Source organism: Chelon labrosus (genome assembly GCF_963514085.1).
Source record: "Chelon labrosus genome assembly, chromosome: 20".
Classification (NCBI taxonomy): Eukaryota; Metazoa; Chordata; class Actinopteri; order Mugiliformes; family Mugilidae; genus Chelon; species Chelon labrosus.
The window spans coordinates 22,650,060-22,721,539 of record NC_140353.1 but is presented as its reverse complement, the minus strand read 5'-3'; the positions used below and the strand labels follow the sequence as shown (position 1 = coordinate 22,721,539).

At 41.4% G+C, this 71,480-nt stretch overlaps 5 protein-coding genes across 5 annotated transcripts in view; 3 read left to right on the top strand and 2 right to left on the bottom strand.

Moving 5' to 3' along the window:
- The window catches only part of LOC311505615 (G-protein coupled receptor family C group 6 member A-like), a 7,677-nt gene extending 6,858 nt beyond the window's left edge, over positions 1-819 (top strand). The window contains exon 5 of the mRNA XM_084569270.1: positions 1-819. This exon is cut by the window's left edge and continues 1,732 nt beyond it. The gene's annotated coding sequence lies outside the window, so the exon portion shown is untranslated.
- A 4,120-nt stretch (positions 820-4,939) lies between these two features.
- odc1 (ornithine decarboxylase 1) lies at positions 4,940-9,914 on the bottom strand. The gene is made up of 11 exons (XM_084568956.1): positions 9,780-9,914; positions 8,809-8,957; positions 8,516-8,653; positions 8,114-8,287; positions 7,795-7,967; positions 7,471-7,687; positions 7,299-7,382; positions 6,985-7,147; positions 6,761-6,876; positions 6,450-6,664; positions 4,940-6,327 (listed from the first exon to the last, which is right to left on the bottom strand). The coding sequence occupies exons 3-11, from the start codon at positions 8,615-8,617 to the stop codon at positions 6,189-6,191; spliced, it is 1,383 nt and encodes a 460-aa protein (XP_084425082.1). The 5' UTR covers positions 8,618-8,653; positions 8,809-8,957; positions 9,780-9,914; the 3' UTR covers positions 4,940-6,188.
- An 8,040-nt stretch (positions 9,915-17,954) lies between these two features.
- On the bottom strand, positions 17,955-33,138 carry nol10 (nucleolar protein 10). Its single transcript, XM_084569182.1, has 21 exons — positions 32,931-33,138; positions 32,565-32,610; positions 32,375-32,473; positions 32,189-32,266; positions 32,068-32,105; positions 31,296-31,432; positions 31,128-31,193; positions 30,977-31,037; positions 30,313-30,398; positions 29,712-29,790; positions 29,109-29,258; positions 28,898-28,964; positions 28,235-28,287; positions 24,423-24,549; positions 22,089-22,168; positions 21,859-21,957; positions 21,372-21,464; positions 20,937-21,113; positions 19,380-19,693; positions 19,020-19,122; positions 17,955-18,564 (listed from the first exon to the last, which is right to left on the bottom strand). The coding sequence occupies exons 1-21, from the start codon at positions 32,994-32,996 to the stop codon at positions 18,424-18,426; spliced, it is 2,160 nt and encodes a 719-aa protein (XP_084425308.1). The 5' UTR covers positions 32,997-33,138; the 3' UTR covers positions 17,955-18,423.
- Positions 33,139-33,928: 790 nt separating this feature from the next.
- atp6v1c2 (ATPase H+ transporting V1 subunit C2) lies at positions 33,929-41,482 on the top strand. The gene is made up of 13 exons (XM_084569619.1): positions 33,929-34,143; positions 34,588-34,655; positions 35,156-35,241; positions 35,418-35,480; positions 35,675-35,769; positions 36,178-36,269; positions 36,347-36,442; positions 36,522-36,590; positions 37,863-37,955; positions 38,047-38,134; positions 38,224-38,321; positions 38,396-38,519; positions 40,498-41,482. The coding sequence occupies exons 1-13, from the start codon at positions 34,015-34,017 to the stop codon at positions 40,585-40,587; spliced, it is 1,191 nt and encodes a 396-aa protein (XP_084425745.1). The 5' UTR covers positions 33,929-34,014; the 3' UTR covers positions 40,588-41,482.
- A 1,255-nt stretch (positions 41,483-42,737) lies between these two features.
- On the top strand, positions 42,738-44,071 carry kcnf1b (potassium voltage-gated channel, subfamily F, member 1b; the record flags this gene model as incomplete). Its single annotated transcript, XM_084569618.1, has 1 exon — positions 42,738-44,071. Exon 1 carries the CDS (start codon positions 42,752-42,754, stop codon positions 44,069-44,071), a length of 1,320 nt encoding a protein of 439 aa, XP_084425744.1. The 5' UTR covers positions 42,738-42,751.
- Positions 44,072-71,480: the final 27,409 nt, after the last annotated feature.

Below are 71,480 nucleotides of genomic sequence, written 5' to 3'. Positions count from 1 at the left end.
CAGCTGGGATAGGCTCCAGCAGACCCCCGTGACCCTTAACAGGACTAAACGGGTATAGAAGATGAATGAATGAATGAATGAACTAAAGTAAAGATGTTTGGGTAGGTAACGTGAACGTCTTTTCATTTAGCTCAATCTGTAAATAGTGTATATTGCCTTCTTCAGATATACATAAAAGAGTCACACACATTAATCACAACGAAACTGAATGACTTTATATATGTGAATGCACAGAATGCACAAATATGTGTTCATGATTAACTTTAGGAGTGATTAGGAATTGTAAGAATTGTATTATTATTATTATTATTATTATTAGTAGTAGTAGTAGTTTTTAAAGCTAATAGAATAATTGCCTGGTGAGGGTGGGGTTCTTTTTCTCTGTTGAATAGGCAGCTTTGAAGATGTATGGGTCTTTACTGGAAGAAAAAATAAACAAAAATAATCAGACTCAGGGGGAACACTGGAATCTGGATTAATTCATTAAAACGTCAGATATGGGGAGATCCTAAGAGAGGAACATGCAGACTAGGTTGTCTAAAAAGAAACTAAAAGGAAATGGATGAATCACAGGAGGTGTAATTTTTATTTCAGTATATTTCATATATTTATTTATTAATTTAGATTTTGCCAAGGGTATCTGTAAACTTTACTTTCATTGTTATAGTATTAGACTTCTTAAGAGTAGGAGCGATTGTAGAATGATAAGCAGAAAGAGGGAGGTGGACGTAGTGGTGGGATGTTTATTCAAAAAGCTGTAATACTTAAGTGCTACACGAGATTATTGTAATTGTTATTGGAATGAAACTCATTAAAGACATTGGGAAAGAAAAGTGATATGCAGCTTCGTCTTGTTTATTACTATTCTTCTGCTGCTGCTCCATCTTGTAGCATAATTGTGATTAGCATCTGAGCTAATGCTTTCGTCCGTAAAGATGTTCTTGGAGAACTGCTGCTTTGTAAGTGGCTGTGTACTGTGCACAATCCATTAACTGATGAATACTGACGCTCTGTACCGTTCATCTTGAAATCCCATCCATCGAATATTCACTGTGTGAACATACGGAGGACACACACAAACTGCTGTCTTTAATTTATTGCTATTGTATTTTTTAGAATTGTGACTTTCAGCCGGGTGCTAGCTAACCGTCAGTGTGGTGTTAAAGCAGCATATTTGTATATTATATTTAGAAACATTATTTATAATCTCTTAGTTGCATGCATGTGAAATTAGATCCAGGTGAACTGATGATCTGCAGAGCTTTGTGTTTCTTAAAAAAGATGCTAGCAATTAACTATGTGTGGACAAAATCTGCAGGACTTAAAACACTCAGTATGTTGCATTAAGTGTGAGTCCAAACCATAAAATATATAAAGATGGACAGTAGAACAGCTCCTCAAAAGTGAAGCCAAAGCAAGTACCATGCTCCCTCTAGGGGCTAGCTGTAGTATAGCCCCGCCTCCTCCATGTTAGTGGATGGGACTTGGGCAAAACTAAAACACTATATGCATAAATATTTTTTTCAAGGATAGTTTCTCTGATTTTAGGTAGTTAATATATAGTTGATGCATGTTCAGGTGTCAATTTTACTGATAAGTTAATTTTAGTTAGTTATTTGACTCTATAGAAACAGGATGTGACCTCATGATGACTACCAGTTAGCAACAACTACTCAAAGTGGTAACTAGGGCCGAGTGAGTAGGAAAAAATAAATAATAAATAAAGTACAGTGTATAATCCGACATTTCTTTGTAACTGGTGGAGGTAGAGCAGAGCGCAGACTCTGGGTCCAAACTTGCAAGGTGGAGCAGCCCGTTAGCCTGGCTCCGCCTGCCTACGTGCTTCCGCTCATTTGCATTCCCTACAGTACTCCGTCTGGAAAAGCTTGATCCGCTAACGTTTACTCCGGCCAAGATTTTGGCGAACCAATCAGCGAACAGAGGGCGGGTCTGAGAGCGATTACGTTTCAGTTGCGCGCCGAGTTTGAAATGTTTACACGAACGGAGACGGATATACTCGAAGCCATTCGCTCCGTTGTGGATATGCTTCCTGGCATTACAGCACTTTTATTCCAATTTCGCGTCCTTAATTGCAATGGGGGATGGTAGAGTAGCGATTTGTTTACTTGTTGCGTTCTTGAAAGCGGAAGTACGAGGCAGCAGAGCCTGAAGGCTCCGGCGCATAACATACGTCATTACCAAACGTTAGTGATTGGTTAAAGGAACTCCGATGATTTTAAACCTCAAACTGTGCCCTCCCACCAGGAAATAAACGTTTGCCAATGGAGCTAGGCCAGACTCTCTGCGAAGTCAGAGAGTCTGGTATCCAGGCTAGCAGCCCGTAGCCCCAGGAAAATACCGCCAATGGGGGGAGTGGGGACGCATGGTCCATATTTATATACAGTCTATGGTCCAAACTTAATCCGTTGACTACGTGAACTTAAAGAAGTAGTAGAAATAAATACGAGGTAAAATTCTTGTTCCTAACACTGAACATCAACTTTGCATATCACCAAAGATAAAGGGCTGCTATCATGCTTTTGTTAACATGAGTCTTTCCACACCTGAGGGTCCTGCACCTGCACCCAGAGGTGCCATCGTGACTGCAACACATATAATGGTCTTATCATTGACCGCTGACAAGTTGTGTGTGGGAGAGAACGTTTTTTGAAGAAACAGGAGAGGCAGTCGAGCATAAACCATACTTTAGCATAACAGAGGGAGGAGAAGGTGGGCAACATCAAGTTGTAGTAGATCAAGTAGATTTATGGATTGCTGCTAGTTTTTGCTTCCTTCTTTTTTTCTTTTTTGAATGCCCTTAATATAATGATCCAAGCTGAATTTATTGTCCAGAGTCTGAGTTATTTGGAACAACAAAGTATACTAAAATACAATAATACACTGGTAAAGGGTTATTAACAACACTACTACTATTAATGCAATACCAGATAAAAACATGTTATAAGAACTCCTAATTGTAAGGCAGAAATAGAACCATGGGTGTACTGCAACCAATGGGTAACTAACTCTCTTTCAGCGAAAAGTGTTATGTAGATGGATATATTTGAAAAGTTGAAACTGTCATTGATGTCACAGATTATTTACATTCCAAACACAGACAGGAACCCTAAACCTGCCGCTATTAATACGAACTGTTGGTTAGAGGTGGGCGGATCGATCCAAATATCGATAATATCGATACCAACGTTGGTATCGAGATTGATCGATACCAATGTAATGAGATCGATACTTAAGTTTCAGTTTCTCTCGTTTCATTAAAGAAGCGACCCGACTCTGTTTGTCTAGATGCCGCTGCTGTCACAGAGCAGATCAGGCTCGTTTTGCTCCTCCTCTCCCTCGCGTGTGTTTGTTGTACCGTCACGTGACTCCGCAGCGCCAGGTGACCGAACACCGCCCACCGCTACCAGCCAGGCTCGCCCAGCAGCAACGCATTACACACGAGAGAAAGAGTAGGGCTGTTTGGTTCTATTTTCGGGCCGAAAATGAAACGATAGCAAGTTGTGTTATTTGTAAAAAGGTGGTAAGATACAGTGGTAACAGAACAAACTTGTAAAAGCATATGGAAATTTTTAAAATCCCCCGCCCACTTGGCCCCTACAGATGTTGATAAGAAGAAAAAAAGTGCACTAAAGGGGAGAAATGTTGTCTTATTTTTTGTTGTATTGTACTTCCTAAACACGTCCTTACATTATTTATAATAGGCTATTTGTTGTGTAGTGATAATTTTCTACACTTTGTTTATTTAAGAAAAGAAAATCCAGAAAGAAGTTCAATGAAGGGAGAGATTAAGTTTTTATTGTAGTTTCTGAACATGCCTGAAAAATTATTTGTTTTTATTTGTCCTCAAGTGATCATTTTGTGTTGTTTCTGAACAAAAACTTTTATTGTGATAAAGTATTTTCTATTTACTTATAAACCAAATTCTGTACTGAACTTTAATTGATTAATAATCCAAAAGGCAAATCACGAAAACACTTAAAATGTCATGAGAATTAATTCAGATTTAGAGTGATTCAGATTGATGGCGCATCCGCCTTAATTTTTAAAAAGTATCGATATCGGTATCGGTATCGGCGATACTGGCCCAGTATTTACTTGGTATCGGATCGATACCAAATCTAGCGGTATCGCACACCTCTACTGTTGGTACAAAGCATGATACAAAGCTGATTAAATTGTGTTGATAAAAAATGTTTCATTATTCAACCACTAGGTGGGGCTCTTGAAACATTTCTGAATTGGTTTCTCAATACCGATCAGGCATAACATTATGACCACCTTCCTAATATTGTGTAGGTCTCCCTTGTTCCTCCAAAACAGTTGTGGCTCATCAGAGAATGGACATGGGCCTTCTGAGGGTGTCCTGTGGAGTCTGGCAACAGAATGTTATTAGTGGGGGCCTTTGAGTCCTATGGGCTGAAGGGAGGGGCCTCTGTGGATCATCCCACAGAGTTTGAGATCTAGTGAATGTGGATGCCAGGTAAACACCTTGTGCTGTTTTTCATGTTTTTTTGAGTTGTTCCTAAAGTGTTTTTGTGTGTGCCTGTGTCAGGTTGCATCCTGCTGGGGATGGCTGCTGCCATCAAGGAGTGTCATTCTGTTGTATATTCTGTCTTGTATTTCGTCTTGTCTGTCTTACTGTCTTTGTATAAATGTATCAGATGTACTGTATGGCACAGAACAATTTTCCGCATAGGACAAATAAATCCATCATCATCATCATCATCATCATCGCTATGGGGTGGGGGTGCCTGGTCTGGTCTGGTCTAGATGGGTGCTACATGTCTAAGTAACAACAGCAGAACATTGCATCATCACAAGATGGTCAATGTTATTTACTTCTGTCAATGGTTCATAACGTCGTTGCTGATTGATATATATATGCACACACACAACATAGCCTGTTTTCAATGATATATTCTTTGACTTGTATAAAACACAACACTGATAATCAGACTCTGCACCTTAACTTTTCTTTATTAAAAAAATACAAAACTTTAAAAGTTTCCATAGGAAAGCATTATGAATTTGCAATCCCATCTCTTCCATATCCATTTCAAATGTATCGTTAAACACTGCTTCTTATTAATATTACGAACAAATACTTTGCATTCTACAAGTTACAAAACATAAAAAATAAAATAAAATGAAATAAAATAGAGGAGAAGAGGAGAGGGGCAGTCTGTTTTTGAGTCCCTGTGTTTTAAGTGTTAATCTTTAAGATTTGTCTTCAGTGGCTCCTGTAGAGTCTAGAAAACAGGCAGCTAAAAGGCCTACTGAGTATTTGCATCTACACTGCAGCACAAACTCAGACTTCATGGTGCTTTCCCATGCAGAATATGGTTACACAGGAAATGAGGTCATACCCATAATGAGAGACACTTCGAGAGAACAAACTCTCTGAATAATAATTATTACATGAACATCAGTTAATAAATATGTTTGACATGTTAGCATCTTGAGGATTAACACCTGAGAGGTTCTGTAGAGAAGCAGAGATCATGGAAAAGATAAATTAACATAGCAGCCATTTTGAGGAATTAAATCACCCTTCCATCCACCTCTTTGCAAGTTACTAGTTGGTGATGTGACATCAGCAGTTAACAGGGCCTTGAAGGATTGACAATAAACCGACTCTTCTTGCTGCTTATTTTCTGTAAGGGATCTGCAGCTATTGGTTGTTTTTCTTAAATTAAGAGTCACCTCTGTGACCACTGCCACTGTTTCAAGTCCTGTCAGTCTTGTAGTGACTGCAAACCTTCAGTGACACAGTAATTTGGGGATTTTTTTTAATGCAGTTGCAGTTTCCTCTACACTATTCCAGTTTAGCAAAAAGTTTCCCAGTGATAAGTCTCTCTCCAAAATTAAGGAAGAAAGACTGCAGCTACTATTTTAAACAGAGTCACCCTGTAACACTCTGCCTGAAACCCAGAGAGACGCTCAGAGTGTGATTCAGCCTCGCTTCATAAGGGGTAGATGCCGGCTTCCATACAGAACACAGAAAGTTGTGCAACATCATGTCCCTCTCATTCTCCGGTCAAGTAACTGGCCTTGAAAATGTAACGTACATTTAGAGAAGAAAATTTAAAAAATAAAAATAAAAAAAATGAAGAGAGCCTTCTCCAGTATGCTAGAACTGAAGAGCATTGATGCATTGTACTACATGTTTAAATCACATGGGCCTGGCAGGGCTTGGTGGGCATGTCCAAGCTGCTCTCTCGGCCACAGCAGGCTGGCACTTCGAACAGGCAAGACGCCTCTGCAAGGGCTGGCATGCCCTGGGAATAGATCTGCTGCACTTGTTGCCTGGAGAGAAAAAAAATGAAACAATGCAAGTGTAAGTTAAACTCCAAGAGCACTAGGTGTACTTAAAACTTTCCTAAACAATCTGCCATAAAACCCTTTTATCTTCCGTGGCACAGACTCACCATGCGGGGCGGGACATGACATAGTGAATATCGGGTCTTTGGAAGCCGTTGAATGTGGAGGAGGCAGCCACAGTGTAGGCACCCATGTTCTCAAAAACCAACCAGTCGCCCTCCTGCAGGTCAGGCAGGTTACACTGCTCCACAATGCGGTCGAGTCCATCACATGTTGGGCCCCAGATACTGCAGGGATACATGACCTCATCTGGCTTTGGCTTCTAATAGGAGGGGAAAAGGAGAAACAAGGGGTGACCCTTCATCCTTACTTTCTCATAAACCATACAGAATGAGGAGAAATCCAAGCTTTTACCTACCTTGTGCAGTATTGGCAAACAGTGAGCATGGTCATAGAGAATGCAGTTGAAGGATCCATACACTCCATCGTTGACGTAGTACATCAGGGTCCGGTCACTGACTACTTCGTCTTCCTCTGTGGGGGAGGGGGAAATCTTTTCACTACTGAGCAATGCTGGAGCTCAAATTCAGATTACAAATAAAACATTCGGGGAAAAATAAATTTCTTAATTAAGCCCGTTACCATCAGAGGCCGACTCATCATCCATGATGACCTTCTTGGCAATGATGTTCACAACCAGTGTGTAAGCAGAGGCCACATAGAAACGTCCTGGCTCAGCAATTATCTTTACACCAGCGTCAGCAGGAAAATACTTATCAAGGGCTGGGTTGATTACTGCTGTGATCTACAATGGAGTAAAAACAAAGTGTCAACATCAGACTTGATTACTTGTTAATACCATAATGCTCTGTCGAAATGAACAACTATACTGTGTTTTAATTTATGTGTTTACCCTATCGCAGCATTTTAAGAAAAAAATAAAAAAAGATAGATACCTCTTCAAATTTAAGTTCAGTGTCCTCTGAACCAGGGAAACCACCTCCAATGTCCAACAGATCCATGTTGAAGCCCAGCTCATCCTATAGGTCATAACATACACTATAGTTTACTTTGCAAGACGAAATCCCACATCATAAAAGGTGCATAAGCTTTCCAATCACAACTCACCCCAATATCAAAGACACAGCGAGCATCTGCAATAGCCTGGGTGTACGTCTCGGGGTCAGTGCAGCCACTGCCAACATGGAAGCTGACACCGATCACATCCAGCCCCAGTTGCTTAGCCTGCTCCAGAAGACCTCGGCAAGCTTTGAGTTGAGCCCCAAACTTTACACTCAGGCGACACACTGCCTTTGAGTCATCCGTGGCAATACGCAGCACCAGCCTGGGCACAGAACAGGAAGAGTTAATGACAAGAACTAAAGGAAAAAGGAGACATGGCAGATTTAAAAATCTAAAATGTATGTGGATAGCAAAAAAAAAAAGACTTACTTGGCCTTGTCATGGCAACGGGCCACTTTCTTGAGTTCCACTTCGCTATCAAAGGTCATCATCTGAACCCCATTGGCAGACGCATACTTTATCTGATTAACTTGCTTGCAGGGGTTGGCATATATGATTCTGCTTGGATCCACTCCCAGAGACTGGACCAGCTGAATCTCCGTCTAGAGAGTGACAATGCCAACAGTCAGCAAAAACAGTGCCAATTTGAAAATACAATCTGCCAACGCAATTTCAGCTAATCTTAAGAAGGGCTTTGTACTGCGTTATCCAAGTACAGCCAGTGATATGAAAAGCTTCCAAAGCGCACCTTGCTTGCACAGTCAAAGCCAGCTCCCAGGGATGCCAGTGTCATAACTACAGCCCGGCTGTCGTTGCATTTGACAGCATAGAAAGGAGTGATACGAGGCAGGGCCCTTGCCCAGCGCAGGTGTTTCTTTAGGACATCTCCCAAGTCACAGACATAGAAGGCATCCCTGTCATCCTGTAAAAAAATATCCCAATAAAAAAAATAAATAAAGAGTCAATACATGACAGATTGCAACAATAACCTCCATTATGTTTGTAATATTGGTACAACAGTGACCATTATTTACACTCTTGGTCAGGGAGAAAAAAACCTGACCTGGACTGTCGGATATCAGTGTCATGTTGACATTGGCTACCCAGTAACGGTCATGTGTCTCCCTTAATGCCAGCACAGGATGCTTACCGTCATGGATGACTCATTGATCTTCTGCTCAACAATGTCCCGAGCGGAGAAACCCTCCTCGAGGAAAGAGAAGTCAAAGTCTGAGGACGTGGTAGTGTTCATGGTCACCAAAGTTCCTTTTGATTGGTCACAAGTAAACTGAAAGAGGGATGGAGGCATACATGAGATTACATCCAGCTTTGAGAACACAGCCAGTGTTGTTTCTTTGATTACCACTTTATTACTTTATTATCACAAGCAAAACAGAAACGGCACTGAATCAAGTTGTCAACGACAGATAGTGAGACACTTACTTGGATATGAAAGAGATGGAATTTGGAGTTGCCGTTTCTCAGGTGCAGAGAAGCCAAGGTGGTTCACCAGTGAAATGAAACCCCTTTAGATATGACTCAAGGCCAGGGCCTGAAGAGTAGCCAGTGTGCGATTTCCTAGAGTGAGGTTTCTGCAAACAGAAAAAAAATAGAGTTAAAAAAACTGCATGTTTCCTAGGGGACTGTTAGATGTTAGATCAGGAAATAAGCCAGTTATTGTTGAGTATACATTTATTCTACGTAATTATAATGAACTCATGCATGTTTCTGAAATTAACGTCATACCCAATTTTAAATGAGACTTTTCTGATGTATTCCTCCCTTCAACAGAGCTCCGTTTTATAACCGTCATGACATCTTGACACCAACTGCACATGAACAACTCATTGAAAGGCCCAAGTATCTAAGCCCCGCCCTGTCAAGATTTAATCCAATTACAAGAGGATCCGCCTTGGCGTCGAAGGGTGTCATGAAAATGAACCAATCAGTAGCCAACAAATCCGACCGACGTCATTTTACCGGTTCCGCTAGGAGGTTCGTGCCATGAGGCGACTTAACATTTAAAGTTACTATTAACGCGGTTTATCAAAACTAAATTTTAAATTCTAAAACGTCCTTTAGCATAACGTCAACACACCCAGGTATAGAAAACATTAAAAACTACCATTAGATTTCGACTTGAAGCCGGTTGGTTACCAAGGTTAAGACAATAAGATCATAATGGCTCGCAATTTAACCGGCAGCCTGTCATAGCGGCCACGTAGTAGTATTTGGTAACGGTCGTAATCGATTTAATTTCGAAATTAACCGACGCTTCGGCTACGAAGACACAGCAAGACTAAAATTTTCTTTGTTCTTTGAAAGCCGCCATAACGAAACTAGCTTCCTAGCTAATGTTAGTCGACAAGCATTAAAGCTAAAATGTTAGTTATAAGTCGTTGTATAGTCCTTACCTTAAAAAGCATTTACAAAGAGTTTGTCCATTAAACCCATAAGTTGGGATATAAAAAAAAAAAGTAAAGCAGTTCTCTTTCACAATGAAGTCCGCCGGCGTGGAGATGCACCCTCTCTATCAGGCCTGAAACTCGAGTGGAAGCCGGCAAGAGAGCCTGGCAGTATTTATAGAGCGCTCGTTACCCCGGCAACGCAGCCAGCTGAAACCGGCCTCCCATCCACGTAGGAACCGGTTTAGTCTCGTCACCTCATCCACATGGTGGGAAAGAGAGACGGGCTCCGCGATACAACTGCTGCGCACGAAATGATTAAAGGTATGCAGTCAGTTCGAAGTGGCCTTTTATCTACGCAAAACCAAAACGTAAGTCTTTGCATTGCGGTGAAGACATCATCAGACACGGCACATCAGTAAGCCAGCACCCATGGAAGCGTCCAACACTACTTTGGACTTTTAATGTGGGAACTTGGCCTATAATGTCTACTTTGTAGTTCACTAAAAATAAAAAATAAAAATAAATAAAAAATGTGTATGTGACTCATATGCAAGAACATATAGTAGGCCTAATTTATTCAAATATATATATATATATATATACATATATATATTTACAAGTGTACAGGTTATGGGATCTTTAGGTGTAGGACTGTTATTTCATGCTTAAGTTTAACTGAATTTATTTTTTCAGAATTTATTTATTCAGCATGCTCAGCAGTGATGGAAGTAGCCTGCCCTTAATTTGTGTTAATCCCAAAGATGCTCCCTCACACAGGCAGACTGCAACCTGCTGTCTCTGCTCGCCATCACAGTGTCGGGCATGTGACCTGGCTCGGTGGCAGTCTGCTACGTCTCACTCCTGACCTCGTCTGAAGGGATTAAAAGAGATCACGAGATGACTCAGAAATGTCAAGGCGTCAACACAGGCACGTAGACTATGTCAGAACAGCTCTGTGAAGTTTTGAAGAGATAGGATTCATAAACTCATCATCAGTATTTTTTTGAGCAAGTGGCACATTTCTATGTAATCACATCCAAATTTTGTACAAAAAAATACAGTTCATGAATTAAAATGCATATGCTCATGCAAGCCACCGAAAATAATGTGCAGGATTAAAAAGAAAGCTGTCGTGATGTTTCTACTTTTAAGCCATAAAAGGCTTTTTTACCCAGACCCCAGACATTTCCCTCTAACCACATGGTCTAATCAGTCCAAAGGTTGCTTTCATAGACATTTGGTTTGCAAGCAGACATTACCAAATGGAGCAAAATTAAGAATTTGGTTTGTGTGACCCAACAGTACATATGGAAATGTTGCACAGACATCATTTCCAGGACACTGGAAACAGGAAGCTTTAGGGTTTCATGAGGACCACATATCTGTGGGCTTAAGCTTAATATGTTTTCCAGGTCTCGAGGCCACAATCAAGATGGCATTCTACTTTTTAAGCAACAGGGTTTCCGTTCAAATCTTCTGCAGGGTTGGTGAATGAAGTCATTTCTTCCAAACAGTTTAATTATCAAAAGCTAAAAAGCATAGGCCCTTTTGAAACAGTCAAAAAGTTAAAGTGAGGTTAAGCGGCAAACTTGTATGATAACAAACATTTTCATAGCTTGCAGTTTTCCTTATAGTCCTGCCCTAAATCTGAACTTCCAGTGAGCAGGCCTCATGCCTGTTAGGCAGGAAGTGGGCCCACACTTTGGGGCTTATTCATTTTCTGCAGATGTTTATCAGGTTGTTGTAAGATCACAACACATTGAAACAAATTATGTAGCAAACTGTTCCTCCTTACTCCCATCATTTCTTTTTGTTTCTTTTTTAGTCTCCATTCCACGTAGCGTCTCTGTTAGCCTCTCTTTCACCCCTCTCCTTCTCCTCCCTTTGTAATGTCTATCATGGAATTGTTATCATTACTGTGGACTATTGTGGCCTAGCCCCCACATTTACAAGGCCTCACCAAAGACAAAGATGAGGATTGTTGTTGGCCACCCACAAGATACTGGGCTGGCTTAGAGGCCTTGAAGGCTCTGCGTGCATCACAGCATCTGGCATTGTTATTTCTCCTAACTTCCTTCCAAGCTCATAGTCTTACTGTATAACTGACTTGTGGCCCTGCATTATCCAGTTCATAACATGTCTTGTCTTAACACCAACCAGATGAAATAATAACTTTCCCAGACATTTTGTAAGAGAAGAAATGGTACTCTACTTAATTTGTGTCAAGATGAAGAAAGCTTTATATTTCATGTTAAATCATGTCTAAAAAGCCAGAAAACTGATTCTGAAATGATTCACCAGGTCATATCACAAGTATAGGTATGTATGGTAAATGTTTATCTCAAAGTCTTGTTGTGATGGAATTAAAACAAGCATTTGAAACAATAGGTCATGACCAATGGCTTTCTAGATTACAGGTGTATGGCATTAGAGACTCTTTAAAAAATGTATTTTGGCAAACAGACAACAGTAAGTACAGTAGTTAATCTGCATGTACAAAGGTTACATGTGGAGTTCTTCAAGGATCAGTATCAGATCCCAAACTTTTCTTTTTCTCGTGCATCCAAAAGGAAAAGCTGCATCATCAGCATAGCTACATGCGCTAACTTTTGATGCCTACATTATTACCATACAACCCATGCAGATACGTTGGTGATGTCTGGATGCACAAATCCAGTTGGACTGTTTGCAAATGACTGAATTGAAGTGTAAAGTTTTGCCTTAAAACACTGCTTTTTTGAGTCCAGTTGGTTACAAGAAAAATATGACTGCATGGATTCTTCTAGTTACCGCTTGTGTCAGTGCCAGCCCACTCACCTGGGACCCCTAGTTCAGTTCCCTAATTGTGGAATTCTGAAGATACCATGGAAACCACGAACAGATTCCTTATTTGTAATGTTTGGCGAAACATAATTTCTTCTCTTTACTGAGCAGGAACCAGAGTTCCACGTGGCTCTATTAAGCATCATATTACAATAAATACTGCCCATAAAAGGTAATAAGAATGAGTGATCATGGTTTTCACACACATACTGTAATTACTTTGCATAAACTTGTTCCAACAACCAATTCACTTCATTCATTCACAGGAACTGACTCATCAACGGAAACAGCTAGGTGGGTGTGGTGTCAGAGGTCGAGGATTTCAGGTGTTTAGACTTCATAAGAGGTTAACAGACCAAATCCATGAAGGCTTGACCTCAATATAGCGGGGCATTTCTACTTGGTCCAGACAGACCGGAAATCCTAGTGTTTCTCGTCATAGTTTTCAGACCATATTACAGATGGCACTTGTGATCTTTCTTTACTCTTTAAACTCAACACCATTTGTCATGTCAGATTAGACAGAGCATCTTTGAACACACAAATAACTTAATCATCTTAAAGCTCTGATGACGCCACAGACTCCAACCTGGCAGCTGTGTAGAGTTAAAACCACTGCACTACGACAATCCAGGCGCAGAGAGGATGTGGGTGGTTGCACAAAATATTGCAATCCCTGGTTTTGGATATAAACTTAATGGTGGTTTTCTTAAGTCACTGCAGGCTGGAATAAAAGGAGAGCGAGAAGAAGACATCACAGAAGAATGGGACTGTTTAGTTTGACGAAGACATTCCAAGGAAAGAGTATAAGTAAATGTATTTGTATAAAGTCCACTGATAGTAGGTGGCTTGTAATAAAGGTTTGGCTTTGGTGTCAGACATGTTCCCACAGTACCTTCAAAGTCAGTTAACCCCTTAACGCCTAGTGTCACAAATTCGCGACGCACTGTTTCCGCTCAGACTGCAGCCGAAATAACGCATGTAATACTCTAATGTCGGTTTGTGCACATTCAAAAAATTCCTAGGAACCTTTTGCAAGCACTAGTTTCTCGTAGGACCGGTCGGAGTGGTAAGCAAAAACACAAATAATTCATTTCTTTATATAATTGAAAAATCAATTCAGGCATTAAGGGGTTAAAAGTTTGTTCTTGTGGGCGTCTGCTGAATGGGCTCATCCATACAGGTTTATTCAGACGTATTACTCCTGCATTCTCAACGACTTGTATAATCCACTTCAAATGCAGGTCCTCATTCTCTCTGTATAGTTACATTTTTATAGGACGCTATTTGACAGTGAAGAGCCACAAGCTGTAATTGTGGGATAATGCTAAAAGGCAAAGTACAACAGTGCAGGTAGGGAAGAGCCATGCCCCTTGCACAGTAATATGTATAGTAAGTCCAACTGTGGTACACGTCAAAAAAGCAATTATATTGCTTATTCATTTTTTATTTGTAAAATGAAACATATTTTATTTCTTATTGTGAGTTCTTTCAGCCTTCTAGAGATGGGCATGAAGACGAGGGGGGTAACAGTAAAAAGAAACAGAAAATGCTGGGGAATGTGCCTTTTTTGCAACTTGAAGGTTTAGATCTGCAGAAATGATGTAACATAATCATATGAACATGTAGCACAATCTCAAAGGAAGGTTTCCAAGCATCCAGCCACAAATAACAGGCTGCTTTGAGAGCAAAAGGAGGTCCTATCCACTATTGTCTATTCCTAACAAAAACTGACATTGCTTGCAGGAGAACATGATTTGACTGCCACTCCACAGCGAGGCTTTTTAAGACAAATATGTGAGCTGCTTATCATTAAAATGTCGTGCACCACTGTGCATTGTATCATGTATGTCTTTTATCCGAAGGTCACAAATAAATTCACAACATTTTTATATTGTTGAAGGTTGTTGCGTGCCCTTGTACTTTTAAAGTTTTGCTAACAAAGTCAAAGACCAGGGATGTTAACAACATTAAGTGTAAAACCTTTCACCACCAAGTCTGCACACGTGTAGAAGATAGAAAATGTGGCTTCAGTCTTTTTCTGTCGCCAGAGTAAGAACCTTAACATAAGAATGTATGACTTAACCCTAAATATACCATTTATATTTCATTTGAGCCTAATAGGGTACATAGAGCAAGTGATATTAGTAGACTGTCATAATGAAATTAGCCTTTGACCATGCAGCTGCCCCACTTGTCCGCTCCGTTCTTGGAGCAAAGAGAGGAGAGTTGTTTGATCTGGCTCTCTGCTGACTCATCACCTCTTCATCGTTCAAGGTTGAATTGCCCAGAGTTTGTTCGCTTAGCAGTGTCGAGACCGAGGCCACAAAAAAAGTGACCATATTTTCACTGGAACATCTTTTGTGCATTCCTGGGTTGGCCTGAATCTCGGTGAACAAGCTGCATCAGCACATTTCACTTTAATCCTAACGGAGGAGAAAGGCACAGACTGAAGGGAAGGCTTACAGCCTTACGCTATGGGTGTCATGGTCCTACCATTTGCTCTCAACTGCAGATGAAAGGAAGCAAATGTGCATCCATTCTTTCAAGGCTGAACTGGTCTGTATTTGATGTGGTCGAGCCAGCTAACTGTTCACCCACATTCCTCTACTAAGTGTGAAAACGTGCTTGTGGTGCTAACTGGGTCATTTACACAAAGCCGTGGTGCTATGCTAGCATTTATTTGACACGTGCAGTAGCATCTCACAATTAATTACCACCAACTTCTAATGAGGTACTTAAGCTGTTCACAACATAACATAAAGCCACAGAAAACAAAAAAAAAAAGAACAGCACTTATCATATCATAGACTAATTAAAGAGGTTGCACATTGGAGGTGAAGTCTGGTGAGCAAGCACCCTGCATGCATGCATTCTGCAGTATCTTTTAATAAATCTTTTAACCATCGGGTGAGAGGCGCGGTACACTCTGGACAGGTCGCCAGTCTATCTCAGGGCTAACACAGAGAGACAGACAACCATTCACACTCACATGCACACCTACGGCCACTTTAGAATCACCAATGAACCTAAGGAGCATGTTTTTGGACGGTAGGAGGAAGCTGGAGTACCTGGAGAGAACCCACGTAGACACAGGGAGAACATGCAAACTCCACACAGAAAGAGCCATGGATTCGAGCCCGGATCACCAAAGTTCCTGTGCAGATTTACTCAGTTTTACAACTGCAACTTATGTCAAATTTTATTTGACGACCTATTGGTGAACAGTTTAGTATGTGTTTGCAATCGTATGGACTTCAGTTTGAGCCATACTAGAGTGCAAAGACAATGAGTGAAACAGAGCCTTTGAGAATATATTTGAGGGCATGGCAACAATGTCTGTCTGGCTTTGTATCCAGAGGATGCCACTGGCAATTCTCACAAACAACATTTGTAAATCTGGTGTAAATGATCGTCAGGACACGTTCCGTGCTGCTCCAACAATTAAGTTCAAATACCTCCAGGGATAGATGTGTTAGATTTAATCAGCTATGTTTTGGATAAATTCTTATATGCTTTTGTATACTGAAGCTGAGTGTGTTGAACTGTATCTAGGATCACGTGAAAATGTACTGTACAAGTCATGTATGTACATGTAATTGCATTTTCCATTTTACCTGGTGATATCCAGCTATCCATAATTTCTGCTACTTCTAATCATCTACAACCATCTACAGTCATGCTAGTGGTTTAAGTATAGAACTAGCATACAGTAACGGGAACACTGGCATGCTAAGGTTTAGCAGGTTTGCCATGCTCACCTTCCGTGTCCTAATGGAACATCTTGACCTTCCGTAGTACAGACATCACAAGTGTATTAATGATGTGAGGTCCTACTTTTGAGCATGCTGGTTCACTGTCATGGGATTCCTGGGCACGTGGTGGAACGGAACCATCATTAATACTCCCTTTACTTTCCCTATTATGACAAGATGTCTGGATTAAAATAGGCCTCTTTACACAAACACAGTGCAGCTGCCAATACACAAAGCACCGGACTGTTCAGGAGTGTGCTGGTCAATCTCAAGAATTCACACCATAATGAAGAGTTTCCAGTGAAACTAAAATGATATCATGATGGACGGATACACCTTCATCAGATAGGTGATGGTTTATAGTTTAACATACACCGTGACTTGCTATTTTGCAGCTTAGCTTAGATTTGAACTGACTGCTGTGAAATCTGAGATGACTACATGTGACCATTTGTTTTACATATGCCACAAACATAAAACAATCCAAGATCACGAGTCACATTGCAGGCCTGTTTAAAAGATTGATATTCAGTTTGTTTCCGTATTTTATGTACCAGCTTTAGTTGACCCACTTCCTCTGGCCCAGTTGCCAGTTGCCATGGTGAAAGCGAAGCATTGTGAAAGAAAAAGGGGACAGTTTTCCTGGATCTGTACCACATGACATTTTGGTAAATGACGTTTATCTGTTCTATGGGGAAACAGTGTCACTGGTGTCCCAACACAAAAGCGTAAACTAGGCTGAAGCTTTGTCTCCGAGCCTCTGTGTACTGATGACAATCTGAACAGATGCTTTTCATCCTAAAAAGGCAGTGTACCAGTGCGTTTGGATTTTAAAGTATGTTTAAACCCCGATCCCAATGTATTTACATAGAGGCAGGATTAAATGTTAATTAACATTGTGGTGGGATGAGATGATTCACCTCTCTACAGCTCATTAATACTTAGCTATTTTTTTTAATTGTTAAAAAGTGTACAACAACAAATTGCCCTTTGATGGAAGATTTCAGTTCAGGTAAAATAAGACAACCTGTTGTTGGTTTCATATTTACCATACAAGAAAGTGAAATTATCTCCCAAATTGTTGAACTACCCCTTTAAGGATTACAGAGCTGGAAGTATATTGGGTCTTTGGAGCAAATGTCCAGGGTGAAATGTGTGTCTAAAATGCAAATTTAATGGATTCTCTTGTATGAGGTGCTCTTCAGGCCGTCACAAAACCTGACGGATGGATAGTGGTGGAACAGCGTGGTGACATCAAGTGAGTTCCAATGAGCCTGGGGGGCTGGGATAGGCATGAGGACGCCTTCCCATTTGAAATGGGCCAATGCTGGAGCAGAGGGGGTTCACACCATCAGCACATTGGGGGAAGGGAAGGACACCTGCGCAGTGCTTCCATTTTTCCATTTCCAAGAACTGCAGTTCAGTTGTGCAAAACGGGGGTGGGGGGTGGGGGGTGTTGCCTCATTCACATTTTTTACCTCCCGTCTTCTTACTTCTGAGGAGGCATGCTTGAGTTAGACTATTTATATATGTTCAGGCATTTTAGCACTCAGCAGATACTGAGGGTATGTTTTCAGAAATAAAAACAATGCGGACAGGCAAGTGTTGTATCAAATATAATACATGGTTTGTTAATCCAGATTTGGCTTAACAATATACAGTAAGATCAAATAGCATTAAAAAACCTAAACATTTCGTTCACTCACATATAATCATTATCCCCCCCATTAACCAAAAACAGGCCCAGCTGAGGAGCATTTACAAGAAACTAGGCACCAGAGACAAGGCAAGTCATGTCAAGTCCTTTGAGCTCTTCATGTCTAATTCTTCCTGGGGCCACCCATGCTAAAATGTACGCAGCCAAGGTACTTGTGGATAATGGCCTGGCATTAAATCAGACCAGTGTGTTCATCAGTCTCTGCCTTTTCCAGTTGTGCAGTCTCCAACTTTCCCACTACTGCTTGGAGGCTTAGAATTAGCACAACACTTTTCTACTCCTGAAGGCAACTGCCAGACCTGAGTTAATGGTAAGAAATGCATGACTTTGACTTGAAGTACTAGAGGAAGACTCCTCAGCGGCGGCCTCTTCCTCTTCCCCTGCCGCCCCAGCCTCTCCCTCGGCCGCTGCTCAAGTGTCCGGCCGAGCGCCTCAGCTTCCTCCTCTCTTCGTGGTGATCCTTCTCTGCCTGCTGCTGCTTCTTCTGCTGCTCGGACTGCAGAGGACAACAGAATTACGGATGTTAAAGTGAACCTCTGCTGTGATTAAATCACCTGAGAAAAAAATAGAATCATTCCTCACTTGCAGATTGGGCCGAGGCACGATTTAAGGTCCACCTTGGTGTTTTTAGCCTTTAACTTGAAGGGATACTTCTAGTTTCTTTGAACCAAGTATATTTTTGATTAATGCAACTATTATGGCTTTATTATGTTTTAGTGTTTTCTAGGGATTTGAGCTTTTAATGCATCTTTCATGTCTTGTGAAAATATCACAGTATGCATTGATTTCTGAGGAAAAATGTGGCTAAAACGAGTGTTCCCAAACCTTCCCCTCACCTTTGAACTTTCATACTATGTCAGAACTTTCTCACCTTGTTACACCAGCAGGTTTACAGTACAGTGTTTCATATTTGCTCTGAACAATGGAGTGATTTACATGGGAGACGTGTACCTTTTTGAGAGTGAAGGTGAGCTGTTTGCTGCCGACTGCACTGTCCACCATGCTGCTGGCTCCAGATTGCTCCTCCAACTTCAGGCGCTCCTCCAGAGAAGCCCTAGAAGAACAGCAAAACAGAACATGGTTTAAACGTATTGGCACGCTGATTTACGGCATGCAGTTGACGTGTGTATATTATTTAGGTTGGTACAGCTATAACCACAACTTTTTTTGCATCATTGTACAGGTATGGTGTCCCTTAACAGCTGCAAGACCTGGAGCAATCTAAATAACAGCCCAGGCTTCCAACAGTGTCACACACAATAAGCCAACTCTCATCTAACTGTTTCATTTGATACATTTTCAAAGACATACTTCTGCAGCTTCTGCTTGCGGGCCATGTCATTAAAACTTCTGAACTCCTCTCCGGCTTTGATCTGATAAAACTGGGGCTGACTCGTCTTCTTGCTCTTAGCCACGTCTGACGTTTCCTCTGTTCCGTTCTGTTCCCTCTCCAGCAGGACAGTGTTGCGGTCTGCGTCCTTCCTCTCCTGCCGCCGGCGGTCTCGGCCCTCCTGCCACAGCAACCGCCGCTGCTCCCTCACCTCCTCCACCCAGCTCTTGTCGTCGTCTGAGCTCTCCTCCTCGGAGCTGGCTCGCCCCTCTGGTTCTTCCTCGTCTTCAGCCGCCTAGTAAAGAGGGTGGAAAAAGCAAAAGTTATTGAGGTGATGTGCAGGCCTCAGCCGTCTTGACTTTGAGCACTTGTTGTCTGCTTTGGCTTTACTCTGCGTTTCAACAAATCCTAAACCATCTCAACTGGGTTTAGGTCGGGAGATTGTTGAGGCCAGGTCATGTGATGCAGAAACCATTACTCTCCTTCTTAGTCAAATAGATGGAGAAGCAGCCAGAAATACGCGACTACCAAGAGGACCAATCACAGCGCTTGCCGTCTGAGTCGTTGTTACATTTCTGGGGAGGTGCACGTCAAGGTACACCATTAGGATCTGCTTTGAGTCTGGGCTGTCGTCGTAGCTACGCCGTCAAATTGATGTAGAGGTATAAACCGTGCATAAGCCCAAACCAGATAGGATGGCATGCCACTGCAGAGTGCCGTGGTAGCCATGGTTATGTGCGCCTTGTGAACTTTGAATAAATCACCAACAGTGTCACCAGCAAAGCATGGCCACACCATCACATCTCCTCCCCCATGCTCCACAGTGGAAACCACACATGAATAAACCATCTGCTCACCTTTTCTGCGTCCCGCAAAGACATGGCAAGTAGACGTAAAACTCTCATCAAACCTAAGTACAGATTTCAATTGGTCTAATGTCCATTCTTTGCGTTTCTTGGCCCAATCAATTCTCCCTTTCTTCTTGTTCATCCTTAATACAGGCTTTTTATGTAGCAATTTAAAGGCCTGATTGACGTTTCTGAAGCTCCACTGAACCTCTGCAGCAGAGGTAAATCTTGGTCTTTCTTTCCTCATGAGAGACAATTTCTTCATAGTGTTTGAGGGCTGAGGATACATTCAAAGTCATTGGAATTTTAAAGACTTGCATGTCTTAAAGTAATGATGGACTCTTTATTTAGTTCATGCTTCTTGCCATAATATGGATTAGAACAGTGATGGAAAAGGACTATTCACTGTAGAGGACTGTGTAACTACATTACTGATGTGTGTAACATGTTAAGAAGGAAAGAAATTTCACAAAAAAATTAGTTTAGAGAGCCACTATTTAGTTATGCTACTCCTTTCTGGCACGGTCCACATGAAATTCCTCCTTTAGACTTCTTATAAAGGAGCAAACTGAATTGTTCTGGTTCAAAAGTTTCAGCGCATGCTTGCATTTCCTATGGGCTGGAAACTACCAAACAGAAGATTCCAGTCGAGTGCATGGAAATGTAACAAGCAGCCAAGCTCAGTGTTACCTGTTGGGAAGTGGCGGCCTGCTGAGCCAGTAGACGCAGCTTCTTTTTCCTTTTTTGTCCAACCTTGGAGACTATGGGGTTGAGCAGGCGGAACTCCTCGCTCTGCTCGTCCACCTGGTAGTCCGGGTTTTCAAACATCACCTTGAAACGGTCGTCTCCCAAGATGCTGGGGAGAGCCTGCAGTTTTGAAAAAGTGGAGAGGATGGAAAAAAACATTATGAACGTTTGCCATTCCCATTGCCTACAGATGACGTGGTGGAAAACGTCTTTGGTTTATTTTATGATTTATATTTGTGGTTTCAACTGAGCCCAATTTTATAAAAGTTTAGACAAGGACAGAATACAAAGAATAAACATGGCACCTTACGAAAGAACCACTTTAGAGAACAAACAGGGGCGTAGCCGTCTTGATTTTGCAATCATTTTTTCCCCTACCTTGCCCTTCTTTTTCCTAGAAGCCACCTCTGCTTCATCATCACCCTCCTCCATCAGCTTGAGGGCCAAGTCCTTGTTTACTTGAGGCAGCTTCTGTCTCAGTCAGAAAGAAAATGCATGGATTAGCTTGAAGCACAAAAGAATTTCACACTGATAGGTTATTTGTTTTTCACTTCTGAGAACAGTGTGACAGGAAGCGAATAAACTTTGCATTCTGGTGACAGATGGCAGCTTAGCCGGCAGTAACCAGTGTAATCCAGTTTGAAATGATGCAAACAGACAGGACTACACCCTAACAAGATGAGAAAATCGAAAGAAATACCAGATAGAAAGACAACTGAGAAGTGAACTGAGAAGTGTTTTCAGTAATGGAAAGGGGGAAGTCTTCTCAGGTCCAACTTCTCTGGATCCGAGATCTGAACATTCCCGTCACAAAATCTGCGTAGCTGTAACCATCAGTGGCAATGTCAAACATTTCTTTGCTCACCTTAACTTGCACTCTCTGGGTTCTGGATTCCTCGATCTTCTGGCGGATCTTATCCTTGCGATACTCTTCGTACGCAAAAGGATTTGCCATGCTTTTCACCTGTGGCCAAACCGAACAGCAGAACAGTCATATCCAACACTTCCACTGGGTTTTGTTCGTGTGCGTTATGTCATGATCTGTCTGAATGATGCTGTTTTTGAAAAAGGTTGAAAACGTGGTTAGCTTCATACCTTGTGATAAAGCCTAATGTCCATGAAAAAGCCGTGCATGTAGGCTCTCAGCAGAGATGATCCCACCAAGTGAGACAAACCTGGTACAAACAAGGAAAACAAACAGTAAAGGAAGGATACTGTGCTTTTAACTTAAAACAACTAATACAGATATTTGTGAGAATAAAACAAAGAACACACAGAAATACAGAGATTATACTTTGTTCAGTCTGAACTACTGGATTGGTTATTGGTGATTTTTTTTGTACCTACATTCATGGCTCCCAGATGATATACCCCATTAACTTTCCGCAGACTTTTCATCATCTTAAATATTTAGTTTTAACACTTACAGTAGTTTAGCTTACAAACCCAAAAAGAAGTTCATCCCAGTTAAACATAATGTCCGTTCCAAATATAATCACTAGTTCTGTAAAGATCTTCTGCCAGAATATATTTATTTTTGGACAGGCCAAAAACAAGTGGTAATGATTGGCTTCCTGGGAACGACACAACCTCCAACAGCTGGAAGAACCTGAATGGTGCCACTGCTGAGCTGGTGTAATAAAGTACCTAAAGAGACATTTCCACCCAAATGATCTCGAGTTTGACCATGATATCCTCCACTGAATTCCACAGTATTTCATCCAGGTGTCTTCTGAAAGGCGGGTGTCGGCTTCCCTGTCCCATTTTTGTTTTATGTAAAGTAAGTGGCATTCGTGGTTTTAATCTCCTGAAGTCTTCTATAAAGTCTAGAGGTCACCTTATGTCTGGAGTCTGTCTTGAAAGCACTAATATTTTTAAACACCTTTTGATTTTTTGACATAGAACTATTTAAGTGATGTCGTACCTGAAGAAATCTAAAGAAGTCACTGTTATTGAGGCTGTGCAGTCTTTTCAAAATCTGAAAACTCTTCAGCGTTGCATGGTTGAAAAAGGTACGATATGTTAACCCATCCCCTATAATTTGCATCCATCTTATTTGGGGCAAGATCAAGATCATAACAGCACCACTTCAGGATCTTTGCCTCCTCTATCATATCATTTTTAGTTACAGCACTTAACCCTGTCTTCAAAGACAAGCTGATCCGTTTATTGCCTGTTTCCATCAATCTTTTAATCAGTCTTTTGTCTCAGATATGCCGATATCGTTTCGTTTGCTCATTAACAAATGTTAGCAATGTTAACAAGCCTAGGTGGTGAACACCCCTGTCCTTTTGAGCTTTTTACAAGGCTAACCTTTACCTCAAAGCCTCACAGAGTGCCCACTGTGAATGAAGAGTCAGGTGATACAGTGAATTTACAAGAATTCCTTGACTTAAATGTATAAGCAAAAAGGTTTAAAGCTCAACAATCATCAGATGTGTCCAGACCTTAAATGAGTATTATACACAGTAGATGTAGCTTAAACACAATATATTTGTTTTACATAGGATGCCAGGCTGTGTTAAACTTTAGATTTTAGTAAAGACCAATGGTTGATATCCTAACTTTTTTTAAGCTGTTCTTTTGCAGGTAAGTGTAAATGGGAGATGAACTCATGATGCAGTCAGTCGTGGTTTCTAACTTCTAAGAAGTTGCAAGCATCATGTGTGCATGCATTTACATGACTGACCGGGACTGTATTGTATAAACGTGTAATTCAGAGAAGCTTTATTGCTGTACTGGGTCTGTACTGGGTCAAAATTGGGAACATTCTGAGAAAATCCACCCTGAGGTGACTCATTCTCAGGCGTCACGTCTCTAGCAATCATTAGAAAACGTATTTGATGTGTCAATGGGTGTGAGTGTGTGTAGGAAGAACGACTGAATGAATGTGGAGCAAGTTGCTCGTCCCAGGTTTTTGTACTCGGTCAACCCAGGCTGTCACGAGGTTACATAACTGGGCCACATTACACGGCTCCTGTAAATCAACACCGCTGTTCCCCCGCCTCCTCCCTTCTCTCCTTTTATTCCACATCAGCCAACCAACTTTCTGCTTCTTGTCATTTGATCTCTTTACTGCTGAGCCTGCATTCCAATGTTCATTCAACCCCTCCAGAGTCCACTCCCTCGAGCCTCCAACCTCCAACCCCCACACTATACTTTTCTTACGTAATGCTGCTCAATCACTACGTCTGCTTAGACAGTCTAGCCACCAGAACTACCCCCCCAAGGCGGCGGAGTGGCTCATATTGATTCATAGTTTGCGGCCTTACATTTTCAGGTCTTTTTTCTTTTTTGCTTTCAAAGTAAAAGCATCAATCTACAAATAGCATGGCCACTTTAGTGAAATATTTGCTGTGGAACTGACATTACAACCTTAAGGAGATCAGTTCCACATGCTGCGGTAAAATTCAGACGGCGTAGTCTCACCCAGATTTTCGAGGTCCTTCCGGGTGACAAATTTGTAGTCGTCGTACACTGTGCTCTCTGGACTCTCCTCCAACTCCTCTGTTAGGTTGTCAAGGAAGGAGCACCACCGAGGCGCAGGGCCCAGAGCCTAAACACACACATATACTTGTTTCAGATTTAGAGTGTTGAGTAAATAAAAAAAAAAACTGTTGAGTACATGTTGAAACAGAAATAGGCCGACTTCCACAGGTCATGTTACCATTCCAGTAAGAAAAGAATTTTCTAGGAATGAAGGAATTGTGCTGACCTGTAACTTAACACTGGAGCAGCAAGAGTTAATGCTTCACAGGCAGAGCAATCCCTTTCAGCTACCAAAAAATACACTGTGCCTCTTGTGTTTGCTTGAAATTCTCACGCATGTTTAGAAACAGCCATTAAATACATATAAGAAAAAGAATTCCATTTACTGGTGTAACATCATGTACATCATGTAACTGATTCACAGTAACTGTCAACTATCCTTGCCCACTATTAGAGCTTACAGTTTGTCTTAATTTTATGAGACATTACAACCTGAATGTCCTCATGTTTGGACAATTGTTCTTAGAGGATCTCAGAGCGGTGGTTTCCAAACTCAGGTTAGGGGCCCTCAGAGGGTTGCAGGGTCAAAATATGTTGCACAGGATGGCACAAAGAAAAATTTTCTAATTTTTGCATGCCATATCTAAATGCACCAAGATAACTTCCATCCCGCATTAATTAACAAGTTATACAACTCATATAAATGATTTTGATTATAATTAATTTCCTCCAAAGAAGCCTCTAAGTTTTGCAGCAATGTTAATAAATTAAGATTGTCTGGCCAGAGGAGGGAAGATTGTAACTGCTCTGAACTAGTGCATTATGATTTAATACATATGACAAATGACTCTTGTACAAAAAACCAAAACAAATTGCTCTTTAATTCAGGGATTTTCCAGGTCCCACTCTGTAACCGTCTGCACAGTGTTGGCTACAGGGTTGCGAAGATGCAATACAAAGAAGAATCCCATCTTCCATGCACTTCCTTTCATCAGAATGTCCCAAGATGGAAGAGAATCTCTTTGTATGTATATTATGGCTGCATAGTTGAATGTGGGCTACAATTGCGAATGGCAAAATTGTGAACACCCTGGAAGAGTCTGAGGAAGAGCTATCTACAAAAAAACATGTTAAAAGAATGAATGGCCCAAATGTTCTGGTCACTATTCACGCATTTGTAACGCTAAAGTCATTCTCTCTATTTCTATCTCTCTGGCTGGAGTCTCATCAGTTGTCTGGGAGTACAAAAACATTCACTTAATGCTTTATTTAACTTTATCTACTATCAATTGTAAACCTCTTCTCTCTTTAGTTGTACTGGTGACCATCCGAACTTGCTCTTATCCAATCAAAATGTCCATGGAGAGTCACATTTGACTTTGGAGGAAAGAATGCGGGAAGTTATTTGAATTTTGCAGAGTTCAGGTCAACTGTGGCGTCAGCCATCAGTATGATGACCGTAATTGTGTCCACGTTGTTGTTTTTCTGTTGTGTAGAGTTCATGAGGGTCTTTAATGTGTCATGTGTGATAATATATGACATAAGTGGATAGTGACACAGTGATTTTCTTCCTTACGCTGTATTTGTTGCTGGTCTGGATTGTGCCTGCAAGGCTCTCATGACTCTATACTGATGTGACTGGTGGCCAAAAAGATGATCGGTACCAAATTTAAACTGTCATTTAAATTGTCATTTAAATTTTTGCAGCGAAAAACAGCATTATCTACAGTGATAAACTCAATGTCGTTTACTTCCCCTAATGCTGAACTCTGGAGATTGAAATGACAGAAGGACAACTCCAAGCAGTTGTGCTTTAAAATCTATTTTCACTATGATGAGTCACCATAGCCATCAGTATTTACTCTGACGTCACTAGAGAGTGATCAAGTGAGCCGATTCTCAAAGTTCATGCAGCTCAGAAACCAATAAACTGAGCTGCTGACCTAAGTAATGGTTTCACACACAGTCACGTTTCACTCCCTTGCAATCAAAGGACAGATAGTAAGGACTAACTGCTATGTTTATCAGTTTACACAGGTGATGTCATCACGTCACTGAGAGCAAAGTCTACAGAATCCAGTGTCCAGCTCACTGGCATTCCTTAGATTCATCTCTGCTGAGCTGATAGATGATACAGCCTGACTCACAGGGACAATCAGGGTTGTGAAAGGAGCCGAGAGAAGATTTTTCGAAACACAGGAAACATTGAAGAAACCTAAATGACAGCCTGTTCAAACTAGTCCAAACGTACATATGTTCTGCTTCTTCCAGGAAGTTTGCTTACGAAGAATCCCAATTTCACATTAAACGTTGTTCTCAGTACAAGAGGTCCTGGGCCAAATCAACACGTGCAGTCTGAGAGACACAATGAAGCCACACTTCTCAGAAAGCTCCATCACGTGGCGTGGCTCAAGTCAATTAACACAACAAATGACAACAACGGTGTTTCATGGAAAACACTTGAACAGAACTCCCTCTACGTCATGATGATGATCACACACATTGGGACGGGAAATGGGATCAATCCGAGATTCAAAACTGACAACAATGGAGGAACTAGGGTATTTACCGTCACGATCATTAAGGTGGATTTAAGCTTTATTATGATTTAATCTGCTAATCATTTTCTCATTTATTGAATATCCTAAAGCTCAAAGCGACATCTTCATATATTTTGTTATACCTCCCAAATAGAATACGATACGCTTCAAAAAATACTTTTATATATGCACAGAGTGGTTCATTCATCTTATATAATTAAAACAAAATAGAAGAAAATAAAATGTGCCCAGAGCAGAGTTATATATAGTATATAAATATATATATATCGAATAGTTTTTTACAAACTAAATTCCATTAGGCTGATGAGAGAAAACAGTCTTATCTATTTACGCTTTTAAACTCCTCTAGGCCGGGGGAAAGAACACAAAGAGGGTGTGTTTATCAATTTATCCTACAACATGACCTGCAGTGATAAAAAAATTGACTCTCTAACTGCACGGTGCACAAAGAGAGACTCATGCTCCTTGTGTGGCAGCCCGCTTTGAAGGATGACTGGCTCTGAAAGTCAGATGTTCATCTGTGATGATGCATGGCTGCTGACGCCAGCATACACAGCATGTAAGAGGCCAGTTTACCTTCAGATCCTAAGGGCGCGCTACAGGAGCGCTACATTCTGCTGCTCTGGTCCAGCGGCCAGGACACCACAAACAGATCACGTATCCAAGACTCGAGTTCATATTTGGTGTGCGCCGAGAAATGATCTCATAAATCTCTTATCATAATCTGATCAACTTTTATGGCCATTATAGAGGTGGTTGATCAACCTTATTTAGGTGGAATGTTGGCAACTAATCTGATCACCTTTTATTTACTATTACGCAAGAATATAAAATAAGCATGAGCATTTGTGCTTAAAAAATGCATCCAATACAAGGTCTTCACCTAACCTTTCTCTCTAAAGTGGGACAGAACAACCTAAGTCCATCACGCCTGGAATGTATCCATTTACACAAAGCACAGTCTAGTTTACTGTACACACGTGGTAAGATCACATTAGAGTCACACAACAGACGTTCTCCAGCTTTAATCATTATCCAGTGGCCTCGTAAGAATCAAATTAACAACAGGGCGACTCAGAGCTGGAGACACGACTGAGCTGTGACCTCAAATAGCCTCGACCGCATGCTTTACTTCTCAAGACAGCTGCTGGTGAGCAGGATGTGAAGGAGTGTCAATGTCACCGTACTCACTGGGATGTAGAATGTGTTCATCTTTGGATCTTCGTTGGCAGTGAAGAGCATACCTGTTAATGAGACACAGTGTGCAGGCAAAACAATGTGAGGAACCAGGGCAAAGCTGTGGAGTCTACAGCTAATTCAGTTCTGGTCATGTGTATCTGAAGAGCCTGAAGCATGTTGTAAAGGGAACTGGTATGTAATAATGTGCTTTAAAGGCAGAATTATTTCGAAGAGAGAAACGCTTAAACTCATTCATTCAAGCTTAATGAGTTTATAAAAGCTTAAATATTGTTGGAAAGTACCTCTAAGCCTCTTAGGGATGAAACCTTATTAAGAGAAATCATTTAAATGAGTTTAATGTTCACTTAACTCCACTGTAGGTTTGGTGCCTTCTTGTATAAACTGACACACATGCCGTGACAGATAAGACAACCTGCGTGTTAATGCTACTGTTAGATGGCGCCACCCAGAGGTGGAAAGGAGAAGCATGACGTGAACTTTTGCACTTTTGTTTTCTGCACACAATCTAGGCTTCATGCAAGTATTTTAAGCTGCTGTTCTTGTTTCAACACACTAGTTATGCTGTGCTCTTTATGCTGGACTGGATTCATTTGCACACACTAAAGGTGTAGTAAATGTACGCAGATGTTCTGCTGCTTCCTGAGCGGTTCTCACCTGAATTAGGGTACATGCAAACATCATTGATGTTGGTCTGAGGCTGTATGGAGGAGAACAACTTGCCCTGTGGTATAAAGGTAAGATAGATGTTAGATAACTGGCTGCAGAAATATTACACACAGACATAACTGTCCATTTAGGATGGATTTCTTGATAGACTGTATATTTACATCAAGTTAGGCAGGTTACCGCAATGGCTGTAACTTACAGTGTCTTTGTTCCACATTTTTATTATCTTAGAGTCCGCAGACACAACCAGGTCCAGCGGTTTGTGGAAGTTGAGAGACTTGATTGGCAGGTTGTAGAAGTGGTCTTTAACCAGCAGCGGCTGGCTGGAACGCAGGTCATACAGCAGCACCTTAAAGAAAAACCAAGAAAGACTTTATAATATTTGGAATCTTGTAAGAATATACAAACAAAAACTAAAAGTGACACAAATGGAATGTAATGTGTGAGATTTTCTGTCCATTTCTGATCATCCGAGAGTCATCAAAGGCATCTGCGCATGACCTCTTTGAAGAAGGCTGAACTCGTTTTACCGAGCAGCTTCTTAGAAAAGACTGTACGCCATCAGCCACTTCATCGTGAGCTGACTAACCACAAGATAAAGAGGTGACATTTAACGCCATGTGGGCAGATGACAGTTTACAGCAACAACAAACAGAAAGGAAGTGCAGAATGCGTCCGTGGAGCAGGGTCATAGAGTTTTCCGAACACCGTTGGACAGCAGAACAGACTGACGCAGACAGGTACTGTAAAAAGGAAGAAAATATGTGTGCTGCATGTCACACTTGGTCATCTTATGGCTCACCTGCCCTGTGCTGGTGCCTACCGCCATGGTGAGGGAGCAGTTAAACTTCAGTGCGCTGATTGAAGGCAAACCTTGAACTCTGTCAACAAACAGAAAAATGACAATGTCACCTTATGAGATCAGAGAATCCCTTATTTATCCCAAAGAGGGGACATTTGCAGCGTTGTAGCAGCAGACAGTACAAAAATAGAATTTGTATGTGTGCTGGAAAAATAGGTGAACTGCCATATTGCACATCAAGACTTATGTAAATTAAGCAAGCATCTAATATGTTATTGCACATGGTGTTGAGGCTTATGTCATGATTGTCCATGTATTAGTCCAGTGTGTCTTCTACGGGGAGCAGGCTTGATTGGACAGCCTCACAGCAGCAGGAAGATCAGAATATTCATTTGTTGAGGTAAAAGAAACGTGCATATGACTGTAGCTCCTTTGTCACAGGATAATGAAGTGAATCCGATAATGCTGGATATTATTTCTGTAATGTGTCGTAACGTTACACAGCTTGCAGGTTGTTTTTCATGCAGCACAGACACATATGCATCGTCAGGCTGGTCGGCCGAAATGATTTGACATCTCAGCGTGACAGCTCGCTACCTACTCTGTTCCCTCAGCGAGGCTGCTCAGGGCACAGTCCAGCATGCCCACTCGGTTCCGGACACGAGGATCCCAGCATTCGACCCTTCCCTGGTGAGCGAACAGAGTGTTAGACAAAAGCATGTTTAATTTATTTTTTTTTTTTTTATGATTAGTTGGGACAAATTTAGGATGAATAAAACAGGCAACTAGTAATGTGGGCAGCTCCAAATGTAAGTGAGAAAGTAGCGCTTGGGAAAACTTGAACTTTAACACTCAAGTATCATGTGGAACACTTATTTTTTGTCAACCCAGCTGGCGTGTGAAATGTTATACCAAACAATACCAAGGAGACGATAGAACAGAAAACCACTGAAGAATTCAAATAAAAAAACACCAACAAACTTCTACATAAATATGAAAGCACTCAGTGTGAAGCTCATTTTTCACACTACACTGTTCAAAGAATTTTGTTTTTTTTAAAGGTGGCGACTACTCTTTAGCACAGCCAATGAAAGACTGAAACCATGTAAAGCTGTGCAACTGCTCTGTTTTACCTCAAGCACACGTGGCAAAGAGATATTTTAAAGATATTTTTATCTCCACATCAGCAACGGAGCGCCACAGTCTGACTTTTGCCTGGTAATAACTGGCGCCTTGTTTCACACAGAGCCTGTGATGACACATACCTCAGAGGTCCCTGTGGCAAACAAATGATGGACGGGGTTGATGTCACACACATTGTTCTCCCTGATGAAGAAAACAAGACAAAGAAGCATCATGAGTACGAGCTGAGAGTAAGGACAGCAAACGGGCGATTATAAAACGTGCTATACTCACACAGCATCAGTCTGAAGGGAGTTGAGGAAGCGCCCTTGTTCCAGGTTCAGTCTGAACACTTCTGAACTGAAAGTTAAAACAATTAATACATGACATGAACACAGTGGATCTAAAAACAGGCGTAAAGGAAAGTGTGTCACAATATGCAACCTCCAATCATGTACTCACCTCGTCCCCACAAAATAGAGGTCACAGGAGGGGTAGTGGTACGAGAAGTCCCGTCCGAACTTTGGGATACGCGTCTTGAAGTAGTGGCCGTGTTGGGAGTGGAACTCTACGTAGCGGTCGCAGTGCAGAAACACCAACTGCACAGAAACACAGTGAATATGAAAGCAACATTAGTCAAAAATGCTGACGGGCACTGAACATTTCAGGGAGTTTGAAGCTAGAAATTAAGTGTATTATCCTTCCAAGAATAATACGCCATTTGTTACTGCTTCAAGACGCTTTACTTTAGGGTTCAAAGCTGTTTGCAAAGTAAAAGCTGACTACTTATATATAAAAATATGAAATTTAAAACATGCTGCACTATGTCTATACTTACTTCTTTAAACCTACGTTACATTATTTTCTAGTTTTGATGACATCTGTAACGTTATAGACTGCAGAAAATAGAAAACCAACTTCTACAATCATAATTCTATACTGCATGATCATTTTTCCAATCGTATGAGCCCATAAGATTAAACATTTCAATCACAAAAGGTATATATTTTTAATAACTACACAGCACAGAATCCCTCAGGATGCTGTGGATATTTTAATGTCAGTAGCAATCACCAACATGCCACTGCCATTATTATTTTGGTTTATGGGTCATTTTCTTTTATTTCTTTATTTACAAATCATAATCCTATATATGCAAATATTATGTCACAGATGCACAGTGCAAGTGTTATGTTACCAAAGTGTTGGTACAAAAAAAGCTCCAGTGTCTTACCTTGGAGTAGTCATCAGACAGGATGTCAAATGCCACAACTTGGAGAGAGACAGAAGAAAGTCATCAGGTTTAGTCGATTACATGGAGGCAAAGCAAAAGGTGGGCGTGCGTGCCATCTTACCATCTGAATCCAGGCAGCGCTCAAACTTCAGGGACAGCTGGTAGGTGTCGTAACAGCGAACCCTGGGTTTGTAAGTGCCTGAGGGAAAAATGAAATGCCTCCTGAACTGTACTGCACCGGCAACTGATGCCACCCTCAATTTGAGAAAGGTTTTCTTCAACGTTAGTGATGCACCGCTGGTCTTACCTGCCGCCAGGATGAACTGACCATCCCTGGACACTTTGATGGAGGTGCACACAGTGGGCATCTCAAAATCCTGGATGAGCTCGATCCTCCGCAGTATGTCTGAAAACACAGACGATCAGAGAAGTCAGAATAATGACAAACGTCTTGGAGCAAATTAACCAGCCTGTGATGGTGAACTCTGTCAACTCACCGACATCTTTCTTTTGTAGCTGTCTTTTCTTCCGATCTGAGAGCCACTGCATTGACGAAATAGAGGTGATTATTATTTGGCATAAAGATAACCGAAAAAACAACAACTTTTATTCACAGTAATGATGTAGCGTCGTATAGTAGTTGTTGTTAAATAGTATTCTACACCATTATATCTTACTTTAAATGCAGCATATGAAACGTTACAATAAGGTGTTGTGTTTTTGACTTTCAGATTGACACTGACATTCTCTTATAACATAATGTCAGAAACAGGCACTCTTCTCACTGCTAACAGTGTTAGCTTACTGGCTAGGTTCAGGGTAATTCTCAAAAAGGTCCATTAGGAGCAAGTCACATTTCTCACCTCTGGGAGAGACTTTCCGTGGCTTAAATTGTAAATCTTCACATCATTTACACTGGACACTTGCATTGTGGAAAGTGAACAAGGCTCCGGTCACTCATAACACTGTTACACGCCGGTGAAACTGCACTGAATCCACGTTGTTGCTCCGTGAGCCAAAACAGGAAGTGGAGGGGAGTTTTGCGAGATAGGTTCGACTAGAAACGACAATGACCTCACACCGTTCCCATCAACTCCGCCGTGTTGGGTTTTAACATTTAAAGGAAATTGATTGAAAGTTGATTAAATTTATTAAAACAGCTACACGAATCTCACGTGACAACTAAATAACACAGCTTTCTTTTATTTATGACATTTGGTCAAGTCAGGTGGCTAGCTTAACGAATTAAGCGGTAGACTAGTCAAAACTAATCAGCTATGCCGCAGTTGTACATTTTAAATAAGCCTAATTTAATCTTATTAGGTAAATGTAACCGAGTTATAAATATTTATATTGTCAGCTCAATGTTGTATTTGAGGCTTTCCTTAATTGTTCCCATATGGTAAACAGTAGTTTTCAAAAGCACTGGGGGAAAAACAGAATGTCAACATGTTTTTTTTTTTTTTTCTTTTTTCTTTTGTAACTGAGAAAATGTACAACAAATACAAATTCCAAGTACACCCTTTGTAACTTTTGTGACTCGTATTTGCTCAAATGAGCTGGAGTGATGTCAGAGCTTCCAGTGACAGAAGAGGACAGTGGGCTGGCTGTCCTTCAGTCTCAGGTAGAGCTGCTACCCACACTCAGCGGGACTGTCACAGGATGGTCATGAGGATAACCTGAAGGTAAGCTCCAGCTTTGGAAATGCATATGTTGTACACTTTCTTTTTGACTAATTTTATGTATTCTTTATTAAGGAAATGTTAATGTAACCAAAGTCTAAATGGAAAATTACGTAAATATAGCTAAAATGTAATTTCACAGTGTGCTTACTTACTGTACGTTTTCAGTGATAATGTAACTGTACGCTTGTTTGCTCAGTCCATTCGATGTCAACTAGTGTGAAGGATTTCTGTCTGGAGGTCTCTATGTGAGGCAGTAGGAGTCATGACAGACTTCTGGCTGATTTCTGTCCCACTGGACAAGACCAGCTTAACCAGTGTAGAGAAGCTCAAACACACCGTTGCCAAAACCAACCTGGCCTCCTGCTACAAGTTCTCCATTCCAGATCTCAAGGTGAGGCTATGAAGCATCTTTTTCCAAGGGCCCAAAGGAGCCAACTTAATTATTTGAAGTAAAAAAATTAAAAAATAACATACAATAATGAGGTCTGGAGAGCATTGTTGAACATTAAGAGCAACCATGTATGTGTGTGTTTGTTTTGTTCTTCTACCAGTACAGTAGAGTGTAGTTGAGGAGAGTGATGGTGTTTGGTATCCTTCTCTGGTGAAGGGATAAAGGCTCAGGTTGCTCTCTACAGTTTGAGGCAAAATTTCCATCTGACCCATTTCACTCAACGTGATTAATGTTTGCCGTGCCTGCCGGGCACTGCATTTTAACCGTCGTTGTTTGGGCCTGTCAAAAGGCCAAACATGAAAACTCTTTATCTGCTTTGTCAATATGGATGATGCGTCAGTTGAAGAGACGTTACTGTGCTGTCTATGCTGTGTGTGACCTCAGGTGGGAATACTGGACAGTCTGCTCAGCGTGTCAGATGATCTCGCCGCACTTGACTCGCTGACTGAAAGGTAAAAAAGTCCAATCAATGAGTAAAGGACCAAAGTCAATATATCCCCCCAGAGCCTATCTGCGTATTTGTCACTTAACGTGTATCCTTGCCCTTCGACAAGTCTAGTAACTCTGAGCTTGTGTGCACTCATTGCCATGATTAATTGATGGTCAGGGGCAGCTGACGGTTAGTTTTCCCTCCTGATTTTAAATTCATTGTTAGCGTATCTGAGCTGGTGAGCTGTAAGTGGGGATGTTAACGCCTATTTCAAACACTACAATGTGCCCCAGGGAGCTCAGACAAGGTAGATTTCTTTTACAGTTTAATCCAAAAGTTTGTGTTTAGTTTGATCTGCTCCTTTCTGGATAAAATACATTCTGTTTCCACATTAATATTTCATTGTGTGTCTCGGTGTCAAGCATGAATGAAAATTTAGAGGAAAGGAGATTTCCAGGAAAGACAAAGCACTATGAATAACGGATAATTACTCTATAATAATGGTGTTTTCCCTGTCGTCAGTGTGATCAAAAAGACAAACCAGTGTATGAGAGAAGTGATGGAACAGTCCAGTGACAAAGTGCTGGAAAACGCCTTAGTCAATGGAGGTGAGTCACACACACACTGTATTGGATTTCATTAAATGGGTGCATAGAAGCTACTGTTCTGACCAAGAGTTACTATTACTTTATAGTAAGCTGATGTATGCAAGTGGTAAGACAGGACAACAACTACCAAACACAACCAAGCCTAACTAGTGTCTCTGATCATTCTCTCTCATCAGACCACAGCAAGACTCAGAGAGCCGCCCTGTCACCCATGAAAGCTTACCTCAAGTCTCTTAGGGGTATTTCATCTGCTGTCAGTTTTCTCTTTGTGTTGGTGTATGGTGCTGTGTGTATACAGTCCTCTTATTATCTGAAAGAACCCGCTATTCCTCTGCGTAGCGGTATAGATTTACAGTTGTGCAATGTTGGGTTTTTAGATATGTAGTCAGTGATTTTTAGTCAGCCCATGACTTCATTTGTGTGTTTTTTGCAGTGGACCTGATGACTTACGTGAGCAAGTTTCAGTGGGACAAAGCCAAATATCCCACTGCTCTGCCTCTCTCCAGCCTGGCAGACATCATCAGCAAGGTACAGGCTTAGCAAACTGAGAACATCAACCAAAGGGGGGAAAAAAAGATAACATTTGCCAAGTAAATGCTCACATTGTTCATATCTCACTGTTTAGTTCTGTATAAATTTTAGCGGTCAAATTACAAATTGACGCAATCGGGATATATTTTCAGTTGTTTCTCTTACAGATGTATTTCCTGTGTCGTAGTAATCTGAACCTGACATGTATATTCCTGGGACATGTGAAGCACATTTCTAGCCCGAGCATCAGTTGATCTTGGAGACTGATGTTGTGGGGTTTTGATTGAAAATTAGATAATGCTGACTTCACTGTGTGCTTGCAAGCAACATGGATGCTTACTGAATGTCATTTACCGTTACATGCTCAATGCTTATATGTGCTGTTAATACCTGCATGTGTGTCAGGAAGTTTCCCAGGTGGAGACAGAGTTGAAAACCCGTGCTGCAGCATACAACAGTGTAAAAGCAAACCTGCAATGCCTTGAGAACAAACTGCAGTGAGTGATCTCAGCAATATAGGAAAATACACACTTATATATACATAAATACCTTACTGGGTTCTATGTCTTTCCAGTGGGAATTTACAAACATGCAGTCTAAATGGCATTGTGAGAAAAGAAGACCTGGTGGTGTCAGAGTACCTCACCACTCTACTGGTAGTGGTGAGAAGGTCAGTTGCATAAATGTTTGTTTATTCCTGTGATATACTTCATGTGTAAGTGGACTTCTGAACATGTTTTTGACCACAGAGGGAGCTACTTGCAGTGGGAGAGGTCCTATGAATCCTTGTCAGAGTTTGTTGTTCCACGGTCAAGCAGGTAAGCTGTCTTCATGCCCTCTTGGCCGGGAGACAACGCATTTCACTTGATCTAAGTACACCGGCAAAGCTCCGAGTACCTGCTCTCAACATCTAAAAGGTCAGGCTAAGCAACCCCAGGTGTTCCCTTACCAGCAGAAAGTAAGAGTCTGCGCAGCTTGGGACAGCAGCAGGGGAGGAAATGATGGTTTAATCAGTTAACCTTTCAGCTTTTAGTAGAAGATCATGCCCATCCACTTAAGATCACAGTTTAGTGCCTTCATTATAACAGAAAGGAAGGAAATACTGAGTGGAAATACTGATTTCTGGTTTTCACGATTGTTACAGGACATCTGGGTTTTTTGATTAAATTCCCTATCTTGGATCAGACTCAAAAAGACTCAGATGTTTAGGAACCTATGCTCTGATGTTCAGTAGCCTACCAAAGCGCTCTGTCACCTGATTAGAACTTGGGGTTGTGCAGTGGTGAGGTAGTTCATGCTGACACCTGACAACAAGAAGGTTCCTGGTTCAAACCTTCCAGCTGGCTGTGGCCCTTCACATTCTGCCTGCATGGTGTTTTTTTTTTTCCTGCTGCTCCGGCTTCCTCCCACAGTCCAAAGGTTAGGTTGACTGGTCATTCTAAACTGGCTGTAGGTGTGGATATGATCGTGAATGGTTTTCTGTCTCTCTGTGTTAGCCCTGTGATTGGATGACTGGAGACCTGTCCAGGGTGTACCCTGCGAGAGGATTATTTGTCCTGGACAGCATGTTTAAAACAATAGTAGTCTTTTTTATATTATAAGTAGACTTTTAAAGTCCAGGTAAGTCATAGGACATTTTAGGGATCAGCTAGTTAATCATTAATAATCCCTTTAGTAATCAGTCACTGCTGATGTAACTTTTTTATGATTTAAAAGTTGATTTAGCTAGTGTTTGTATGGGAAAAAATAAAAAATGAATTCCCTTGCACCGCACTCAATAAATAAATTAATAAATAAAACTAAAAAATGTTTTGAGCATTGGAATTTAACACATGGTAACACCTTTGTGAAGGGCGTCCCCCTATCCGGATTAGACCTCTTCTCTGGACTGTGTGGACATGTACACGCCTGGCTTGATGGCAATCTCTTTCGCTTTCCCATCACAACTGCTTTTTGATAAAGACAACTGTGAGCTGCAATAAGGAATAAGTGACGAAGTGACTTTATTTTCTTCAACCAGTCTTTAACCTGTTGCTGTCTGTTGTCATGCGTCTCTCAGAGATTCTGCCATTGTTCTGTGTCACTGCCAGGAAGCTGTTCGAGGATGGAGAGGAAGGAGTCTTCTCAGTGACACTTTTCAAAAGAGCCGTGGGTGAATTCAAAGCCAAAGCCAAAGACAGCAAGTAAGCAGGATGGATTGCCAGAAAACCCCCAGTCTAGTCTAAGCTGTGTTGTCTGTGTCCATTACCATAGTGTAGCCTCTGATCAACACAGGTTCATCGTGCGCGAGTACAGCTCTGACCTGGAGGAGAAGAATCAGCGGGAGATCAAGCAGCTTGGCATTGACAAAAAGGAGCAATATGTGAGAACATGATGTGTGCTCTGTCTAGAGTTTATTTTTTTTTAATGTGTGTTGTAGTGTTATTATAAATGCGCATGCCTCCTCTATAGGGGACCTTTGTACGTTGGCTGAAGGTGAATTTCAGTGAGATGTTTATCACCTGGATTCATTTGAAAGCCTTGAGGGTGTTTGTGGAGTCAGTCCTCAGGTCAGTGATGGCAAGTGCAAGATTTTCATCTGACTTGTATGTGTAAATTGACTTCTAATAATATCTCCTGTCAGGTATGGACTACCTCTAAATTATCAGCCGTTGCTACTGCAGACTGACAGGAAGCGCTCCAAGAAGCTCAGAGAAGAGCTCACTTCACTGTTCATGCATCTGGACCCTACTGCCAGTATGAAAGATGTAAGAGGCCAAACATCCACTGATTACTCTTGGTTATTATGTCATCATTACATTAACTTCAACTCAGAGCAAAAGACACAATCATACAATACAATTTCCCCATTGCGGGACAAGTAAAGGTTTTCTTATTCACATTCGAACATGTTTGTCATAGTAAGTTCAACTCAAGTTCTCCATATATCTGTTTTCACACTATAAAGCACATTTCACGGTCTTTATAAGGGAACAGGCCCGACTCAGCAGATCTAGGGTGAATTCAGGTATAGCGAGACATCAATGGCAGAGCATAGGAAAACGGCATCGTACTTCAGCCCTAGAAAATGTAAGTCAAAGCAAGTGGTGATGAGACCTTGCTGTGGAAGTAGATGACCAAAGCCATGTGACTTAATTCATGTGACTTTGGTTACATGGGGACTGTGGTCAGCGTCAAACAGGAAGTGAATCTCAAAAGTTGACTTGATGTTAAATTATGGAAATACATTTAAAATACATATAGACATTTATGATGAAATAGTGTACCAAAATAAACATATAAGCATATATTTTGATAATATACAGTATATTCAAACACACAGCAAATATATTTTGCTGGAGCCTATCCCAGCTGTCATCGGGCGAGAGGCGGCGTACACCCTGGACAGGTCGCCAGTCTATCACAGCGCTAACACAGAGAGACAGACAACCATTCACACTCACAGTCAGACTTACGGCCAATTTAGAATCACCAATGAACCTAACAAGCATGTCTTTGGACGGTAGGAGAAAGCTGGATTACCCATAAAGAACCCACGCAGACACAGGGAGAACATGCATAAGCAGTAATTACCTCACTAAATAAAATACTTTATATTTTCATTCATTTTAAAGTTAATTTTCACTGTACTTGGCAGCAGGAGCCACCAAATCCTCCTGTGCTTAACGCAGATTCGAGTACATTTATTTAAATTTAAAGACTTTAGCTTTTTGTTGAGTGATTTTATAACTGGGGATGTCCCTTTTTCCCATGCATGCTGTAAATTTTCAATTTAGACTTAGATAGACTTTATTGATCCACAAGGTGTATTGCTTGGTCACAGCAGCCCAGTGGCACATAAAAAACCCTCTCGAAAACCACTAGTAAAAAGAAGAATAGGTGCTGTTCTCTTCTCTCTTTCTTCTGTCTGTACCCGGCTGGCCTTAGGCAGATGGGTCCCTCCATATGAGCTGGGTTCTGCTCGAGGTTTCTTCCTGTTAAAAGGGAGTTTTTCCTTGCCACCGTCGCCTTCAGGCTTGCTCTGGGGGTTTCAGGCCGGGTTTTTGTAAAGCGTCTTGAGACGATTTGTATTGTTATTGACGCTATATAAATAAAATTGAATTGAACTGAATTGAAAAAGAACAGAAATGAATTAAATACAGTAGTATAAGCAAAAATATATAAGATTTGCATATGTATAAATCTACAAGACATAAACAGAAGTAAATATACAGTATGTACGTAGGATAAATGATAAGGTGCAAACATATGGATGGAAAAGCATTTACATGAATGAGATGGTACAGCTGGACTCGGTATTCCATAACTGCATATAGCCAGCTCAGCATTTTTTAGTTTATTCTTTAGCATGTTGCTCACATCTTGTATTTGAAATGTTCAAACATACTGATGTCTTTGATACCAAGACTGATTTTGGCAGATTTTAGAATGCATTGTTTTCTTTTTCAAAAGACCAGTAACAGTCCAGCAAGTGGGGTGTTTGTCCAGATTTCCTCTTGATGTCTGACTGAAGGAGAACACTGTCAACCATCTGCTGTTCTGCCTCCATGAAATGACATCTGTCTTATGCAAATTCATCCAGGGCCTTGCCAGACCACAGAGAGAAAAGTGTAATTTGGGTTACTGAACTGCAGGCACATTTGCTGCAAGATAACCATGGTGCAAAACGCTCCACTCATTCAGTGCAAGTGCGACGCTGTTTTCTGTGTCTTGTCCGCCAAACAGGTGAGCTGTGACATCCCGGGACTCTGTCAGCAGGAGTTCTTCTCCTGCATCTGCTTCCACATCGGCACCAGCATGTTGGAGGTCAGCTAGCAGTGAGCAGTGAGACTGACAAAGCAAAGAGGGCCCAGTCGCACCTGCTGTTCCAGAGCTGTCAGTCAGAGACAGAAACATGAAAACACTCATCAATAAAATAAAACACATCTAGCAGAAAATATATACCCTTAATTATCCCAGTTTTCACCGTTTCTCTTAACCGAGAAAGAAGTGACTATTTTGGATGGTGGTGTAAATAATCCTATCAGCGGATGGATGTGGGTCCTTTCATCGCAATGCCAGCTGCACGCGGACTACACCTTGGGATGTGCTGCACATGGAATTGCAGAACAATTTAGTTATGTTTAATTTCTGAACTACATTTTTGCTCAAATCAGCGTTCAGTTTCTAACTATTTAGTGAGCATATTCATCCTAAAACTCTTAAAGCCGTCACACTAATGAAGTGGATTCCTTCATGTGCGGCTGCACTTTCATTCACCAAAACAGGCCAGTAAATTTTAAGTGCAGCAACTCTGCGTACACATTCCAGCATCACTTTAAACATGATCAGAATGTATAAATCAGCACCAGTACAACAAAATAACAATGACTAGCTGATGTTACAATCCCCGTTTCTTGTAATATTTCTGCTGGGTATTTTTCCATAACTAGCCCTACACTGTATATACAGTCAGTTTATTTTTGTTGTTTGTGGTGAGGTTGTCTATTTGTGTTACTACAGGTGTTGCCAAATCAACCAGCGACTGATATTTTAAGGATTAGAAGTGGAAGTACGAAAGCAGCGTCAGGACCTTTATGTTATTACCTACTACATGTGTGACTTAAGCAACAGTACATTCATGCATGAATGTACTGTTGCTATGTCACACACTGTTATCTCTGTTTACAGGTCTTTGGGATTACTAAACCATATATGTTATTAAAGTTGCATAAAGTGTTCTGTGGCTCCAGAGGGAGCTGTGTGATCAGAATATCGTCTCAAATTATGTGTAAGAGTGCTGCTTCTCACTCCTCACCTCTGCTCAGCCCAGTGGCTTAAAAATACAATAATATCTATGTTATAGAAGTGAAATGCTAATTTGATGGAATACTCTGCAGTTAGTGGTGTTGGCCTCTCCAAAGGGTCTCAAGCTAATTCCGCGTTTTACATGCAATTTTACACCGTCTCACTCAATATGTAACCAAAAAAATATGTTTGGACTACACTGGTGTGTACTTGCTATAGTATTCTGGTTTCAGGATTTGTACTCCAGTCCATCCAGGTTACTTAAAACCGAGCTTAAAACCAGACCAGGTTCCTGAAATGGAATTGAAGGTGCACAACACAACCTTGATAGCAGGAACTCAATCGTGACCATGGCAGTCCGAATCTTATTCACTCTACAGCATGGCAACAACCCCAGCTGCGAACAAATAAAATATTAATCTTTCAAATAAATGTGACTGAGCTAGAAGAAGAGAACGTATATTGTATATATGTATGAAGTAGCATGAAATGTAAAAAAATGAAATAAACTCTAGTAAAATACAGTAATACTAGGCTTGGCTCAGTAACTTGAATCCACCACTGAATGCTATACAATACATGGTCACCAGAGAGTGCACTGTCTCTGCCGTGAGGAGCAACCAGTTTCACTGCACATATCCATACTATAAATTAGATCTGATCCTTATATTGGAAGATTTCCTTTGGGTATTAGCAACATAGTCAAGTCCTGATTGAATTCATTCCTGCTCATAATGCCAAACAATGACACTATAACCTCCAGCTACAGCAGATATTGTGTAAAATCAGACACCTTTTGTCAGTTTTATAAGGGAAGTTGCAACAAATTATGTTATTTTAATTATTGATTGGACTGTCTTTCCAAACCAAACAGGGAACCAGCAGTGAATTACCATGACTCCAGACATGAAGAGAAAGGCCTGCCAATAGATGCCCTCTCTCTCTCTCTCTCTCTCTCTCTCTCTCTCAGTGTGTGTGTTTGCAGAAAGAGAGACAGAGAGAGAGGGAGAGATGGAAAGTGTTAGGAAAAGCTGGCCGCTCAAGCTGTGCCATTTAGTGCACGAAACAGTCTGGAGAAGAAGTATTTTACGCGCCAAGATAATGGCTATTATTTCCGGCTAGTGAGCTATAATTTTACATATTTTTTTAATTTTGTATATAAAAACAATAATCCGTATAACAATTAAATAAAATGTGGACAGTTCCGAAGCCAAAATACAGAGCTGGTTTGTGCGACGAGGGGGAGATTGCTGTGAACATCGGCGGAGTCAGAGTGGTTCTTTTTGGGGATGTTTTAAACCGCTACCCGGAGAGCAGATTGGCTGAGCTGATGAACTGCTCAACTCAGAATTCTGAAGTTATCTCGTCGCTTTGTGATGACTTCGACCCGGGAAGAAAAGAGTTTTATTTTGACCGAGATCCTGATGCATTTAAGTGCATCATCGATGTGTATTACTTTGGCGAGATCCACATTAAACGCGGCATATGCCCCATCTGCTTCATCAAGGAGATGGAGTTCTGGAAAATAGACCAGAGTGTTTTAGATGAATGTTGTAAAAGTTACCTAAGTGAGAAGGAGGAAGAGCTGAAAGAAATTGCCAACAAAGTGAAAGTCATTTTGGAGGATATGGAGGTGGATCAGTGCGTTACGCGCACTCAGCGGTGCCAGAGGTTCCTGTGGAAGCTGATGGAGAAGCCGGGTTCCTCCCTGCCGGCGCGCGTCATCGCCATCGCATCCTTCCTCTCCATCTTGGTCTCGGCTGTGGTGATGTGCGTGGGGACCATTCCGGAGCTCCAGGTGACGGACGCCGAGGGAAAACTGGTGGAGCATCCAATCATGGAGGCGATCGAGACCGCCTGCATGTTATGGTTCACCGCGGAATTCACGCTGCGCCTCGCTTCCTCTCCGAATAAGCTGCACTTCGCGCTCTCCATCATGAACATTATAGACTTTATGGCCATCATGCCTTTCTACGTGGTCCTATCCCTTACCTACCTCGGCACCGCATCCATGATGGAGCTGGCAAACGTCCAACAGGCTGTACAGGCGCTCCGCATCATGCGCATCGCGCGCATTTTCAAGCTGGCGCGCCACTCCTCCGGGCTGCAGACACTGACCTACGCGCTAAAGAGGAGCCTCAAAGAGCTGGGACTGCTCCTCATGTACATGGGTGTGGGGATCTTCGTGTTCTCAGCCCTTGCCTACACCATGGAGCAAAGCCACCCGGAGACCCTTTTCAGGAGCATCCCACAGTCTTTCTGGTGGGCCATCATCACCATGACCACGGTGGGCTATGGAGACATCTACCCTAAAACCACCCTGGGCAAGTGCAATGCAGCCGTGAGCTTTCTGTGCGGGGTGATAGCCATCGCTCTGCCTATTCATCCCATCATTAATAACTTTGTTGTCTTCTACAATAAGCAAAAAGTGCTGGAGACTGCAGCAAAGCACGAAGTGGAGCTGATGGAGTTGAAATCCGGCAGGGAGGTGCGCAGAAAAAGCAGAGACTAAGAGCAGGAAACATCTGGATCCAGTTAAGGACTTTTTAAACTCTGTCAGCCTGAAAATAAAATACAACAGTCTAACTGAGATCACCAAATATGGACGAATGGAAAATCTAGATCCTCGAGAGAGCTCCATGTACAGTGACTCGTGTACATAGCGCCATAATACTGCTGCTGTCTCTGCTCTGTTATTGCTTTCACTGGGCAACATGTGTTGTGTAGCCCAGTAATCTTGTCCACCCTTGTCGTTGTGAAGGCTGTTATTAGTATTGTGCATGAAAAAAGAAGCGTGTAGGCTACAATCATTACATCAATGTCAGTGCAAACAAAGTAAAAACAAAACTTAAACTCCTTTCACACTGTGTGCCCTCAGAGAAAATGATGAGGGAGCAAATTAATTCTGTGCAGAATTAGAGGCTTCAGCAGTCTGAGTTAGACAAATCTTCTAGAGTTGCAATCTGATTAATAAAGAAATCTCTATGATTTTAATTAATACCTCAAAGTTGATTGCAGATTAATTTGTGTGAAGAAAGCTATTGGAATTGACTGAAAGTCAGAAATGTGCTTGTTTATAAGCAATTATAAACCCCATCCAGACATTAACCTGAAGTGACGTCTGAACGTTTACTGACCACTGATACACGTACATCCACCCCTCCAGTGACGTGAGCACATTTTCTGTCTTCTGTCTTGATTTATTGATCCGTGCTCGATGTATAGCTCAGGACCAAAAGTAAAGTGTGTGGTGACTCATTGCGAGGACTTGCATCTATGGATGAGAGTGAATCTTGAAAAATAATAAACCTTCTTGTCTCCATCACCAGACCAGAGTGAGATTTGAACAACTCCATCTGCCTCAACCAAACTGTCAGTTAGACGGTTAAGAAATCATTTGAATAACAAGGAGTTACTAGAATGAAATTAATCATAATGAATAATTACACTGATCAGGCATAACATTAAAACCATTGACCATCTTGTAACAATCCAATGTTCTGCTGGGAAACTTTTGGACCTGGCATGCTACTTAGACATGTAGCACCCACCTAGACCAGACCAGGCACCCCCACCCCATAGCAATGACACTCCTTGATGGCAGCAGCCATCCCCAGCAGGATGCAGCCTGACACAGGCACACACACAAAAACACTTTAGGAACAACTCAAGAAAAACATGAAGAACAGCACAAGGTGTTGACCTGGCCTCCAAATTCACTAGATCCCAAACTGATCAAGTATCTGTGGGATGATCCAAAGAGGCCCCTCCCCTCAACCCATAGGACCCAAATGCCCCCACTAACAACATTCTGTTGCCAGACACCACAGGACACCCTCAGAAGGCCCATGTCCAGTCTCTGATGAGTCACAACTGTTTTGGAGGCACAAGGGAGACCTACACAATATTAGGAAGGTGGTCATAATGTTATGCCTGATCAGTGTAAATCTCTTCTAAACTGATGCAACAGATACAGACTGTATATTTTATTTATACCACTGGACAGCCTCTTCTATGAATGTACGCTCAGCAATCTTCCTTAAATGGTGGCGTAATTTTTTGTCTGAAAAGAGGATCACTGCGTCAATTATAGTCCTAAATACTTAAGATTATGACTCGGTCAAGAGATACATGACAGATGTGATCTGGAAGCAAAACATTCACGAATAAATAATACAACTTAATTGTCCAGAGGAAGTGGGGACATGGGATGGGATGAGAGGGGTCACACCGAGGGGGTGGTTGCGCTCAAATGTGGAGATGGAAGATGATCCTCCTTTAGGTGTAGAATAACCCAGGAAGGGAGACTCAGGGTGAGGGGTCACGTCACATGAGGCTTTGTCCCCTTGGTTGCTGTAATGAAAAAGGAAGCAAGTAAGATGGGTGGTGGGGGCTGAGAACTGAGACAAACAGGGAGGGCTTAGATACACCTCAAATCGCATACGGCATGGTCTTGGTCTTGGACCTAAGCAATAATAAGTTCATATGGCGTTGAACTTGTGTGTATGATATGGGCTGTCTTGTGTTTTGGAAAAGCCTCAATAAACCAAAAGAAAAAGTGATTCGACAGTCTGTGTGCATTATTTACTCGGTGTATCTGTTCACACAGATTTATAGGAAGTGGAAAGTCTCTGCTCCTACTGGATTAGTATCAGGCTGATATTGTGCAGCCAGTATGTCTCCATCAACCTGAGTCAATGTGTATGTCTGTACATACTGAACATTTCTTGGCAAACAAGAGGAATAAACACACATAAAGCTCTGTGTGAGCACAGACAATGCGCAAATTTTAACAAAACACAAGGGCTTAACAAAACTCTTTTCATGTTCTTGCATCTAAATATGATCCCCTAAACTGATTTCCGCTGGCGTTTGTGCTGCCTGCAGTGTGCTTCTGTATTTGCTGGTGCTGAGAGTATTTGCTGGTGTAGTTGTGTACACTGGGGTTGTGAGCTCTTGCAACCCATTTCTGTGCGTGCTGCTGTTGTGAGCATTTGCAGTGCCTTTCTGTAGTTGGCTGCGTTGTGAGTGGTTGTCATAATCTGACGGCGTGTTGTGAAATTGATGGGGACCCATCCCTAGCTCCACTCTGTTTGGTCTGTTTGCGTGTGTTTTCTTAAGATGCAGTGCGTTGAGCTCTCTCTGCCGCCGCTTTGAAAGCCTCAGGGCATGACAGGTTTTTTTTAAAACTTTTTTTTGAATTCCAAAAAAATCTTACTGCTTTCATCGTGCTGCAGTGATCAGTTGTTTCTTCCTACACTACAACCATCTTGTAGCGTATGAAAGATGACAGTATATAATGTTTGATTGGTCAGGCTGAAAAACTTTATACCCACTGGGTATATAGATTGGGTTCAGGGCCGTGTTCTCTGTCATCTGAATGAATGGCTTTGTGGATCCTGTGAGTGATCAACCCATCTGTCTGTATCTTCATCTTCACGATGCCGTATATGTTTTTGTGCCTATCCGTGCTTTCACATCGCGCCCGACACGATCTAAGGCAGTGGTCTGCGAGAAACTGTCGCCCCCAGCGGGAAACCACTTCAAAGTGAGGCTATGTACGCCCACACATTCTCTGCAATGAAAAACACACCGCCCCACCCGCTGCTTTTCCTCCTTCTCACTCCTTCGTCCTGCCTCCACCTCCTCATCCTCCGTCTCTGATGATTCTGACGATGATCTGTCAGCTTCACCGGCTGCGAGAGCGATCAGACGCAGTGATATGTAAAGCATTGGTGCTGTCATATTTTGACGGTGTGTGGCGAGGCAAAACTTTGCAGCTTCGCATTTTTAAGTCACGTACTGCGCTGTATTGGAGGTAAAGATAGAAGGAATGAATGTTTGACAGTTCGCACTCGAGTACGAAATAGAGTGAGAGTGAAGGCGAGTCGAGAAGATTTAGCTGACATTGACTTCAGCCAGATATAGCACTTCATATGTTATGCATCAGTAACCATGACAGATGACTCAGTCTCACTCCTACTGAATGGCACGGACACACACAGGTTGAAACTGCAAGTCGCTGACCAGATCTGTAGTGACCTTGAGACAAACTGATTTCAACTCAAACCCCACAGCTGTTGCATGAGCATGCACATGTTACAGCACATGTTTTTCCGTGGCTCTTCTACTATATTCGAACAATGGCGACCTGTAAACAAAGACATCAAAGACATAAGAAGCTGCTGGTCGATAGCTGGTCTCCACTAGTGTGCTTTGATGCCTCACAGGAGAGCTCTCCCACGACCTTAATCCCTGAGTGCATATCTGTGTCTAGAAGAGCATGTGATGGTAAACAGCTTTTTATTGAGAAGTGCTTGATAAAAGGTGATGTTTTTAATTGGTTCCCACTGGTAATGGTGAGTAACAGTGTCCATGTGGATTGGGGGATTTGGGTTTATGTTTCCACTGTGGCATATTTCTCTTTTTCGTTTCTTTTTTTTACATATACACTATAAAATATGTTTCAAGTGGAACTACATCTCAGAAGAAACCTCAGTCTCTGCAGTGCACACTTCAGTCTCAGCTGATTTTGCTTTTGATAAATTATTTCCACATTAAATGTGAACATCGATCAGGAATAACATTATGACCACTGACAGGAGAAGTAAATAACATTGACCTTGATCTTATGGCAATTCAGGGAAAATTTAAGACCTGGCATTGATGTAGATGTTACTTAGACATGTGGCACCCACCAGGCACACACACAAAAACTGTTTAGGAACAACTCACAAAAACTCTTATATATTGTATATATACTTTTGTGTATCCTATTTGCCCACATTTTTTATATTCTTGTATATTGTATATCAGGCATAACATTATGACCACCTTCCTAATATTGTGTAGGTCTCCCCTATGCCCCCAAAACAGTTGTGACTCATCAGAGAATGGACATGGGCCTTCTGAGGGTGTCCTGTGGTGTCTGGTAACAGAATGTTGTTAGTGGGGGCCTTTGGGTCCTATGGGTTGAGGAGAGGGTCTTCTGTGGATCATCCCACAGATACTTGATCAGTTTGGGATCTAGTGAATTTGGAGGCCAGGTCAACACCTTGTGCTGTTCTTCATGTTTTTTTTTTTAGTTGTTCCTAAAATGTTTTTGTGTGTGTGTGTCTGTGTCAGGCTGCATCCTGCTGGGGATGGCTGCTGCCATCAAGGAGTGTCATTGCTATGGGGTGGGGGTGCCTGGTCTGGTCTAGGTGGGTGCTACATGTCTAAATAACATCCACATGACTGCCAGGTCCAAAAGTTTCCCAGCAGAACATTGGATTGTCACAAGATGTTATTTACTTCACCTGTCAGTGGTTTTAATGTTGTGGCTGATAGATGTAAAGATGCAGTTGTAGCCCCTAGTACCATATAAATAAATAAAACACCTAATCCAGATTAATGAATCTTGGATGTCTGAATCCAAATCTCTGTGTTGCTTCTTGCAGATGTTTTTGGTCATCCTGCTACTTGGATGTTCATTTGCAACCTGGATATCCTGCCTGTGTGTGGGCTGTAATAGATGAAACATTTTCAGCAAAGATGTGCCTTCTAGTTTGAGCGCCCTTATGTTTAGATCTTGGTCTCTCCACTAACCCACTGAACACAAACTCAGATTTTTCCTGTCTTCTTTCTAACATATTATGTTATCCTAACCATAAAACTAATGAAAACTGATATCTGTCAAAATCTAAATATTACAATGTATTTCATTTTAGCCTCTACAGGGTCCATACTTTTTCTTAATTTTACACTAACGGGCTCAGAACACAGCACACCCGACCCTTACAACCCAGGCCCCTGCCCTTCTTACCAGTGTGAATATGAGTCAGAATCTGTCTTTGTGCACATTAATCACATTCATTTATGGATGTGATATGAACATGTAGCCCTGCAACAAAAATGTCTGATGACAATAAATGGGTTTTGAACAGATGGCATGGTGGGCAGCATGTCCCCTCAAACATCTGTAGGTGACGTTCACTGTCCTCAGCAAACCTTGAATGCTTCATCGGATGTCACGCATAACATTATACCACCACATCTCCATCCGCTTTCCGTTCTCTCTCAAAAAAGCACAACTAATTTCCCTCGCCAGCAGTGGTCTTCTGTTGTCATGGCTCCAGTCTTTAAATAACAGCCTCTCTCTCATTATTCTGCCTCAACGAAGCTTTTTGCTTTTAGACTGGACTCCAACGTTGAATGCTTTCTGCTGTTCATTGTAATAGATTATTATTTTTTTTTTTGTATTTTCTTCCCACCCAATGTGCGTCAGAAAAAAAAAAAAAAAAAATGAATCATTAAAGATATTTTAAAGTGCTGCTGAACTGGATGTGAAAAGGTGTAGTCTTACTTGAAATCTGAACAAGTCCCTGTGTAATAAGATTCCACTTGGTCAGATATCAGCATTGCATGGGGGATAGATTACCACCTGAATAACAACACCTATTTAATGCCTATTCCAATTCTAATCAGTAGCTGAGTCACTGCAGTGCTTACTTTTCTATTATGTGATGACATTTAAGACATGATAGGGCATTAACAGGACAAGCCTGTGCTTTATTTGGAATATCTGATGCAGCAGATTGTAATGTTAGCATGGAAGAAGAGCATTTCCTCATAGGCTGCGTTACAAATTGATTAAGAGAAGCAAATTCTGCTTCAGTGTGGCCTTTACTAACATCCATTGTAAGGTTGGTGGACACTCACTCTGTCACAAATCCTCTAATAAACTTTGTCATCAGTTTCAGTCATCATTATGAGAATATTAAATTCATCTGCACATTATGCTGGGACGAATAATTCAAACAAATATACACCGATCAGGCATAACATTATGACCACTGACAGGAGAAGTAAATAACACTGGCCATCTTCTGGCCATCCAATGTTCTGCTAGGAAACTTTTGGACCTGGCATTCATATGGATGTTACTTAGACATGTAGCACCCACCTAGACCAGACCAGACACCCCCACCCCATAGCAATGACACTTCTTGATGGCAGCAGCCATCCCCAGCAGGATGCAGCCCGAGGCACACACACAAAATGGTTTAGGAAAAAAAAGAACAGAACAAGGTGTTGACCTGGCCTCCAAATTCACTAGATCCCAAACTGATCAAGTATCTCTGGGATGATCCACAGAGGCCCCTCAACTCAAACACCCCCACTAACAACATTCTGTTGCCAGACTCCACAGGACACCCTCAGAAGGTCCATATCCATTCTCTGATGAGTCACAACTGTTTTGGAGGCACAAGGGAGACCTACACAATATTAGGAAGGTGGTTTTAATGTTGTGGCTGATCGGTCGGTGTAAATGCATGAAACGTTTCAAATAAGGAGGCAGCTGCTCCATCTAATACTGTGTTTTTTCTTCATCCTTTCTTCCAAAAAATCTTCTGCTGTGCTGAAAATCTTCAAATCAGGGGAAAGTAAAAGTGGCATTATGATTTTAACTGTTTTGGAGGCACATCAACAACAAAAAACTTTAATTAAACAGGCCACCATATCAACTGGCTTTCACTTTTACATTAAGAGGTGCATGTCCCAGGTTCAGTACCAGTTGAATGTCTGCACAGATCTTTTGCTAATTTCTGCAAGTGAAGATATCCGATGAACATCCAAGGATCGGACATAGAGGTGGTGGACAGCTACAGATTCCTGGGTGTTCATATAAACAATAAACTGGACTGGTCTGTTAACACCCAGGCCCTCTACAAGAAGGGCCAGAGTCGCCTCCACCTGCTGAGGAGACTGAGGTCCTTTGGTGTCTGCAGGACTCTCTTAAAGACCTTTTAAGACTCTGTGGTAGCCTCAGCTATCTTCTACGCTGTGGTCTGCTGGAGAGGGGGCAGCACGGACAGGGACAGGAGCAGGCTCAACAGACTGATCAGGAGAGCCAGCTCTGTCCTGGACTGTCCTCTGGACTCTGTAGAGGAAGTGGGGGAGAGAAGGATGTTAGCTAAGATGACATCCATCATGAATAACACCTCTCAGCCCCTACACGACACTGTAGGGTCCCTGACTAGCTCCTTCAGCCCTCGGTGTAAGAAGGAGAGGTTCCGCAAGTCCTTCATCCCGACCACTATCAGGCTTTACAACACCTGCATTACCTGAAATCATCTGGTTATAGTCACTGCGGTCACTGTTTACCCCTGCAATATTATATTATTTATATCACTTCACTTACTTTGAAATATTTTTTATATAATTTTTCAGGTCACATTACACTGCAATATTTAGTTTTCTTATCTTGTATAAAACCTTGCACTGTTATTTATATTTATTTTTTGCCACTTACTTTGCAATATTATTTTATATTACTTAAACTACAATTGTTTTTCACCATGTTACATTGCACTGTTACTGTTTCTTACAATATTTTTTTATTTATACCATGATTACTATACTTTGCAATACACTCCTATAACTTCCCCACATCAGGCTGCTTTTTATAACCAGTACTGTTTGTATATTTGTGTCTTATTCCTTTGTTGATTGTTGAATTTTTCCTTGTTATTGTGTTTCTGCCTTTCTATTTTTCAAATTCCGTGGTGTATATTACACTTTCTGTTGCTGTAACGGGTGAATTTCCCCGTTGTGGGATAAATAAAGTATAATCTAATCTAATCCAAACTCCACACGTATTATGCAGTGAATACAAAAGTATAAATTTCATACTTTAGATTTCTGAAAGTAGCCAATTGATGACAGCTTCCCACACTACTGCTACTGTCTTAAACAGCGTCAGACGTGGACGCCTGAAATCATTTTTAGATAACGGGCGATCCGATGCTAATGTCTACTGGTAGAATGTAGTATTGGTATGCAGCAAAGAGCACCATTAGACAACTGCAGTAATCCATACTATGGACAGAGCCACTTAAGTATGCAAAGAGAAGAAGTTTGTTGGTAACAACCTCTGAAGCTGGTTGTCTAAATTTAAATTGCAGAAGCATTTGAAAGGATAAGCTGTCACATGCTAAAAACTGAACTGCCTCAGCTTTTGCTGGACAACAGCTAAATGTGATCTGGAGATGTAGTGAGATTCATGTCAGAACAACCTGAATCCGTGTGATGTTGCGTTGAGAGTACAGTGTGGAAATCTCAATCACTTTATTCAGTTCACTTCAAACGTTTGTAGTCACTGACTGAGCGATTCGTTGCACTTCAGTTTGTACAACCGAAGATTAACATGTCAGAGTTCAAAGGCACCGATGTAAGAGAAACTGTAAGTGAACGCACCGTTGCCCTCATGACTCGTCGTTCAGTCCTGATTGTAACTGTCTTCGATTCACTTGAGTATAAAACTATTCAACCAGTGCACATAAAGATGATCGCTTGTTATTTCCAACTGACTTACCATGTTTCTGTGGCTTTCCTAGGCTCGTAATATGCTTTTAATGACTAAGCAGCATCCTTTGTATCACAACGGTGCCCTGGCTCACAGCTCCACTGTGAAAAGTTACTGATTTGGTCTTGGTGTTCCATGTGCTTTAGTTTCCCTGCTTTTGTTTTGTTTTGTTTTTTCGCATCAGCTCCAGTGACATTTACCTCTTACATTCTATGATTGGGTCTTCCCTCTTTCCTCTTTTCTTGTCACAGCTAGCTCAAAGTTCAGTTCAGACAGAAGTGAACTAGTTTACATTCATGGTCCACAGTCCCAGAAATGAACTAGTTCATGTTCATCTCTTTCCTTCTTATTCTAGTGAGCACTGTGCTATTGTTTTTTTTTTCATCTGAACCTCCTCCTGCGGCGACATCTCCAGCTCCCCATCATTGCTGCAGGCAGATATTCATGTTAATGGCCTAGGATGTTGGCTCATTGTCTTATTCCTTGTTAATAACGTCTTGTGATCGTCATTCGTTCAAAGATATATCACAAGACTGGTGGTGTGCTTGAACTAATGATGTGTCATTCTGAATCAGATGCCAGTGTGGCTGATGTTTGGATTGGTTTCCTCAGACACAATGGGCATAAAAATGTAAAAAACTTTTTTTTGTTTGTTTTTTTCGAACATCCTTCAGATATTTATAAGAACTGGCTTTAGCAGTACAGGTAGCTGCATTGTCTGATTTGGTAATTGCACTAGACATGTCGGTGTAATAAAACACAACTCGTATATATCTTGCAATTTTATTTATTCAGTCATTCATTCATTCATTGTCTGTAAACCCTTGTCCTCTGGAGGGTTGTGGGGGGGCTGAAGCTGTCATTAGGCGAGAAGCGGGGTACACCCTGGGCTGGTCTCCAGTCTATCACAGGGCTAACACAGAGAGACAGACAACCATTCACACTCACACCTACCTAGGTTCAAGAATCACCAATGAACCTAACCAGCATGTCTTTGGACAGTGGGAGGAAGCTGGAGTATCCGGAGAGAACCCACACAGACACAGGGAGAACATGGAAACTCTACACAGAAAGGCTCCAGATGCCCTTGCTGTGAGACATCAGTGCTAACCAAAACAGCACTGTGCCGCTCTTGCTATTTTAACTGTATAAAAACTGTATGAATATGTATGGTGCTATAATGCCTTGAGGTATTAATTACACTGCGTTTAAGTGTGCTATATAAATAAACGTGACTTGACTTGATTTAAAAAATAATTTAGAATAATTCTTGGTTGTCAACCTGAGCAACCTGAAATTTCTTAAGAAAGACTATTGCAATTTCAACAGCATTATGCCTCATTAACATATTCCAGCAGATCACAGTGGATCAACAGAGGCACAAAACATTAAGTCATAGAATGATATGGATATTATTTAAGTCTGTGAAGGTTCTCAGTCATCCAGGTCATGGTATATCCAACAAAGGTTCAAAAAAGGCAACTGGACATGTAGAGTTTTTTCTCAAAAAACTCTACAAGTCCAGTTGCCTTTTTTGAACCTTTGTTGGATATATTATTTAAGATTTGCATTCCTTGTCTGTGTAGTAACCCTGACCACATGAACTGACACAGCACACCATACAAACTGAAGTGGGAGCTATTAAGGAATAGGAAGTTATACGCCCACCTTGTAAATGTATAAAATGTATGGGGGGAAAAAAACCCTATTGTTCATGCACTGCCACAAATTTCATGTATACATTTTATACACGTTACCTCCGGAAATTTTTAACAAGGGCAAATGATTTCTACAGCCTTCAGCATGCATGTTGTCGTAAACTCACCCTCACAATATTGCTTTAGCTTTAGCTTTGATGCTAATGCTTCTTTGCAAGCAGTAACTTAGCTAGATTTCACTGCTGGATCCCTGACCTCTTGACTATGGGTAAAAACAGACTGCTATGTCCACAGTTGAAACAGAGAAAATTATAAATAGCAGTTACCTTTACTGAAAAATGGCAATTCATTTCTGTTTACACATTTTTTTTTCCAGGTGTTAATGATAAGTTTAAATTAAATCCTGCACTGTTGCAATCTTCTTCTTCTAACTTACATTTAGCCACCATATTGCTGTTTTATTTGAGACATTTGGGCTAAATGCTAAGGGGAGGGGTGCAAAACCAATGGCAGTGGCGCATTTGAGGTCATTTGAACTTAATAAACAGGCAAGGTAAACGTCACCTTTTTGGGAATAAAATAAGATTTTAAAATAGTTGACTGCAAAAGTTTCACTGGCTCTATAACTCAAAATAAGATTTCTTTCTTTATTTCTTTTTTCTTTTTGTAATTCCGGCTCTTGTGTTTTATTTTGTGTCAGTCAAACTTAACAGGGTATCTATCCGGTGCCAAAAACCTCTATCACGCTGGTTCCACTGGGGACAACAGCTAGACTTGATGTGAGACAGCAAAAGGAGTCTCATTAATGACGGACTAGCTGTGGAGGCCACTAAAGTGTTTCTGTCTGCCAGGGATGCACAAACAGCCCAATCATTTATTTTAACATATTATTTATTTTTCTTTAATTTTCAAGCAAAAAGTACAACGTTATAGAAATGTCTCACCTTCTATGCATGCAGAATTCATTATCACTCATTAGTGAGTGGCTCCATCTAGTTCAGTGGCACCCCGCTCGGCGTTGTCAGTGTTGGTTGAAAGGAAGGCACAGCACTCTGTCAGGGTGAACCTTCACTGTGTTCGAGAAATGTTTCAGTGTAATCGGTAAGAATTTAACTGGGAAGCGGGAGAGCAAAAACACTTCCTTGCTTTAGTTTCAAGGACCCGTCTGGACAGCTGTATCACTGATCTTTCGAATGAACCTGTAAAAGCAGCAGGATGGTTGACCTTTCAGACATTCATATTTCTTTTCAGTCTGGCGGCCTGATGCGGAGCGAGCACTCAGCCTTGGCCACTCAATGGTTGCTTTATGCTCGTCGCCGACCCCCGCTCGCTCACAGCTGGTCGCTCCGTCTAGTTTTTAGGGCAGCTCGCCTCTTTCAGAGAATGTGTTTCCAAGTGCTGATGCTGGAGACTCTTTGTGACTTTTTTTTTTATTTTTTTTAGTTTCACAAAGCACTTCGTGGTCAATAATGCATGTTCTCTCAGCAAAGGCCAGTGCTGGCGGGGTGTGAAGAGGTTGTCCCGTGTGGTGTGTTATGAAAAGAATGTAATGATCTATGTGTAAGGTTGTAATCTACCACACAATACAAGCTTGGTGGCAGGGCTCTAACCAGCCACTAAGAGCTCTTAACTGACTGGAAGTTTGGCAGATTGGCAGACATATTAAAGTCTAGCAATCCAACAAACTATTAAATACATTTGAAATAACTGAGTATTTTGTGCAGTGGTGGAGGAAGTAAAAGTAACAAGGTGACAATTTAAATTACTTGATGATAAGAAGAGCCCATAATGAAAACTCAAGTAAAAGTATGTTTACTGTTACTGATCGTGTTAAACTAACAGTTTATTGTATTTTGTTTCATTCATGTTATCATTGTACCGTTTTATAGAGCGTACCTATAAAATAACTCCAGTGCCAGATAAATGTAGCTGGGGCAAAATTAAAACAATTTCCCCATTTAATACCGAGCAGGTGAAGTGGATGTAGCATATAATTAAAGTCCTTATAATAAAAGTTTTAAGAATTAACATAAAAACTGTAATTGAGTGCACTGCTGGTGGTGTGCTACTGATTGAGGTTTATAGAGCACATTTCCACATGTTTTTGTGTGTTATTCTTGTTGTGTTGTGACTCATCAGAGAATGGACATGGGCCTTCTGAGGGTGTCCTGTGGTGTCTGGCAACAGAATCGGGAGGCAGACACGAGATCAAAGTAATCTTTAGACCACAAAGCTACCTTGACACCTTCTTGAGAATGGGAATGTTCAACGCTGAACAAAAATCCTTTCTGCTTTCTTGTATATATGGCAGACCAGTATCTCAAAAAAGCGTCAAATAGGAAAAACATGCAAGATGCCAATAATGGTAAGTAGTTTTTTTCCCCTTCTTCTATTTGAATGTAGCATCTCTTTGAAGAACGACTACTTCTCCAGCTTTAATATTCCCCAAAAGCCTTTCTCATTTGTCTGCTTTCCTCTTAGCAGATGTAACATTCGATGTGTTCTCTTCCTTTTTGTTTCCTGCAGTATTATGGATTCCTTTGACTGATAATGTTCAGATAAATGTAGCAGGTGGGGAGCTATCATCGACTCTGTGCATGTGTTAATCATACCACAAGCAATTAGTACTCCCTCAGCCATAGCAAACACAAGAAACACAACTTTGCGATTCTTGAGAAAACCGGGCTGGTGATGATGGGTTCATAGCTCAGCTGTTCCGGCTGTGCACTTTTGTAAATATCGTCGAGGACACGAGGGAAACTCAATCACATGGTTGAGCTAGCTTCTTATTCACATCCATTTCTTCCAAATTGCTCTTTAAAAATGTCACGGCTGCAGAGCTGCTGTGAGCATGCAACATTTTTCCTCGAGGGAAGGATGGGGAATATGTTAGTCCGTGGTGTACTTTTTGGCCATATGCACATAGCTGCATTTCCAGCACTCTCAACGCCTGGGGACAAACACCCCAAAAGTGGGAAGAAACTTGTTTTCTTGGCAGAAGGATTATTATTTTTTTTATATATATATATAACTGAGATACACCAACTATATAGTCTCATTTTACATTAGCATGTCCTCATTCCAACGTTCCTGTGCATATTCTGACACAGGAAGAGGAAAGAGAGAGAGAATGAGGCCCTGTGTTCTTCTGTAATGTTCTTACGTTTATTATGTTCTTTTATTATTAGTCCATAATAATTAACTGATCAGGCATACCATTATGACCACCTTCCTAATATTGTGTAGGTCTCCCTTGTGCCTCCACAGATACATGATCAGTTTGGGATCTAGTAAATTTGGAGGTCAGATCAAGACCTTTTCCTATTCTTCATGTTTTTTGAGTTGTTCCTAAACCGTTTTTGTTTGTGTGTCTGTGTCAGACTTCATCCTGCTGGGGATGGCTGCTGCCATCAAGGAGTGTCATTGCTATGGGGTGGGGGTGCCTGGTCTGGTGGGTGCTACATGTCTAAGTAACATCCACATGAATGCCAGGTCCAAAAGTTTCCCAGCAGAACATTGGATTGTCACAAGATGGTCAATGTTGTGTCAGTGGTTTTAATGTTGTGGCTGATGTATATTAAACCTGGCCAACTTATCCACCCTGTGTGCTTGCAACCTCTGCATTAGTAGTATGTAACATTTTGACATGTAACAGGTAAGGAACATCTTCCTGTTTCATTTGCCAGTACATGCCATCCTGGTGACAGCATGCGGTGTCGGCCCAAAATCCAACCTCTGGCAACAGGAACACAGTGGGTGATCTCTGCATTAGTAGGAAACCAGACTTGCCCACTTTTTGCAATCGACTCTGTTCAGGATCCGTTCTCTCTGTGATTTACAGGCCACATGTTTTCATTGTGACCCTTTTCCACAGAGAAGAACATCTTCCAAGCTCCAAACAGGACACCAATCAGGTGCTTAAACTAACTAACCATTTTTGTTTTCTCCACGGTGAAGCGCAGTAAGAGAAGGGGCCCATGTTTTTATTTTCTTGAAAGTGTGCATATGTGGTTGTGTGTACACCCCCCCCCCCCCACACACACACACACAGACCTTAAAATAGCCTGCAAAGCTCAACAACACAAGTACAAAAACTGATGAAATAACAAACATTTTATGCATAGGCCCTATACGAATGGGTAGATGTGTCTGTGACTGTAAAGCGCTTTGAGTACCAATAGGTAGAAAAGCGCTATATAAAAGCAAGGCCATTTACCATTTACCATAATGGGGAGATGGCTGATTTGAGTGTTGAACACTAAAAATGACAAATTTGACCATTTTTCTCCAAAATGAAACCCTAATATTGCAGAATGAATGTTTTAATTGTGCCATGGCTGAGAGATTAACAAATGTGGTTATAATGGGAGTCAATGGGACATTTTTGTCCGCTAGGGTCACAAGAGGGTGGTACATATCTAAATCTGATGCTACGCAAAAACTAATAATGCAATCAAGTCAATATTTTAGAAAATGTTGGTCATATCCAAGACTGACTTGAAAACAATGACCCAGCCTCCCAACACTAGTTTTATGGAAAAATAATAATGATAATAAAAAATGTTGTGTTCTTGTCATAAAAACAACAGTAACTTTAAGTAATCAAACTGTCATTTAAAGGGTTAAAATTCTCAAAATGAAGGATTTTTTGGGGGGATTTTTTGGATGTGGACATTTTTGTCCTTAATGACTCAAGAGGGTAGTAAATTAAACTGATCCATGAGGATTAAGCACATTTTATAACTAAATTGTTGGGAACAGCACACATCTGAAAACAAGACTGATGAGAGTGGTAAGGGTAAGAAAAGTAAAGGTGAGTAAAGCTGCAAGGAACCACCAAGTCTGATTATGATTCACCTTTAGTTTGTCCCTGAGAAAGACTTTTCACACTCAGCATTTCATTCACAGTTACTGCAAAATAACACCTGCTGCAGTTCTGCTGCGTTTAGATGATGCATCCAGGTTTGCTGGTAAGGTATCAGGAGGAAACACTTGAGAAACTGATGACTATACTGTAACTTTCTCATTAGGCCACCAAAGTTAACTTGAAGTGCGCTACAAGTTAACTTTTTAGGTGAAAAATGCATTTAGAGCAAAAGAAAAATCTAAAATTGGTAACAAATATTTCAATAATGACATTCTGAGCAGTTCTATAAATCCTGTTAAGTAACGGTTTGAAACTGAATTTTAGCAGGCAAATGTCAAATGATGATTTCCTCTGCATTTATTAGCGCTGCTGAACTGCTGAGGCATGGCAAGTCAAAAGTTTTTTATCCTTCGAACATTTTCATATATTTCTGTTATTACCCATTAATAATGCATTCATCTGGCAACAGACACACAGCTCCTGCAAAGTATCATTTAATAAATATCTTCACCACTGCACACAAATTCATGAAGAGATTTCCCGCTGAAGGGATGAGAAACTGTGGGGTTAAGTGGGTATGTGTCCAAATTGAGTTCCGCAATAAATGAAGAGGACAGATCTAAATTATTCACACGCTGACTACCTTTTCATTAATCTCCGGGAACTTGAAAAAGTGCTTCACCTCTGCAGAAGTTAATAATAGCTCCTTTAAAGAAGCAAAAAGATGAAAGAGAGCCCAAAGTGCTGAGGCTCGGAGAAGTCAGTGAGTGCACCCTTAACCCTTAAAAGATAAAGAACTCAAGTTTTGTAGTAGCTGGTGTTGATTATTGTTTTAAAGCAACTCATTTGCCAAATAAATTACACCCCTAAAATATGCTTTTGTGTCTGTTGTTTAAATTAATCCTTGATGGTTAATTCTTGCATGCATTCATTCGTGCAATCATGCATCACAGTATATGTGTCATCATATCATTGTGCCCATCATCTGCCCCCTATATCTCCTTCAGCAGTCAGCCATCCTAGAAATACCATAAAAGCTCTATTTTAAACCTGAAATGTTTTGGTTTTGTGCACACACAGTATTACAAGATATATTCCTTTGAATCGTCTCTTGAAATGTAATGTGCGATACATATATTAGGAGAGTATTTCCCACAACATCATTACAGCAATTTAAAAGTCAAAATGCAAGTGTTCAAAGTCAAAAGGATGAAAGAATATATACTTCTGCAAGGAAAACAGTCTAAAAGTTTAATGACCGCAGTGCATTGGCGTGATTGCCTTAACCTCTCCACTGCATGGGAAACCGTATACTGTGATTATGGAATCAATGGCTGGAATCAATGTGCATTTGCCGATCTGCATCATTAGGAAAATCCTTTGTCCCAGTCCACTCTCATTATTCAACGCTCAAAGTTACTTTGCGGCTGTCCTCCTCTCATTCCTGAGCCTCTTTATGTTCCAGCATTTACTGAGCAGTCTCTTGTGGCTTACACCCACGCTGGCAGAGAATTGATAAACGACTTGAGGATTAACTTCAGAGACGGGCTGCGTGCGCCGGGAGTCCCCGTGTCCCTCAGCTAAAGCACAGTCAACAAAAAACAATTCCTTGTCCCCCAAAGAAAGCTGGATGTCAAAGAGCCACAGCTCTGGAGGATATTGATTGTTGTTAGTGTTTATCCCTTGTCAACTCTATTTTTTTTAGCTCGCTACGAAGCTATCATGTGAAAGAAAGATATATTTTGCAACTCTATGATTCATCACAGGACTATCACCGATTAACCTAATTGCGTATCGCTGGACAGGAAGCCCATGCAGGAACAGAGAAGGCGTAAATTCCAGACAGAAAGACAGGTTTGAACCCAGTGTCTGCTTGCTGGGAAGCATTAGTGCTAACCACTGCAACCACCATGACGCCCCTGAACCAGATAGACCATAGCAGACCATAGCCATTTGTGGTATCTCAGACTTACTTATTATATACAGAACAAGAGGTTTGGCTGCTTGTTTCCATCTGGGTGTAATGGCATCAATGAGGGTTTCATTATGGAACACTTCTGTCAATTTTCTAAAACTGAACAGAATGGGAGTGACATGCATTTAGTCCGCAGCTTTTCTGAAGCCACCTTTTAGTGGGTTTCATCTCAGAGGAGAATTTGTTCCTGAGACAGTGGTGATGCTGCTTGCAGCATAAACGTGAAAGTCACCTTCTGGTCGTTTTGCAGCAGCACATCTCTAAATTGGCAATCATATCATGTAGTAATACACATCATTATCCTTGCAGCCTCTCTCCATACATATTTCAGAAGCTACTGCTGATCTGTCCCCAGTGGATGTCCCAATGACCTTTGTATGTACAATGATAATGGCAGAAGGCTACAACAGTACTACAGCACTACTTATTCTCCCCCTCTCTCTGTTATGACACCAGTTTGCAGAGGTTAAACCTTATTTCTATATATCCATTAAGGAACAACAACAATAGTTTTTATTATGTGGGACACAGTTTGCTGGACGTCATTGCCAGCCACTAGGAAGTTTGCCTTACAATGCACAAAAGGGTGTGCTGGAGGACTCCTTCAAGACGCCAAAGATAATTCATAAAAGACAAAAGACAAAAGACAACCAAGACCAGAGAGACTGAAAGGGCAGATGACACATGAGCAAGCAATTCTGTTATGTCTGGCTACGTTAGGCCAGCAAAGTCTACACTCTGAGGTGGTGGCGGTACAGTGCAATGTTTAATAAACAGTGTTCACAAAACATTTAAGCTATTTTGCACGACTTCTTGCTCCCCAGATGCAGTGATATACAATTCATGTTGTTTTATGGTATTCTAGTCAAATTGTGGGGTAACCCACGCCTACACTTTTTGGACACGGAGCTGCCCGGCAGGTTGCTCATGTGCAATACATGCTGGTATACACCAATCAGGCATAACATTATGGCCAACTTTCTAATATTGTGTGGGTCTCCCTTGGGCCTTCTGAGGGTGTCCTGTGATGTCTCGCAACAGAATGACATTAGTGGGGGCCTCTGGGTCCTATGGGTTGAGGGGAGGGGAGGATACTTTGTCTGCATATAAAGGGTGTGTGAGTTGAAAACACCATGGTGCCATTAGTCAGCTAGACTTATGTCATTTCAAAAACATCAGATCAGATTGTCTCTCGATTCATCATCCGTCATGACATCTCAGTTGGCATGTTTGTTTTTGTCCTGTGAGGACTGTGTTCTTGGCAGATGACGCTCAAATAACCCGCCTCCCACAATCTTGCACAAAATTCCTGTTTCGTTATAATTATTGAGATTATTTCAGTAAGCAAATCGGCCATGTGCCTGCAGCATTTAGGCTGTTCAAATAAACTTCACCAAAGTTGGAGGCTGAGAAATGTCATTTGAACTGCTGAGAGAGAAACGAAGCAAAATTGAAGGCAATTGGATTTGTTTGTTTTTTCTTGAAGACATTTAGGTATTTATTCAAGCAGCTGCCTTGCTTCCGGCTTATCCATGATCATCCAGATCATGGATAAACCATGATCTGGATGACTGGGAATCATCACAGACAACATGAAAGGTGTTCCTTACACCTAACTTGAACAAAGTTTCTCCACCTGACTGAGTGAGAAGCTCTGTTCTTCCTTTAAAAGGGCAAAAAAACAAGCTGTCTCTACGCATCATTATGTCTCTTGAAGTGGCTGAAAGAACAGGCATACTCTCATCATCATTCATTATTTTCTGTGAGCACCAATAAATAATTAATTCTCACTGGTATTTAGTGTGGTGCGTGCATCAAAGCTCCAAAGCTGCCAGGTTTTGATTAGTGAGGAACACGATGATGCCCAACTTCCTCCGCCATATAAGCAAAAAGCACGGAGGCTCCATGCATCTCAAATGGTGTGACAAATGCTGATGACTAATGACTAAATACCCTGATAGACCTGCACCACCTGCTTACCGAGCGAGGCTTGCTGATACCAAAACTACAATGAGCTCTTGCTTCAGGGCAGAAATGATTTTAACTGGCACCCTGTAGCAAGTCTGTGGGAATCCAACTGATCTGTACAGAATGAATGTCATCAGGGACATTCAGCACATCTCTGCCAATAACAAAGCCACAAAAAAAGGTTCATCTGAATTAGTGACTCCAATTAACTTTCAGTTGATTGGACACATTGTCTGTTGACTCTAACACACCTGCTACATCTTGAACAAAGGCTTTAGTCAACATTTTTGACGAATGCAGTCATTATTCATTCATTCATTCATTCATTCATTTTCTGTAACTGCTTTTCCTCTGGAGGGTCTGTTATCACAGGGCTAACACAGAGAGACAGACAACCATTCACACTCACACTCACAGCCAATGTAGAATCACCAATGAACCTAATGAGCATGTCTTTGGACGGTGGGAGGAAGCCAGAGTACCCAGAGAGAACCCACACAGACACAGGGAGAACATGCAAACTCCACACAGAAAGACTCCAGATGGAATCGAACCCAGAACCAGCTGTGGTATAGACATTTGCTATATGCACAAGATGCAAATGTGCCCTCGGAGCAATTTGATAGGTAAAAAATAATAATAATAATAATAATTATAAGGATTTTTGCAAGCACTCTTGTGTTGTTGCCTGAATAGACACAGATACAGAACAACATTTCATGGTTTTTAGTTTTTGCAAATATATTTGGATTAAAAAATGGAAAAACAATTTTTGCTTGTTTGCTTCTATTATCGTCTTATGTGATGCACCAAGAACTTGATTTGAGACCACTCGAGGCAAACAATATTGTTTGGACAAAATTGGATTGGAGAGAGAGACACAAACATTTAAGAGTTAACCCAATTTAATTGTAAAAGGGAAGAAATTTGAAACAACCAGGACTCTTCCTAGAATTACCTCAGTAACCAAGCTGGAAGGGCCTAGGTTCAGGGAAGTGACCAAGAACCCAACAGTCAATCCCACAGAGCTTTATACTGATGGAGATAAGACAATTTCCCAGAAGGATCACCATCTAAGGCAAACATATGTTGTACCAGACTAGACTAATATTTTTGTCATATCAGCTTTATAAGGAAATACTGTATGTATGGATATTGCTGGCAAATGGCTGAAAATACATTAGGAAAACACACACACAGAGATGTTATTTATGACCAACATCAGACATGTTCTAGCATGTTAATCTTATTTTACAGCAATCAAGCATCATTTTACATGTCTGAATAAAAATCTCTCCTATCTTCCTCATTTTTTGTCCTATATTATCTGAGGTAAGTAGATATGCACCAATCAGGCATAACATTATGACCACCTTCCTAATATTGTGTAGGTCTCCCTTGTCCCTCCAAAACAGTTTTGACTCATCAGAGAATGGACATGGACCTTCTGAGGGTGTGGAGTCTGGCAACGGAATATTATTAGTGGGGGCCTGTGGGTCCTATGGGTTGATTGGAGGGGTCTCTGTGGATCACCCCACAGATAGTTGATCAGTTTGGGATCTAGTGAATTTGGAGGCCAGGTCAACACCTTGCGCTTCATGTTTTTTTGAGTTGTCCCCTGTGTCAGACTGCATCCTGCTGTAGGAGTGTCATTGCTATGGGGTGGGGGTGCCTGGTCTGGTCTAGGTGAGAGGTACATGTCTAAGTAACATCCACATGAATGCCAGGTCCAAAACCAGCAGAACATTGGATTGTCACAAAATAGTCAGTGTTATTTACTTTTCCTGTCGGTGGTTTTAATGTTGTGGCTGATCGATGTAAGAATATGTGTAAATACTACATTTAAAGATCAAATTAAATTACAAGGTTTTAAGGTTTCTGTCTATAAGTTTACTTACTTACTATTGAGGGATGATACAAACATACATAATCCTCCCATTACCCAGTGTTCGGAAAAACAACGACAAAGATTAGCTGTGACAGTGTCACACCACAGCCATATGCAAATACATGCTCCCCTATTTCAGTTGTAAATCACACCCACACCGAAAAGGAGATAATATCGCTGGACAAGGGTAGGAAGTGAGCCTATCATTTGAGGAATCTCTTTCAGGATTTGTGCTGGCTCTAAATGCATCTGTTTAATTGCTGTGCCATGACAGGATAATTACCACCATCATTCCAGCCGTTCAGGAGGACTAACAGGCCTGCAGACTACGCTTCTTGTCTGTCGGTATGGTTCTGTGGGTAATAGTGGTTACTGGTTGGCAGCAAGGTGATGGTAAAATGAGATGAATAAAAGAGTCCGGGTGGTATTTAGAGACTAGTCTGGCATGAACATTCAAAGAGAGAGTGATGTACTGATTCAAAGCGCTTTCATTCCAGCTTTGGGTGACACTTGTTCATTTGTGCTAATGTACTCCTCACACCTAGCAAGACCACATCACGCTGTGGTGGTTTTTGATGATCACACTTCTGTGCACCTGTACTTTCATGTGATCTGTCAGTTGCCATATTGTAAAATGAAGATTTTTTTTTTCAACTGTTTTTTTTTTTTTTTTTCAACGTATCTTCTATCCATTGAATAAACTGCTGCAGCTGTCAAAGGCTTTGTGATGTGGCAAACATCTGCCACATTATGAATGCAACCTGCATTTCAAATGTGACTGCTAAAGCAGTGACGTTCTGCATGAGCTCATACCAACATTAGCTTTTCTTAAGCACTGCATACCCATGACTGACAACTCAAACAACTCAAACTACAGAAATAGAGATGAAAAGGCATTAAAGCATTCGGGGTGCCCTTCTGGGCGGAGAAACAGTATGGAGAAACAAATAAAAACATTAAAAAAAAAATTAAAAAAGCACAAGGTACATTTTAGTCAGATTTACATGGACTGAAGAAGTCAGCATGTTTCACACGATTTTTGTGTAGCTGTGATTTCGTGCTCTTCTGCCCAGCTTAAAGGGGAACTCCGGCGCAAAATGAACCTGGGGTTAATAACACATGTGTACCGAGTTCGACCGTTCTCTGGTATTTGTTTTCATGTATTTGTTTTGTTAGTCAAATGTGACCAGTTTTCTTGCAAACCGCTATTTAGCGTATAACGCTAGCCTTCGGGGCACACCGACACATAAAAAGAAATCGCTATTTCTATACCACTAAAAAGGCTCACAATATCACCACACTTACACGGTAGCATAACTAGGGTCTCTACATGTAAACCGAAGCATTGAGAACTTTGCAAGTATACAGGCAGTTTATTAAAAAAGGAATACAGTACCGTTCGCGTCGGGCTCGCATATCCAGGCGGGCGCCATCTTGGGGAAACTGAACTGTCTGTTGCCGGAAGAAAGCACTGACAGCACTGAACGAAGAGAGTTCATTTTCCCCAAGATGGCGCCCGCCTGGATAAGCGAGCCGGACGCGAACGGTACTGTATTCCTTTTTTAATAAACTGCCTGTATACTTGCAAAGTTCTCAATGCTTCGGTTTACATGTAGAGACCCTAGTTATGCTACCGTGTAAGTGTGGTGATATTGTGAGCCTTGTTAGTGGTATAGAAATAGCGATTTCTTTTTATGTGTAGGTGTGCCCCGAAGGCTAGCGTTATACGCTAAATAGCGGTTTGCAAGAAAACTGGTCACATTTGACTAACAAAACAAATGCATGAAAACAAATACCAGAGAACGTTAGAACTCGGTACACATGTGTTATTAACCCCAGGTTCATTTTGCGCCGGAGTTCCCCTTTAAGTCGCCCGTGGAGCTGGATGCGTTTCAGGTGCTAAAATGAGAGCGATGAGAGGAAACAGAAACCTGCATAGGCCATCATTTGCAGAGAGAGCTTTAGGAATGTGCTGCAGAAACCTGTTCTAAAACTAAATCTGATCTGAAGGAGACAAAACATCACTCAAACTGGATTTTTAATTTCTTTGTGCGACCGCCGTTTCTCATGAAGCGGCATCAGGCCTGACCATGTTTTAACAAAATGCTATTAGTCTAAAATATTGTCCTCTGTGAATGAAATACCATAGCAGCTGTCAGAGCTTTGAGTACTTCAGGATCCTGTTCTGTTTCCTTATAATGCTTTCTGTGTAACATACTCACGGTGACAAATAAATTGTAGCACAGCAGCCGTCTTGTCCAGACATTTTAGCAAATCCAAATTGGAAAATCTATCCTCTCTTAAAGGAATTTAACATTCTCCCTTTGGTCAGAGATACTAAAATGAGATTCAACCGACTGGCTGCCAGCATAGATTGGCCCCAGTATCTGATCTTTGCTTTTTCTTTGCTTTCATCATATCTGCTGAATTCTATGTTGTTTGTATGATGTCATCACTTTTAATGCGTTATTGCCATTTGCCAAGACAATAAATTTCCTTCAGCAGTTGTGTGGTAGCTCTTATTTTAGCTTTAACTATAAACTCTACAAACATATAGAAGCTATTTTGGCAGTGTTAATAAATCAATTTAAATTCAAAAAGGTAGTCTGATGATGAATGCAATACTACCGCACTGATTGGGCCCCGTGAACTGTGAGGGCTTTCTGCCAGCCACAGCTCGACCTCTACGCTCTGTGTGCTGACCCAAGACGTTGATAGCCAAATGATTTTTCGACAGAGCCCCCCCAGCTGAACTATGTGTTCATTGCCATGAGCAGTGAGCTGGTTAGAGTACAGTTCACTTCACTGCTGAGAGAAAGGATAAAAAAACGATTAAAAAAAATAATCATTGGTATGCGAACACAAGACAGGTATGGTTTGTTTTCGCTTCCATGCACATCTCAGGTAATTTAAATATGAGAGGACTCAGCAGATCGTGTACAGCCATGGCCAAAAGTTTTGAGAATGACACAAGTATTGGTTTTAACAAAGTTTTCTGCTTCAGTGCTTTTAGATCTTTTTGTCAGATGCGTTCAAGTTTAAGAGTCAATATTTGCAGTGTTGACCCTTCTTTTTAAAGACCTCTGCAATTCTCCCTGGCATGCCGTTAATTAACTTCTGTGCCACATCGTGACTGATGGCAGCCCATTCTTGCATAATTAATGCTTGGAGTTTGTCAGAATTTGTGGGTTTTTGTTTGTCCACCTGCCTCTTGAGGATTGACCACAGGTTCTCAATGGGATTAAGGTCTTGGGAGTTTCCTGGCCATGGACCCAAGATTTCGACATTTTTATGTTATCCCACTTAGCTATCACTTTTGCCTTATGGAAAGTGGCTCCATCATACCAGAAAAGGCATTGTTTGTCACCAAACTGTTCTTGGATGATTGGGAGAAGTTGCTCGCAGAGGATGTTTAGGTACCATTCTTTATTCATTGCTGTGTTCTTAGACAAAATTGTGAGAGAGCCCACTCCTCTGGCTGAGAAGCAACCCCACACATGAATGGTCTCAGGATGCTTTACCGCTGGCATGACACAGGACTGATGGTAGTGTTCAACTTTTCTTCTCCGGACAAGCTTTTTTCCAGATGCCCCAAACAATTGGAAAGGGGATTCATCAGAGAAAATGACTTTACCCCAGTTCTCAGCAGTCCAATCCCTGTACCTTTTGCAGAAAATCAGTCTGTCCCTGACGTTTTTCCTGGACAGAAGTGGCTTCTTTGCTGCCCTTTGTCACCAGGCCATCCACCAAAAGTCTTCGACTCACTGTGCGTGCAGATGATTTCAAGCACCACTCTGCTTTTAAAGCTTCCAGTCTGTCATTCTAACTCAGTCAGCATGACAAAGTGATCTCCAGCCTTGTCTTTGTCAGCACTCTCACCTGTGTTAACAAGAAAATCACTGACATGATGTCAGCTGGTCCTTTTGTGGCAGGGCTGAAATGCAGTGGAAATGTTTTTGGGGGGAGATTAAGATCATTTTAATGGCAAAGAGAGCCTTTGCAATTAATTCAATTCATCTCATCACTCTTCATAACATTCTGGAGTATGCAAATTGCCATCATAAAAAAATTACTTTGTGAAAATGTACATATGCATATTTGATTTAGCATATATTCCTTTCTTGGTACAGCGCAGAATTCATAACACAGATCTCTGTAAACGGTTTGAGAGCAGCATGTTGTGCACAATATTTTCACACTTAGCTATGCTTCAGTGTAGAAGTACATATTGTAGAAATAGACACTTACTGGCAAGGCTGAACTCAGCAGGACTGTTACAAAAATATACCTTCCATACAAAAAGCATTTTGGTCCAAATGTGTCTTGATTAGACTACAATACCCCTCATCAGGAAACAGAAAACAGTCTGCAGATCCAACAGTTGGTTCTCTATTTATAGCTTTGGAAGAGAGTTATTCTTTTTCACACATCTGGGGTGTCAAAGAGCACCAAACTGATAAAGAAAAGACTACTCTCCAGTTCCATTTGCCAAAATGTTATAGACATTTATAGATATTTTAAATCCTTCTGATGTAAACAGTGGCAGTCTGTCATTTTATATCAGTATGAGCTGAGCTGATTATGCTGTGTGGCCAGGTCAACACCTTGTGCTGTTCTTCATGTTTTTTTTTAGTTGTTCCTAAAACGTTTTTGTGTGTGTGTGCCTGTGTCAGGCTGCATCCTGCTGGGGATGGCTGCTGCCATCAAGGAGTGTCATTGATGACTTCCGGTGGCACGAGTGTGGGAATGGCTGCGTGAAAACTTTGCTCCGGACCGAACTGCTGCAAACCCCCACATAACACAGGAGAATACTCTTGCAAGAGCTTAATAATAAACAGTAATGTTGGGGGGAGACGAACGTGGCCCTAGTATGTCGTTGAGGAGCAAAAAAAAGGAAACTGACATGGAAAACGCGGGCGGGGGCGACGAGGCTATGCTAGGTGAGACGGCCTCATTAGCCTCCATACGTAAGGCTATAAGTGAAGCCATGGCTAATGCTACATCTGAGCTGGAGAATAATATCTCCAAACAGCTTTTAGATTTCCGGAGAAATATTCAAGATGATATTAAGAAACAACTGGGCGAAATGAGGTCAGAAATCAACCTGAAGATGGAGGAGACCGTGAACAAAATTGAAGTGGTGTCGCAGAGACTGGGGGAAGCCGAGCAACGGGTAGGAGAGGTGGAAACATTCAGTATGGAAGTCAACGAAACTTTGAACCAGATGCAGAAAGCTCAATTTCAACTGAAATCCAAACTGACGGAACTCGAGGGGCACTCCCGACGTAACAACATACGAATCTACGGCATAAAAGAAGGAGCCGAGGGCACCTCCATGATCCGCTTTGTGGAAAACCTCATTCAGACTGAATTGGGTGAGGGTACCGGCCCAAACGAACTTGGTATTGAGCGCGCACACAGAGCCCTCGGACCGAAATCAGCTGACAACGGACCCCCGAGATCAACGATTGTTAGATTCCTGAAATACACAACCAAAGAGAGAATTATCAGCGCGGCCTGGAAAAAAAACATTACGGTGGACGGGAACAGAGTGTTTTTTGACCACGACTACGCAGCAGCTGTTATGGATAAAAGGAGGGAATACCTGCCGATCAAAAAAGTGCTGAAAGAAAAGGGAATCAAGTTCCGCACACCGATGACCAAAATGCGTGTTTTCCTGGACTCGGGGACAGTCACATATGACAGCGCGGACCAAGCCGGAGATGACCTACGAGCAAAGGGGTTCCCGATCCCACCAAGGCCCGGGGGCGGACAGAGGGAGACGGCGCGGCCCCGCTTCAGCTGGGAACAGGTGAAACGTCCCCGGCGCGGAGACGGCAGGGAATACCAACAAAGGATCCGGGACAAGCTCCGCGGGTTTCAACCTGGGACCGAAACAGACGCCGAGGACTGTTAATAGATATCGACCCATCATAACGTCAGCCTACCTGACCTCCTGATGACGTTTCCATCCTTATTATTTGTCACTGAGTAGAGACGGTAGGCTGCACCTCTCAGTCTATTTGAATATACATAGATTTTTTGTTTACCCCACCCCCTCTTTTTTGAATGATGTGTGCACTTCTACACTGCTTTAAAATCATAAAGGGTTCAGTAATCGTGATTAAGTGTACTATTGAGCACACTTCCCTTCAATGCGAGTAGATGACCCACTGAATACCAGTCTGTTGATGCCAGTGGTATTGCTGGCTCGGTCC

What these genes read in the sequence shown, in the direction of transcription:
- nol10 (XM_084569182.1), bottom strand. Translation starts at nt 32,996, where the DNA reads ATGCAAGTGTCCAGTGTAAATGATGTGAAGATTTACAATTTAAGCCAC. An exon ending in TTGCCACAGGGACCTCTGAG is followed by an intron (nt 30,399 to 30,976) that starts GTATGTGTCATC and finishes TTCGCTCACCAG; the next exon opens with GGAAGGGTCGAATGCTGGGA. An exon ending in TAGGCACCAGCACAGGGCAG is followed by an intron (nt 29,259 to 29,711) that starts GTGAGCCATAAG and finishes TTTTTCTTTAAG; the next exon opens with GTGCTGCTGTATGACCTGCG.
- odc1 (XM_084568956.1), bottom strand. Translation starts at nt 8,617, where the DNA reads ATGAACACTACCACGTCCTCAGACTTTGACTTCTCTTTCCTCGAGGAG. An exon ending in TCAATGAGTCATCCATGACG is followed by an intron (nt 8,288 to 8,515) that starts GTAAGCATCCTG and finishes ATTTTTTTACAG; the next exon opens with GATGACAGGGATGCCTTCTA. An exon ending in CGTTGCCATGACAAGGCCAA is followed by an intron (nt 7,688 to 7,794) that starts GTAAGTCTTTTT and finishes TTCTGTGCCCAG; the next exon opens with GCTGGTGCTGCGTATTGCCA.
- atp6v1c2 (XM_084569619.1), top strand. Translation starts at nt 34,015, where the DNA reads ATGACAGACTTCTGGCTGATTTCTGTCCCACTGGACAAGACCAGCTTA. An exon ending in TGGCAGACATCATCAGCAAG is followed by an intron (nt 35,770 to 36,177) that starts GTACAGGCTTAG and finishes CATGTGTGTCAG; the next exon opens with GAAGTTTCCCAGGTGGAGAC. An exon ending in CTACTGGTAGTGGTGAGAAG is followed by an intron (nt 36,443 to 36,521) that starts GTCAGTTGCATA and finishes TTTTGACCACAG; the next exon opens with AGGGAGCTACTTGCAGTGGG.